We start from the raw sequence: 72,089 nt of genomic DNA on the forward strand, positions 1-72,089 counted from the left end.
CACCTCCTACACACGAGACAAACAGCTGTTGTATTCTTTCCTCTCAACTCGTATGTGATGAGTTCCAAGTCCATGTGACCTCTATTTAGTTCATATATGATAAGATGGTAGCAGTACAACCGGACTCGATGTGTAGCTTATGTTAAACGTCCTACAAAGAGTTGGTAATTGGTTATGAAACTGTCTCATTTTAATATTGCTGCCTCTTTGTGACCTATAACAGCGAATAAGATATTCAGGGAGAAAATCAGCTTTTTCTGCAAACTGTTGTCAATGACTGCGTCGGGTCGGACCACCGGCGGGGTCAGACGAAGCGAGTTAGTGTATGAACAGTATTCAAAATTCCAAATGTTTTAAATGTCATATTAAAGTTGTCATAGCATCATCTCATCGCTATGCATCTTGCAAACAGCTGTGTGTCTTTTTGTCCCTCCTTCCAAAGTAAATGCACATGTTGGCCAGGCCGAGTCTTTTATGATAGGAGTCGTTGGAAATCTCCCTAAAAGGCAGCAAAATCAACAAAACTAAAAGTTCCTTGCTTGGAACATGTTGTTGGATAAGCTGACTCCATCACGAGACACGGCCCCAAACTGTTATGAGTTCAAGAAACGTATCAATAATTACGTGGTGGTCAGTGCGACCACATTCAAATCAATGTATGGACACTGAGAACCATAAAAATATGCCTGGTTCATTCATTTCAAAACTGCAGATGTCAGATGAGTCGTCAGTTTTTCATATATGTGGCCCAGGCCACATGTGTGTCCACACAGCCTAAAAAATGTGGCCACACGCGTGCCTCTGAATTTGGTCCGAGTGATCTGATCTCAGGACACATTGGGGTGCGTTCAGACCTGAACAGACCACACAGCTGCACTGACCACTTGTAATGGGATCACCCAGGTCGGATGTTAATTACAGGTCAGAGCAAAGTCTCTGTATATAACATCAGTGATATAAAAGGACTTTCCGAACTGCAGATTTTAGACTAAGGTGCTTGTATGTTGCTATTGCATAGTGCAGTTTTACCCATAAGCCTATGCCCGGTGCGGGAACTATGGGGCCATCACTTGTCCCTAGCTGTGCTATGAATATCCTGGAGCGGGTCCAGGGAGAGGACAGCACATAGTCACCGAACAGAGGACAGTGGATGAAGCGGAGCAGCGAGGATGGGAGGGGAGTCAGTGTAGCTGCCGGCTGAAAGGCACTTCAGGGTCTATTTATATCAGATGATTACAGTTCCTAAACTCACTCCAAAGCAAAACTCTGCATACACAGCCATTCTGTCAGAGATTGAAGGCCCTTTTTTAATAGAATGGCCAACCCCCAAAAAAAGAATGTTCTTCAAAGTGTGAAAGATTTGGATGTATGTTCACGCGAGGGGAAGGAATATTAATGCGAAGGAGGCGCTTATTCTTTAGAAACAGGGCAGCATGTGGACTGTCATTTGATCGCACATCCTTTACATTATTTTGCATATATGCTACATATGTTATCTTAGGCACAGGTCTGCAGGAAACACCGGGAGGCTCTCTTACAGGGTGAAAGCAGAAGGAGTGTTATAAAGCGCAGAATGCCTTAACATGCACTCAATCTTCTCATTTATGCTTATCTGGCTGACGGGTGTGTAAATGGCTTTCTGTTGGAGGAGGGTCCCTGAGGGAACTGTTCCACTCAGAGGCAGTGACAGGCCAGTAATGCCGCCACCACCTCCAGCCCCCTCCAACCGCCGAACCACCCCTCACCGAACAGCCCAGACAAACATCTTGATTGTAATTGAATTTTTGGGACGGCCGCTGCGTGACGGAGGACAGATTGGGAGCGAGGGAGAGAGAGGCAGGGAGAGAGAGGCAGGGAGAGAGAGAGGGCAGGGATGAAAGAGAGCAAACTGAAGACGAAGATGGAGGAAGATGGAGAGGTTAGAGCGGTGACAGAGGTTGAAATTGAACAGGAAGGAAGAGGAAATGGCATAGTGTTTTATAGGAAAGTAGATGACAGTGCAGAGGACAAGGGCGTTGCAGAGAGGGAGCAGCTGAGGATTAGTTTGATTTCTGCCTTGAATTCTTATAGCTTGTGACACATGTCATGGCATGAGTGTTGTTGTTCAGCTACCTGCCTGTTCCAAAGGAAGCACCATAATATATTTTTCGAGAAAACACCTAGTTTTGCACAATCTAAGAATTTAGAGCTGTAAGTAGTTTTGTTGAAAACGTAGGATCATCTGGTCAGAGAGTCTCTATGTTACATGTTATCATCTCGCACAGGGATCTGAAACAACACACATGTTTTAGGTTGTTGTCTTTGCCGAGTCAAATAATTCTGACGGTGCTTATACCAACTGCAAAACAAATTTTCCTGCACAATGAAGTATAAAGTCAATGCAATGCGCAATACACACGAGGATGTGAAATTGCGTCATTCACTTCAAAAATTCGCTTATTTTGTGTAAACAAAGGATGAAATATACAACCTCTCATATCCATCCAATAAATATAAAGCCGGAAAGCAAAAAGAAAGGTTGCAAATATTTATGTTTGTGATATACAGTAGATAGATGGATGGATGGACGGGCAAACTTTATTGTCTGTCCCAGGTGACAGAAATTCTCCTTTCTACAGGCTCAACAAATAATTCACAATTGACAACATGCAGTAAATGTATATTCAGACAGATACAAATTTGAAAAACCTTTGTGAAAGATAATTTGATGTGAACATGATGTGAAAAGATGATTTGAAGGAAGTGTTGGCACTCTTATCTGTTAACATGGACGCCGAAATGAAAAGAAAGCCATTCTGTGGTGCAACCACGCCCCAATCGAAACCAGTGTGGCTCTGTTGTAAGGCTAAAGCTTACTGAAGCTGTCTCTGCACCACCCACCACCACCCCTCCACCAATAAATATTAAGCTGACTTATTTGCAGGGACGTGAAACATCACAGAGCACCAACACAGTACACACAGTATGTTTTGTTTCTCGGTTCCTCTGTTACGAGACCTGCAGTCTGCATGGTACAAGAAAAATAATCCCATCTTGCGAATACAACCTCAAAATGCAAGGCTTTACTCAGTACAAGTAAAAAGTCAGAGCTCTCTAATACTCGATTAGCCCCTAGATTCACTCTCAACTCCTTCTGGCTCCAACTCTAGTTTTTCTTTTCACATCTCCTGTGCTGTTGTAAACAGCAGATGCTGTAAATTGCAGCAATCAGTGCTGACAAATGCCAGAATTGTTTTCATCGTAAGATTTTACACTTTGGCTTGTAGCAGAAAAGACAAACCTGTGGTGCAATCGCACCCTAAGAGTGTGATGACAAACACGGTGACAAGCTCAGAAGCTCACTCGTCAGTGATCAGGTTTGTCTTTTTTAAGGAATGGTCATATCGGAGACAAGTCCAGAAATGATATCAGACAAAAATGTCAGTTTCTCAGTGTCATGGTTTGATCCTCAAGTTGAGGACTTGTGGTCAGAGCTTCACCCTCTGCACCCGTCTGTAATCTCGTGTCTGTCACGTTGTTTGGATCCGTTTGATTATTATCTTTCTCTTGTGTGTCTCATGTTATTTCTCAGTCATGTTTTTGACAGTGTGCTTTTGCAGTCCAGATGTGAGATACAGGATTTGTAAATGCCAAACTTATTCTCACAGTTTCTTATTCTCTCCCTGTCTCCGTGTGTGCCTCTATCTCCTCACAGCTTTTATTTAGTCAGCGGTGGAGTGCCCCTCATCATCTGCGGGGTCACGGCAGCCGTCAGTTTCGACAACTATGGCAGCGGGGAGCAGGCGCCATAGTAAGTCCTGGATTTGCTTTCACTTTTCAGGTTGAATGACACATCAGAACAAAGTGCTTTCATGATTAGGTAATGAAATAAATTCCAAAAAGAAACCTTTTTAAGACCAAATTACATGTCAGTATCCAAGGATGACATATACAAATACAAATCACACTCACCTGCACCATTATGCTTTTATTTAAGTGGAGTTTGTAAAGTTCAGTTCATTTGTAAAAGTGAGTATGAATTATTGAAATACTCTGGTATTGATGTGTGTTGCAGCTGCTGGATGGCCTGGGAGCCCAGCCTGGGGGCCTTCTTCGGCCCAGCGGCCTTCATCTTCCTGGTGACATGTGTCTACTTCCTGTGCACCTTCATCCAGCTGCGGCGACACCCCGAGAAGAAGTATGAGCTCAAGCAGCTGACGGATGAGCAGCAGAGGCTGGCCGCCGTCGATTTGCCGACCCACTGTCATCAGGGAGCCGAGCCCGGAGCCCTGACGGCCCCGCCTGGCGGGAGTCACTGCCCTGCGGGCTGCCCGGGCATCCCCATCAACCCCGCGCTGCTGGCCAACGAGCACTCCTTCAAGGCCCAGTTACGAACTGCGGCCTTTACCCTTTTCCTGTTCTTAGCCACCTGGACATTCGGCGCACTGGCCGTGACCCAAGGCCACTTCCTGGATATGATCTTCAGCTGCCTCTACGGTGCCTTCTCCGTCACCCTTGGCCTCTTCATCCTCATCCATCACTGTGCCAAGCGTGATGATGTCTGGCACTGCTGGTGCTCCTGTTGTCCCGGACGACAAGCCAACGCTTGTTCTGGCGCCCACGGGCCAGCTCCGGCCCGGCCCAAGGTTAACGTGAATGGAGATACCCCCGGGCACAGCCATGGTCACAGCCACTGCCACCATGACTCACCATGTCAGGGAAAAGCAGTGATGAGCTGCGGTCATGGCACTTTAGGTCACTGTAAGCATGCTGCCCTTCCATCCTCGCAAAACCATGTGACGTGTCTGGCACCGGTGACGCCGTGTTGCGCCGCCCTTCATAGCCAGCAGCTGATGGAGCAGGAGCCTGCAGCAACTCATGTACTCCTACACGCAGACCCCGAGGGTTACAGGCCAGGGATCCAGTTGCACCCCTGCCTAAAGAGCAGCACCAGGACTAAAAGCCGTCACTTCAGCCGCCGGGCCGGGGCCGGCACTTGTGGAGCAGGGAGTGAGAGGGAGTACGCCTATCACATCCCCTCCAGCGTGGACGGAGGCAGCGTGCACAGCTCACACACTGACAGCCCCCACAGCACACACGAGCGTCACGCCCACATCTGCCCACATCTGGCCCACGAAGGCCACCATGACGGGCATCACACGTGCCACGCAGCGGCAGCCGCCACGCACGAGGCCCTGGCGTGCCATAACCCCTGCCACAGGCATATCTGCTGTGCCAAGGCAGACCTTCTCCCTTCTCTGTGCCCGGCAGAGGCAGGAGACACGGGCATCTTCCTGTGTGGCTGTGGCAAAGTGGCCGAGGAGGACCCAACGGCGACACTTCACCATCTGGAGATGCACGCCCCGCGCAGACAATCCTACCCCCAGAACCCGCCCAATCAGAATGGGATTCTAAAAGGGGGCCTACACGAAGGACTCCTGTTCACCTCAGACAGCACAGGGAATATACGCACTGGACCCTGGAAGAATGAAACTACTGTGTAGTGGGGGAAGGGAAAAAAAACAGGGGGGACAGGCAGCAGTCCTGCCTCGTAAACCCTACTAGAATTGAGAAAAAAGAATTGAACGACATTTTCAACATCACAATCAGCGTGGGATATTTTTATTTCAATGTCCACATGTTTTTATGTGTGCTGTTTTACTGTACAGAAATCTGATATCATCCTAATGCTCCCCGTCGAGCATCCATACACAAAACAGAATCTCTTCCATCAAGAAGAAGTTGTGAAATATACAGTATGTCACATGATTCCATCCGATGTAATTGAAGGTATTTCTATCATTCCATATAACTGCAGATCTCTCTCTATATATATATACAAAATGAACGGTTATGTATGAATATGTGTGTTAGTGCTCAAAGGCAACAAGCTGCAAGATTCTTTTTTTACAGTTTGAATCTGAATCCATCAAATACTCTACGATGACAGTGAACCTCCAGTACTTTAAAGAACTCTCGGCATCCATGTTTTAGACGACTAAACCAGCAATTCTTAGACTTCATGGGTAGTTTTTTGTCAGTCAAGCAACAGTGAATATCTTCATGATATTTTCTAAATAGTATACAAAGATGCTGTCGCTTGCCAGAGATGTGTGGATGCCAGTCACGTTACCTAACGGTCATGGGAAAAGAGAAAAGTTCAATTTAAGCGTCCTCCTCCAGGTTGGTATCGATCGTGCCGTCAGTATGATGTCTTCACCGTTGTGTTTCTTTTTCTCTGGGAGACGAGTAAATAACAACAGCGTCAACAGCAACAGCGTGGGCCCTGTGAATAGAGAGCTGGTGCCACTGAGTCATTGGATCCAGTGTGAAGTTTTCATTCCCACTGTGCCACACTGAGGCGGGTCCACGCAGCGAGCTCTTCCCCGAAAACCAGTGTGCAGGTTTTTATACTCGTCAGCTCAGCTCTGCTCTCACATGCCACATGTGACGTTATGATTTTCTTTGTAAAAATCCAGCACTCGAAGCATTTTAGGACAAAGAGAGTGTGAACGTGATTAATGAAAGAAAGAAGCTGCTTAAATGTTCCAGCCTGTACCGATGTCTATAAAAACCAATAAAACATTTCAGACAACCTCCCCCACCACCGGCTGAAATGAGACATGGCAGGAACCACTGCAAACTCAACCCCTTTATAATTGTATTCCTTTTTTCTATTTTTGTCCCATAAATGCCCCAAAGCATGCACGCCTCCTTCTACGCAGCTGTGTGATATATATTTTTACAGTGTGAATTTATGCCCGTCCATGAACATATTCTTTGCTTTGACCTGATAAAACTGCTGCAGCTTGCCATGTCTCATTTTTGTCACACTCGTGGATTAAGCCTAGTTCCCAACAAACACTGTACTATTTCCCACCGGTAATCTCCATTTAACACGACTTTAAGCTTCGATTTATCCCAGAATCCACTCCTGAAAAACCATAACCATCCCTGTTCTGCTTTGATAACTTGTGTCAGGAGAGGCCAAGGTTGAAATGTAGATCTTTAGTTTGTTTTTTGGGATCCATGAAGGTCACATTCTCTTTGAAGGATTGCCACCCAGTGGAGAAGGCAGAAGAGACGCTGTATTGGTTTGGAAGCACTTATATCGAGTTTGATCGTCCAGACAAAACCTGTCATACATTTCCTCAGTAAAGGCAATTCCCCCCCCCCCCCCCCAAAAAAAAGTACGCTCTACAGCAGCGCATATAATCTCACAGCAAACCCTGCTCTAGCTTCAGCACCTCAGCATGCACACCATCTCTTCATCCATCTTGTGTGCACTCTTGTCTGTGTATATAAAATTGGTTTCTGATGAATTATTTTATATGAGATTTAAGATATTTAAGAATAAAATAAAAGTCTATATGTAATGAAAGTTGTATGGGGAAAAAAAACACTGACCTCTTAATGTTAATGCTCAGTATCTGAGTTTAGAAATGTCTGTTTTTTTTTTGTTTTTTCATTTTCAAATGCCTTTTTTTTCTGTTGCAGTTTTTTAAGTTGACTTCATAGAGTATGCTTTATGACTTGTCCTGTCATATCAGAAATTAGAAATGCACTACACATAATAACGTTTGGCCCGCCAGAATGGAAATTGTCACTCACAGTGTGATTATTATGAAAAATGTTTGTTCAGACAGAAAAAAATTCCTGATGTGATGCTCCTTTCATTAGGATGACAGGCTTTTAATAGTGTAATTATGCCGTGTTAGACATCAGAGATGATGCATGAACCTCATATCTTTGCACAGGGCCTGTGGAGTTATTTCCAGGGTGTGGAACAAAAAGGGATATTATGGGTCCAGCCTATGAGTTGCCCACAATTTATCAAATAATACAGGCTCCTATGGGCCACCTTGGACGCAGGCAATTATTGGCCCTGGCTTCATAGATATTGGAAAGGGATTTGTAACAGTATCACAACGAAAACCTTTGAAATCAGCCCCTTCCACATAAAACTGAGAGGACATTGGTCTAGGTTAATTGCTGGGCAAGGTCCGTATTTGCCGGTATGTCTTAGGAGCAGCCCAAGCTTTTTGTCAGTGTCTGAGAGAAGACGACGGGTTTTGGGGGCCACCTCTTTCTGTTGTCATCAGTAGCAGACGTACTGCCCTAAAACAAGCTCGCCGATTTAGTCTCGCCTAACCGGACGGCTGCTGGAATATTCACCTGTGGTACTGTGACAAAAAACCTAAAGCCAGTTTTCACTTTTTTCTACATTGACACAGATTCCAATAAATGTATTTTTTCACCATGCAACGGATGAGAGCATCTTTGGCTTGTCTTTGTGTTGTCCGCCACATGCGAGCGTGAGCAGGGGAGTGCATAACATGGCGATGGATGTGAGTGAGAGAAAATGCTTTGTTTTTTCTTCTCAATTCCGGCTGTTGCGTGTTTATCTCTTCTGACAGCATGATGGAGATTGAGATGTCTTACGGAGACACCACAGGGGAGGAATTCAAATGATCGCAGGCTTGACTGCCGCTGTGTGTGTGTGTCTGTGTGTGTGAGAGAGAGTTGGGAACCTTGTGTACATGCATGCACACTGCACGGACGTCCACATGTGCGTACACCACCTAACAAATGAGACTGTGTTCCTTCCGTGCACCACAACTCACAGCCTGGTTCGACAGGCCATGAAACACCTGAGCACTTTTAATATTCAGCCGGATTTTTTTTCCAAGGCCACGCGACGCTCTCTCCACCCAGGCACGCTACCATCAGATTATTCGTCTGACTGAGAGCCATGTGAAATGTCAGACCCCATCTCTTCCTCTCCGTGTGCAGTGAGGACCCGGACCGAACATGAGTACTGCAGGGTGTCCGCAAAAAGGTGAGTCACAGATGTCTGGCGCCAGTATTTTTCCAAAAGGAGGCAGAATCATATGTGTGTGCTGCAGTGCCGGATGAGCTGCAGTGGTGATGATAAAGATAATGAGTGTAAGGCTGAGATGGCTTTAATTAGGGCTGCCTTTGAACCAATAAGTGTGTATTTGCAGATAGAGGCTGGAGGGGTGCACACCCCAGCAGGTGGAACTGGGTGGTGGTTGGCGAAGGGAGAAATTGCTCTGGGACAGTGTCTCCTTCGTTAAAAATGAATTTAGTTTTTGTAAGACAGATGTGTGTTTACGATATTAGTAACTGTGTTTTAATTTCCTGTTGCAATAAATAGTTTTGTAAATAGGAATATGAGCAGGGACGGGCTGGGAGAGATGGAGTGTTCCCACACACGGATCTGCTCTGATTTTACTAAGGCTTTTACACAGTGATGTAAGTTCGATTCCTTTGAGGTCAAACCCTTGAAACGTGGAAAATGCTTGTGTCTTCAATTGATAAAGTTACTGATTATAATGACGCCAATATTCTGAATAAGACACAGCCGTGTAAACAGCATTTTCTGATTGACTTGACCTAAATAAGATCATTTATAAAAAGCGATAATCAAAGGCATGTCCCATATTCTGACCTTCACTGCATTATGTAGTCTTAAATGCCAACTTCCTGTAGGACCACATGCTTGATGACACATGACCTCGGTGTAAACAAGAAGGAAAAATACAAAAGAGCTGTAGCTTTTGCACAAGTCGAAAGAAAACTCCCAAATGGGTGTACGGCAGCACCATCATTACTCTAGTTCAGTATGGGTTTTTACACTGGTGCAATAACATAGGATGTAATCTAGATCCACACTATGCTACCACACTGAGCATGCATGTGCTTTAATAATATCTCCTCATGTAAGCAGTTGTAGTATTGAAACAAACAGAATAACCTGCACAACAATGTAATGATGATTATCTATTGTTATTGATTATCCATGTTGCCCGGATGTTTTCTTCTGGAAGAAGAAAACATCATGTGACTAATGTGACTAACATGTGACTAATTAGTGAAGGCTACGTTAGGACCAAAAAGACCCAATCAGCAAGCGGTTGGGCGTATCTACGTCATAATTTCCGATGAACACCTTTTCTGCTCGTCCGGAATAAAATGCAGCACTGGAGTTTTCAAACTAAAACGGGCTCAGCAGCGTCTCCACTCTTAGAAGTGTAGACGCCAGACGTATCCGTAGCAGAGTGGATACGTTTTCAAATGAAGATGTAGTTGTATGGATGTCGCCACAATCACACTGTGCTCTGTAACATGTAAACAGGAATTTGAATGGAATATTCTATGAGCAACTTATGCAAATTCCCTAATCAGCTCAAAAGTTTGAATATTGGTGTCCATGTAAACATAGTCAGTGATAGGAAGGAGCAGGCTTTCTTCAATAGAGTAACTCCGCAACATATGTCCCGTGAAAGTGGCTGTGTTTGTCTATTCATGTGTGCTTTGTTTTACATAATCACTGATCATCTTTGATTTCTTATAAATCCTATTGTCTTGTCTCTGTGCCTCCTGCCCCCCCCCCCCCCCTCTCTCTCTCTCTCTCTCTCTCTCTCTCTCTCTCTCTCTCTCTCTCACCCCCTCTCTCTTCCTCTCTCTCTGTCTCCTGCAGTAGCTCCAGCTCCAGCCTTGGCAGACGAGACTTGCGATAGCAGGCTGTGATCGTCATGCTAATGTCGCCCTTGACTTAAGTAACATGCTCAAAATACTGGCCGGCCAGAAGAGCAAGGCAGAGCTGCAGAGAGGATGGAGAGGGAGAGGTGGGGATGGGGGGAAGAGAAGACAAATAGGTGGGCAAAACTTCTTATTAGATCTCATCACTTGGTTTCTTGGAAGCTACATTTCTAATGGGGTGTGTGTAGTTACATTAAATGTCTATGGATTTTATATATTTGTGTGTGTGTGTGTGTGTGTGCCTCTGAGTGTTATTTAGTTTCTAAGGCCCCTGTTCATCGTCATATAATATTATCACACGTGCACAGTTCTGCGTATGTCACAGCTTGCATTCGCATTCACCTCCATATCTGGAGTGACCACCGTGATCAGATCTCAGCGCCGTGCTCTACACAAATAAATCAGCACATTATCTTAGTTTGCAAAGACCAAATGCCTCCTGGGCAACTCAGTGGTTAGTACTGTCCCCCTCCCAGCAAGAAGATCCCTGATTACACTCCTGGTTCGGCCGGGGTCTTTCTGTGAGGAGTTTCCATGTTCTCCCCGTGTCCATGTGGGTTTTCTCCAGCTACTCCGGTTTCCTCCCACAATCCAGATTGGGGCTCGGTTAATTGTGGACTTTAAATGAACCATAGATGTGAATGTGAGAGTGAAAGGTTGTTTATCTCTGAATGTTTGTCCTGTGATGGACTGATCTTTGTAAATGCATTGAATAGCCAGAAGGAGACAACAACAGCAAAATGACACAAAAAGTACAGACCAGGTCAATTCCTAGATGTTTGTGGCAATATATTTTTATGTATTTTACTTTACTTGTGAGAGCCGGGTCTGAACCAGTCCTAAGGCCACTGCAGATTTGGAGAGTAAATCTAACTTCAGTCACAGATTGTTGTTGAGCCTGCGTATACACTTTAATAAAGACTTGAATTTCTCTAGGGAACCTTAGTAAAGCCTGATGATGTCACAGTGATGTCACTGCATGCATTAGGCTTAAGCCCGTTTTCGAAAGGTCAAACAAACCACTAACACCCACTAACATCTGGCTTTTGTCTGCAATAGGAATAAATACAATCAGCATTAACTCCCGGGTCAAATGTCTCTGCAGCAGACACAGGTTTTAATCGACAGTGATGGAAACATGGCACCCAGGGGAATTTCTTCTTCTTCTTCTTCTTCTTCTTCTTCTTCTTCTTCTTCTTCTTCTTCTTCTTCTTCTTCTTCTTCTTCTTCTTCTTTCTTTATTTTGGCCTGATTCTGCACCTTTTGCAAATAGCCAGATGATATCATGGTGGTCATAGTCCCATGATTCCTTCAAGGCATTTTTTTATCATAATATTAAGATATTTGACACGTATTGTGACTATGGCTGTAAGAGATTTGTCAGTCTAATCCGATTTGGCTGCAGGTTGGTGGCAATGCCTTTGTGAGATAGTAAACAAACCAAGTTATCCCTCCAAGCCAATGCCTGCTTACTATGCTCACGACAGATTGGAACTGTGAAACAACATTTCTTGCCTTGAGACTATGTCCTACAAAATTACCCAGACAGGTAGACTTCACGTCTTGGATTGAGTAAAACGCAACAGTTTGACGTGAAGAAGAGGTGACTAATGATTTGAGTGTTAAACTTTCAATGGGAATCCCTGTTACATCCTGAGTGACGTAGTATTTTATAGTGACACACATACATCTATGAAGCATGTTTCTATGTCATCCCACATTATCCTTTTCTTCACACAGATGTTCACTGTAGATTTATGCCTTGCGGGCATAAGGAAAGGCATGAACGCTCATGCGGTGCACAAGGGCTGCAGACATAGGAAAACAGAAACAGCTCTATCGGTTTTATTTGGCAGTCGTAGCTGCGTTTTGCCTGAGCATGTGTCTCCCAGTGCGGAGGCTGCCTTCCAGCCAATCACGATCTCTCAGCTTCCCCAAAGAAGACCTCCGAAGACTAACATCCCCCCTTTAAGCAGAAGGAAGTCATGAACAGAAAACCCCAGCCTATTTTACCAAGCTCAGCCCCATTCTGCTATTTCACAGTGGCTTAGTGTCAACACGGCCTCACCTGAACATTCCCTCTGATGCGAGGTAGCTCCTCGTTTTGAAAGGAAGTCTTTGACGCCCCAGTGAGTGACACGTCTAAATATTCCCTTTAACTTGTTTTCTCGTCACAGCCATTGGCCCGGGCTGCGCGAGGGAAATTTCTTTACGCATCAAAGTCCTTTGTGAGCATTGTGGTGCGTGCCAAAGAGTAGTCAGGTAAGCGTGAATACTACGGCACTCTCTGGCTCAAAGCTTCGCAGAGAGCCGATAGCTGCCAATCTGTGTCGTTCTCCGTGTTTGACAGTCCTCCCCCGTATCTCCCCTCCCTCCCCCGCAGCTCCTCTTTGTTATTTATAGCTTCCTCTAATGGTGACGCAAGGCGATACAACTGCAAGGGAGCAAAGAATCATGTGATGGTGTTAATGCAACAATCCGGTGGATTATGAGGGCCTAAGAGGCTGCTGCTGCAGTCTGTAACATCAAGGCTCGAACATGCCAGCCAGGCAGGCAGAGCTGAAGCCCGCCAGCTTCCTCACTCCCTCCTCCTCCTCCTCCCTCCTCTCAGTGGAGAGAGAATAGGACAGCTGGGGACGGCCTGGTGAGTAAAGGACCGGGGAGCAGGGAGGAGAATGGAGGGGATGAGGAGGGAGGAGTGAAGCCAGGAGATTATGTGACTGTAGCTGTTTGTTATGTGTTCAATCCCTCACAGCTGCCATGAGACCGGTGTCCACCTCCTCCACATCCAGAAGATGAAGGTTTATCATTCAAACAGAAAAATCAATTGACAAAGTTAGTACTATCTGTTATTAAATCAATTTAAATTTAACGTTTGTCCGGGAAGGGATGCTGCTGGAACAAAAACTTTCTAAAGAGAGCAAATCTTAAAAAAAGCTCTATACTTTTCCTTAAACTATGTTGAAATGATCAAATAAAAAATTCAATTTAGTTTATTTGATTTTTCTTTTTAGCTTTGCTTTCGAAATAGATTCAAAACTCACTGTTCCTTTCAATATTTCAACCTTCAGTCTTGTATTCGGGGCGGCATGGTGATACAGTGGCTAGCACTGTCACCTTACATTCCTAGTTTGGTGGATGCTGTGAGCATGTTCTCCCTATGTGATGAGCTGGTTACCAGTCCAGGTTGTACTTGCCCCCTGCGACAAATAATCACATGTTAAAGTTTATGTAAGCCAGATAATTGTATCTTCTAGAAAGGTAAATAAAATTCAACATTCTTGGTATTTTTTCAGCTGAATGAATAACTATTTCAGGATCTCTGTCAGAGAATTGCATTTGTCCCAAAGTGCTGAGGGCTTTGGAGGAGCAGTCTAAAGAGAAGAAGAAGTTTATGAAGTACAAAAAATACCAATAAATAGACAATACATTAAAAATAATGTTGTTTTTCCTTCCACATTTTGCCAAAGTTTATTTTAAATAACAATGTTGGTTAAACAACTAAAAGCTATTGTAAAAAAAGCTTTATACTTTTCTTTTAGCCTCCAATCTGTTGGCGAAAAAAAAGTACAAAGGCTTCTACTTCTGTCTCAAGGCTGAATAAAGAGGCTTATGTAACGAAAAATGGGTTCATTTTAAGGAAATGAAAATGTTTGTAATCACAAAATACAACCAAAGCCAAACAAAGGAAACCAGAAGGGAGAGACTGGCTGAACTCTGCTTATGTAGCTGAGGTGAATCTACCAAGCTCCTCCCATCAGGCTCCTTCAGGGACAGACCTGTCACATTTGTTCCTCAGCTTGTAATCAATGAAATAATAATGAAAATGTTATTTTCTTTGCAATTTAAAATAAATAAATATATTTTAGTAGTTTGAAGTTGTATGTATTTATTTAGTCTAAGCAAAATTTTTTCTCACCACATCTCCATGTAGTGCATGATAGTGAGGTGAGTGTTTAACATTAGTGGCGATGCGACTTATCCTCACACAACCACAGCAGACAGAGACCGAGCAGAGAATATTAATCATCCTGCACACTGCTGCATCGAGTGTAGACAGTCGCTGAAGCATTTAAACCAGAATTAAAACTCTCAGTGCTTTATATTTGCTCTACATTTTAGGAAATACAATTCGACAGTTTTCCAAATAACTCAAATGAAAATGCAAACTGGAAGTATCCAGTTTGCGTCCAGCGGATCAGGGACATTTGCCCGAAACACTTCCCCTTCTCTCTCTCTCTCGCATCAAATCATCTGATATACGTTTAACGTTGAGAAAAGGATTTAAAAAATCCATCCATCGATCCATAAGCTATACCACTTTGAAGGCCACAGGGGGGTGGCTGGAGCAATTAATTGCTGCCATGGGGCAAGATAGGTCAGCAGTCTCCCACGGGGCTGACAAATAAAGACAAACGACCACATTCACAGCCATAGGACAGTTAGAGTCAATGATCATCATGACCTGTGGGGGGATGACAGAGGAAACCAGGCACAGGGAGCAAATGTGAAGCACCGTCGACAGTTATGGAAACAATAAATTAATTTCTTCTTCTTTTTCATATTTGATGCGTGATTGATTTTGGTACTTTTACTTAAGTAAAGGGTTGGAGTACTTCCTGCATGCTTCTTCAGTAGGAATCCATAGCACCAGCACAGAAAGTCAATCGGTCATCCCTTTCCCTTGTTTTCACCAGAGGAGCTCAGACTGTATCCTGGGTTGTCTGATTTTGTCTTTTCAAATTGGCACTTGACAAATTGAAAAAAGTGCAAATAAGGATAAAGCGGAGCTGCGTTCTGAGACCACCTCAGGGTTCTCCTCTCCGAGCGACAGAGATCAGACCCTCACTGCAATAAATGTTGTGAGTTGGGAGCAGCCCTGGGAAGTGCTGCTCCCGCTCACCCGTGATATGAAGGCAGACACTGATGTTCATGTTTGATGTGATGACGCTGGTGGTGGCTTCAACTGTCAACGATGCAAACACAGTGAAGCAGCTGATTCTTCTCTTTGGTTTCATGCATCTTCCGCTCCCATGATCTCTGTACAGGAACTCCATCTAGTGGTTGCAATTGATAACTTGAGGTAATGAAGGGCACAGGAGGTGTTTCGCTGACTCGTCTTTATTTACAGATTCTTCGGTCAGTCGTCTGCAGAGGTGAGTTAACACAGAGGTCAACAGGACGGTTACTGCAGGAGAGGGAGGATCACTGCAACTGCAATTACCAGACAATAGAAAAAAAAATGGGAGTGTAATTGCATGACGGATCTTCTCATTAGAAAATACTGTCTTGGCCAAGTGTAGCAGAAACACAGGGGCACTGATCCCGATCTAAATCACACCCTGTTTATATCCTGGCAAGCTGTTGAATACATTTTTATTGGATGATGAAGATGCACCAGCTGATTCAAGCAAAATTTAAATGTATGCAGGGACCCACTGTGACTCCGTCATTTCTCTGTGATGCATCATGATGCAGCGACTTCAACTTCATAAATCTTTGTTCCTCAGTTCTAAGTCTCTCGGTAGTTGCTTAGCTCAGGACTGTTGCAGAGTGTGTGCCAGTGCATTGTTTTGTCTGCAAGGCCTGATGAATATGCATTTTTGTTCTTTCCTCCTCAACATTCTTGCCTGAGTGCTTCTTCGCCCTGAGACAAACACAGACACACACACACAGACAGACACACACACACAAGCCGTGGTGCACGAACAGGGAAACGTTTCATGCACCAAACAAATCTGAACACACGCAATGCTGTTTCCATACATATATGTTTTCAAAGGACTTATTGTAGCTACATTTCAACAATCTGCCTTTTATTGCATTATTGCACATGTTGCATCATTAAATCATCATTATGGCTGATATGCTAATTAGTTGTTGCTTTTAATGTTTGTTATGATGAGGAGTTTATTGTGAAAGGCTGCACATGAAGACAAACTGATCAATAAGAGAACACAGAAATGCACCAACAGTGGAGGTTATACAAATATTTTAAATCATAGAAACTTTAACTTAAAAGGAAGGGGTGGAATTAAAATAAAAAGCATTGAATGCATACATGGGGTCGGATATATTAAAAGTATTTCTCTTTCTCAACAGGTATGTAACCAGGAGTGCAGAGTTATAACCAGGCTCTTTTTTTCCTGTTAACCCACGGTATTTAATCAGCAAATCACCCACGTATTCAAGTGTAAAAACTTAAACTGAGTCATTGCAATGTGATTTCGCAGAGTTAACGTGCATTTTTAAATCTGCCTTTAAACTTTCAGCATATTGATCGGCCCTCAGCTCCACCAGCCGTTGCAGGAATGAGCCCACGGAGGCAGAGAGCATCTCCTCCACAGGTCCCAGTCCCGTCCACAGGAATAGATTCCTGCCTCTTGTAACTGCAGCAATCAGGACTGTTTCCATGTATTGCATTTGGCCAGTGTGTGATTATATAATCCTCCAGATATCACTGTAGGCCTGCCCACAGAAAGCATGCCATGCTAATTGAAACTGGAAGACTTACAAGTGAAACAGTGTTGCCTTGTAGCAAGTGTGATCAAGTGAGAGTTTGTGTGTTTGTGTGTGCTTTTGACAGTGTGTGCTTAGTTCCCCTTCTGGCCAAAAGAAGCCCAAAAGGTCTTTCTCCCCTCCTCTCTCGTTTTTAACAAGCTCCTGGGAAACAGATTTCATTGTTGCTTTTGTCAGAAGCAAGTCTCTATGTGGAAGCCTAAACAATAAACACACATTTTCAAGGTGAGGAGATGAGAGGAGAGGTGAGCGCAGGACCTTTGGGAGAGCTACAACTTGTAGACACTGCTCACTACATCAACTCCTGCCAGGACAACCATGATGTACGACGTGCTTTAAATGCTGATGCAGGGGTATGTGCCTGATGCACAACTACACAGGGAGGGAACACAGGAGCAGTTCAAACTATCAGCTCATATGATGGATTGTTATTATGCGTCATCTTTCAAAGGAATACACTATTTTACATGCTTGTTTATTTTCCTTGATAATATTGCGTTTTCCAAATTTTCACACAGTTTTCTCACTAAAGCATAAAAGAGACTCATGTTTTTCGCTATATCTATATATTTTATATAATCCTGCAGATGAAATGGGGCATGTATGTTCATTTTTAATAAATGGAAGGTTACAGTGTCCCCATTGGTCCCCACAGGTCTGATGTTTTATTGTGTCATCAGGTATGTGAGGATTTATTGGATTATTGTGTATCTCCATTGTACCTTGTTGCATTTTGTTTTGATTCATTTACAAACTTTTCCACCACGACTTTTCAAGATTCAAAATATGCATTACTGGTGCAGTGCCTGTTCTTTACATACCTATTTGGAATAGACTGTTTGCTTGAACTGTGCTAATGCCGAGCTACTTTAGAATTATTCCTGAAGGTTTTATAGTGAATGTTTTTTCATCAAATGAACCTGAATCACTGCTCACATGTGTGGTTTATACATAAGTTTGAATGGATTACTTAGCTGGTGTTATTTTTTTTGAAAGAGCAAATCGGCTATTATAAACGTGTGTTGAGCAACCGTCGCAATCTTCAGACACAAGCTCACAACTTTTTGAGCCTCATTGGAGCCTAAAAAGACATTGTTTCCGAATCGCATCAAACTTGACACTGCACCTCACCGGGCCATTATCAATACGCATGCCCAGTGTGAAGCCGATGAGTTGAACAGCTCACGAGATTCCAAATGCAAACTGACAGAGACGTTTGTGGAATTAATAGAAATAACTGCTTAAAAGTGAGGATCACTAATGTGAGTGACGACCAGTACCTAGTACTCATTTATAAAAGCACACATCTGACATTAGATTCAATATTGCATGCTACTACATGTGTGTTTAATCCGGTCGCGTCCTTCTTGTTCATTTAAACGCAACGCTTCTGTCGACTCCCTGTACATTCCAAAGTCTGTCCTGCTGCTTTGCCAAGTCCGAAAATTCTCACAGCCACTTCCCCGCTGAGAAAACACCCTCAACTACACTTTCAAAGCGTCACACTGGAACTGTTGACCCTGGAGGAACTTTAGACTCATTCAGATTTTTTCTTGGGCACATATCTACCAAAATGTCCCAGAGGGGAGACAACTGCACACGCTTGACCTTCCAGCTTCGTCATGGTTCTGCTGTGTAACAACTCCGTCCGTGTCGGTCAGCCAACCTGGGATACACACAGGACCACAACTGTAGGTCACATTTCTCCTTCTATATTTGTGTCTGTTTATGTGTTATTTCATGTGGGACATTTTAAAAAACATGTGCATTTTAGTATGTTTATCTGTTAACAAATGAAAAAAACCTTTCAGTATTTAAATTAAGCACATTTTTCTAGTGACCTACCTTTAATAATTTGTTTAAATTCTTCTTATTATTATTATGATTAGACATCAAAATATCCACATCATCTGCGAAAATAAGCGAAATGATCTTGCACCAGTAAATTGTAGCCGTGCAGTTATATTTCCCTGTGCATTTGAATAATGACAACACTGTGGCTCCCTGATGGTGAGTTTATTTTGTTGTAAGATTTGGCCAGATGGAGGAAGTGGAGGCAGGTTTACACAGAGAGGCAGCTCTGGTCATGTTCATGCCAACTCTGGGCCAGTTCTGGCTCCGAGAACTGAATCCAGATAACATGGCAAAGTCCTGAACATATTACTGGTCGGGAGAAAGTGCGGAGAATCTCTGGAGTTCTCTACATGTCTGAGCAGCTTGAGTGAACAATGTAAACATTATATCTCTATGGACACTTTGTGTAAAAGATTTGCAATGTTGAACATTGGTTTATGCTCAATAGTCCATATTCTGGATATTTTTTAAATTTTTATTTTGAATGAAAGACTCAAACACTGAAATATCCCATTTAACATTGTTTATATTTGCAGAAACCATCAGACCATTTGCTCTGGCACTTGCAAATGCTTAGCAGTGGTCAGTTGCATTGTGTCTGCTTCAAGAGGACACTAGCCATGTGAAGAGATATTGGACTGGAGTCAACCTATGGGAAATGGAATTGATTTGAAATAATGTTCCACAGTTCACTCTGCATCTCGGACAAAGACCATGAAGGAGCTCTCTGTGATCAGGTCTGAGGTTTAAAACCACTTTTGCGGCGTTGCAAATCTCCAGGAGCACAGTGGCCTCAATAACTGTAATCGACAGAACTCAAAATACAAATATTAAGTCTGACAGATGCGTTTTACTTATCAACAGAAAGCAGCAGTTCTCTTAACCGCATACAGACTGGAACATCAGGCTCGACTTTATGTTTCAATATCTCTGTCTACATTACTTTGTATCATCTACTTTCATTTCTGTTATGACTGAGCTCAAAACAGCTGTACTTGTCTTCTATGGTTTGTTCACATCTAGTGGGTGAGGGTGCATCACAATATTGAATCATATAGTCTTGGAGGCTTCTCTCACATATACTGTTTTGAAATGTTTACAGTCTATTGTATCTCTGGCTAAACCTCAAACCGTGAGGTCATAGCAGCTAGTGCCTGGTGACAGAAGAGACCAAAAAGGCAAAAGATAATTGTATTGCTATATACTGACAAATGTACCTGTACAAGAAGCAGAAAAGAAATGACGAGAAAAAGCTTCTCCTAAAATATTACAACAGACAAAGCGAGCAGTCTCAATATGACAGGATGACTTTAGATTCCGATGTCAGGCTCATCCTCCGAGTGCTGCCTCACAGTAAATGAATCAGCAGCTCCAGGCGGCGAGGAGCGGTGCAGTATTTCCACATTAGCAGCTAATCCGTTTGAAGATGAAATACCTTCTGAATGTGTCTCTCAGTTGGTTACTGTACAATGCCAACAAGGATCAAATAGACCGCCTTGTTCTCGTGTAATAAGTTGTTGAGGCGATAATCCAGAATTCGTGTGATCACATTAATTGCCTGGCTGCTGCAGGAAAAAGTATTTCCCTCCATTATCTCAACATGCCAGGCCGCTGAGCAGTCAACAAATCGAATAGGGGTAGCCTTCTGCCTGGGCAGCGAGGCCTCTCTATCACTGCTCAGCAGCCACGGGGCACCGCCGGCATAATAGCAATCTCATTCCCCGCCACCCCAGGCTCAGCTGGCACCCAAACAGGCTTTCCATCATCACTAGGACACATCACAAGATGCTATTTAAATGGAGTAGGCAATTGAGATGGATCAGAGCGCATACAAATAGTATTGATCTAGAACAAGTGAGCAAGTGTGTGATTGCATTTGTAAGATGAAAGCAGGGAGGCTTGCATGGCTGAGGGGTTCACATTCTCATAGGGAAGTGGTGCTCAATCTGTGGAGTGCCTGACCTCTCTAAGGCCATCAGCAGACATGTGAGAGGGTCATGGGACACAACAGGGAAATCAGAGACACCTAATCTCTAACTAATCTAAAGCTATTACCTGTAACATTCAGTTCTTCAAATTACTCCATACAATCAATATGTAAAATCCATTTTGGACTTATACATACACACGTATGCAACCAAGGATTAGGCTGCAAGCACTGGCCACAAGACAAATAATTGGGAACACTTCTCTGGAGAGTTTCCATCTTTCTCCCACTCTGGTCAAATGATGCTGCCACTGGGCTGCAGCAGTATGGTCTCTTCCAGACGAGCTGGTTGGTTAAAAGTAAAGTGACTTTTCCTCGAATGTCGGTCAAAGGTATCAAAAGAGAGGACTACTCAAATCTGTATGAATTAATGTGTCAAACATGTTTACATTTAAGGGAAGATTGAGCAAAAGTGGTAACAATTGAGGGTCCAGTTCATCCAAATTACTAAATAAAACCTCTTTATTACTGACCTCTAATGGTAGCTAGCCATCCCCCTGTATATTTTGTAGCTGGTTTGCAGCTTAAAAAACGTCAGCAACATCTTCGGCAACATCTCTTTTGAGAAATGATGTTATCCACAGAACACATCGTCAACATTTTCTGTCAACACTGTTTATTGAAAGTGGGACTGTAGATTTTGTAAGACGCTCGGGCAAATAAGACCACTGTCGGCATGGTAAATAAGACTTGGGAAGTTGTAGTTTGTCCAAGTTGAAGTCCAAATATCAGCTTAGCAGACAGTTTCCATCAGTGGATAGATGTTATTCATAGAGATGTATCTGTTGATATTGTCTTGGGTTGGGAATTTTTTGTCTTCAGAGGTCAAGAATGAACTCTGATGCTTAAGTTCAGAGCGAATATGAAAAGTCCTGAAGGCGCTGTCGATGAAACTGTAACAGTACTAGTTTGGGAAGAAGTCTTATGTAAATATCTGGTTTGAAGACTTTTGTTCTACTGGTACAAGGCGGAGGACTCAAGTGCAAGACAGAGACAGAGGAACAGTTCAAAAACAATACATGATTTCAGGGTTCAGTACACAGACAGACAGACAGACAGACAGACAGACAGACAGACAGACAGACAGACAGACAGACAGACAGACAGAAAGCAAGCTTTCACTGTAGAAATATGTGCTAATGGAGATATTGACATACATTTGAAGTATAAGGGGAATGAAAGACACAAGTAACAGAGGCAGAGTATTAAAGCCACATATAAATACAATAAATAACTGAAGCTATATAAAGTTGTGCAATAGACTAGCCTGTCAAATGATGGCCATGTTAGTCTAATGCACAACTTTGTTAATATCAAAGACGAGGGTTTTTGTCGCCTCATAACAAATCTGTGGGCTCACCTGTTAGCAGCAGCTGAGGGGGGTGGGGTTCAAATATATTGTAAGGCATTGTCTTGACAAAACCTTACAGCCTTAGTCAGTAGTCCCTAAAACTAACTCTCACTTACTAACAATACTAACAATAAATATGGCTATTTATAAAGAGTTTTTACTTTTTAAACTTTAGACAAAGTTCAGAATGATATGTGGTTATGCTCAAAGCTATAGAGCCAACAATAAACAAGGAATGACTTCAATGTGCACCTTAAAATGAATCAGGAATTGTGCATGGATGTTGAGCAAACATTTTTAAATTCCATGTACCTTTAAATATAGTTTTAAGTATTTCTGTTAAACACACACAATGCATTAAATCAAATCCCTCTCTTCAGTAATTAACTCACACATAGTCAACGTGATAGAAGACCCTTCATTAAATAAGACCCTTTACATAGAACTTATGAGTAAAGTTACATGGACATTTTATTGACAATTGAAATGCATAAAGTCACAATTTTAGGCCAAATTGTGTTTTTGATTGTAAATTGTCCCCTCTCTTTAGAAACTGCGGCCCCTCGATGATATTCGGTGTAAATTCAGTTTATATAAGGATATTCAATAAAGATGTCAAAGAAAGACACTTCTGGCCATTATGAGATCACTTTCTTGAAGGTAAAGACCGTTTGTAAACGCTGGGCTCAGAGAATCTGCAGTATGGTGGTTAAATAAAACTATGCACATAGCGATGGCATAACAGGACCGAGGAGATAATACGAGCTAAGTGATGACTATGAGTCAGACTGTGTGAGCGGAGGCGTGGAGCTGCAGCCAGCTGTAGCATGGACACCGTGCCAGCTCTGACTCCTCCACCGGGCACAGCCGGGACTCTCTCTCTCTCTCTCCCCCCCACGAGAAGTGCGGCTCGTGATCGGTTTCGGTGAGTCGCCTCTTTCTGCGGAGGTGTGGTAGTCATGACAGCCTCTCACACTCCTACAACCACCACCACCACCGCCTCCTCCTGCCTCCATCAGCCGGCTGCAGAGGGTCGATCCCGGCGCATTGCTTTCGCTCGCCCCGCTGTCTCCGCAGTGACCACCGGCTGACCGGCTGCTGGACCGCCCCAGTCTGTGCCCGGTGCACCGGGAGAGATGCCATCTGCCTCGAGCCGTCTGGGCCGGAACCCGCTTCACTATACTTGATTGGATCCAAGTTGCTGCAATGGAGACCGCGGGCGGAGATGCGGCTCTCTCATACTTGGAGAGAGCTGGAGACAGATACTACGATCTGGAACATCTGCCTCCGCTGCTGGAGGATGAGGTGAGTCGAGGTTTCTTTCAGTGGAAGAAGTTCTGGGCAAATGCAATCGTGATTTGTTTAATAACAATCAGAATATTGGCTTCCCTGATCTCAAATTAAATGTAGGACAAGTGGTTAAATTATTCATAAGGTTAGTCCTATTGTAAAGTTCACATCAGAAGAAACCAGTCACTCAGAATAAGAAACTCAAACAGCTTTTGGCTCTACTGTCTCCAGTTTTATTTCCTTTCAAGGTGTCAGGTTTGGTGATTTTAAAATATGGGACACGAGGAGGGTTTTTCCTAAAAAATATAAACCTCCACAAGTTTAAACTTTTGAGGATTTAAAGTTAGTAGCAGCAGATTTTAGTACCAGGACCAGCCCATCCCCTGCATTGTCACTGAATTATATCAGAGGTCTGAACCTAGTGCACTGAATTAGAAAATTGTTAAAAAACTTTAAAGGACTCATCGTATGCCCATTTTACCACAAGTTGATATGGTTCCTTGGGGTCTTAATGAAATGTCTGTAACATACTTTTGTCAAAATACCACAAGAATAATTTAAAACAGCACCTTTTTACCCTGTCTAAAACCGCCCTCCTGAGATTGACCTGTATTGAGTGCCCTCGTGAGCTACCGTTAGCTCGCTCCTGCTACCCCTCAGACAGCTAAGCGGCCACATAAACATGCCGATTGTCGAGGCGCCCCCGGGACACTAAACGCTTTCTGCAGGATCCGAGCTTCACCCTAATGCACAGTGTCGGCAGTGTCAGCCCGGGCTTCAGCGTTAGCTCGTTTTAGCTTGCGATCTAACGCTAGCCGGGAAGCCGGGGAGCCAGGCCGTCTCTCCCCGGAGCCGGTGAGATGATGGTGCGGGTCGGTCCAAGGCCATGTAGTGAGACTATGACGTATTTTTGGGTCGTAATCCCATTCGAAGCAATCAAGCGTATCGTATCTGACCTATAGGAACCACAACAAATCGTGGGAGCTGTTTTTTACAGAGTTTTTGGGACGGTTGACATGTCAGATACCCAAATTAAAGTGTAGAAGCACTACAAAAGTGGAATTTTCATAATATGTCCCCTTTAGAAAAATTCTCACGTTTTCAAATTAAAGTGATCAATTGTGTTAATATAACTTGAACAAGTTTATTTTATGTGTGTTACCAAGTATTTTTTAAGTTGATTCAACATTTTTTTTCAGCATGGCAATGAACCTGAATCCATCACTCTTACTTCGCTCTGTGTATTTTATTTTTATCAGAGCAGCTCTGTCACTGTAACTGTTCAAATCTTGAATTCAAGTTAGAGCAACAACGACCTAAAATATGTGAAAGTCCTACTATATTTATTCCTGAAGTGAGAGCACAAAAGTAATCACAGTAAAATAAAGTAACAACAGCAAAGAACATAAGTAACTATTCTATATACAGTAAAGCAGAGTTATCACAAGATACTTCTAGAGGCCCTAACATGAATATTGGACATTTATTTCAATCAAATCATATGCAAAGTTTAATGACAAATCACGATTTCATAGAACTGCTATCATACAATGATACATCATACGTCTAAAACAATGTTTTATGGGTCACAGTGGATCACAGGTCAATAGAGGTCAAGCATTGCACTTTAAAAGTAATGTTTGAAAAAGTAATGTTTTATGTATGCAGGGGGAGTGGTAGAAATATAAAGTCTAATGGAAATACTACAGTCCAACTGTAACTGTTTCTGAATGTTCCTAACTCAGTTACCTCTTGATTCTTGATAGGGTTATTACTGACATTATCAGCAGCATTATCGCTTGTTCACAAAAAATGGATCATATATTATCCATTCAATGTTTTAAGGGAGAGGTTCACAATTTTTCAAGTCTTTCTTTAATCAATAGTCAAGTGTTATAAACTGAAACAGGCTTGTCTTGTTGTATCATCCCTCCCATTGACATACGAAATCTTCTCCCAATGAGCCCATTGAGGTGATGGTTGGACAAACTACACAGGCCTTGTTTGATGTGAAAATATATTCCAAAGCTGATCTGATGTTAACAAGAGACCTCAGTTTGAGTCTAACGTTATTGGGTGTCAAGGGATAGTGATGTCACAAGGTAATTTTGTTCTAAAAAGACAGTAACTTTGGAAGACATCCACTTGATTTATCTTAATTAGACTGCCTAAGTGTCATATTCATTGTCAGAATAGGATGAGGAATAGTTTCATCAAGAAACTGCTGTTCTAACAGTGGGACAGTTGTCAGACAGAAGTGACAAATTGGTAACATTTAACCTCATTTGCTCAGCCAGCGTCTAATCAGGAAACTGTCAAATCACTATCATCGTTTTGAATTTGTGAAGAACTAAAGTCTAACTCAGATGCATACAGCACTGGTACCCTCTTCTACTTCTCCTCTTGGTCCCAGAGGGCAAACTTAGGAAGAATTCCACCGCCAGTCTCATCAGGACCTCGGAGCACAGAGCCAAACTTATGTAGGACAACGTATTTAACTTGAGGAGGGTGAAAGAGACTTCTAGCTTTCCCCTGCACTGTTCTCATGGGAAACTCTCTATTTATGGGGCAGCTGCTGCTGCTGCTGCTGCTCGAAGTGGCACTTCTCTGCCCTGTAATTGTGCACTAGTCTACCAGAACACACCAGAATGCTTTGTTCCCAATCTGCTGCAACTTTCCTGCGCCTAGAAGAGAGTCATGAATAAAAACAGATGAACTTTATGGAAGTAATAATAAGTTTCCATTGAGATTTACCCTGGTTTGGTATGAATACTGTCATGGAAGAACATGTTAACATGTCAAGGTCATGGTAATTAAAGTCCTAGATATAGTGCTGGACAGTTGCTGCTTTGTGAAGACCTCACACTCACCACTTCCACCCCTCTGTCGGAGCTGAGGGAAGCTTTTGTGTTCACTTGCAAACCGGAACAGAAGATGCTGTAATAATCAGAGCACAGCATTATGCAGGATGCCCGATGGAATCTCTGAGATCACTGTGTCTACAGGAAAAATGGGGCCATTTGGTGATAGTGGATCACAGATGGTGTGTTCTTTTTGGTATGTCGAGTCCCTCCAATGAAATGGCAATACAAAGTGTTTGCATGTCTGTGCAGGAAATTGTGTACTAAATGTACTTGCTACTGAATATATTTCAGAATATACTACTCATATAGTGTCTAAACTGGGGCATTGTTCAATGGGAGGCTCCAAATCAAAATCCTGCTTTTTTATCAAAAGACTCAGTTCTTCAGTGGACAACACAAAAGACAGCCAGTTTCTTTTACTTTTGAAATTACTTTTGAAAGTGTCCAAAGTTTTAAAGGGGGAGAACGATATTTTTTAACCAGTACCATATTTTTTTATAAATATGGTAGTGCAATACTGATGAAAACTTTTGCAAATGGTCCAGTACCTTGTCTCTGCTGGCAGCCACAACATGAAAACAAAAACTTCAGTTAGGACGTAGTTGGAAATCTGAGTCTAATATAAGATTTCATTGGACCCACTGCTCCCATGTTGCTGACGACAGTGAAGATCTCCCGGACCAATTCCAAATGTTTTTTTAAATACCATTTATTCACTTTAATAAACATAGATGTTGAAAAGTACTTAAGTAGTTCCCCTTTAAACTTGTTTCAGACAGGTCTGTTACACATGTGAGCACCCAAATGCAGATTCACACTAGGGCTGAATGCAGGGACTGTCACTGGGACGCTAGCAAGACGAATTAGTGATGAATTGAATACACCAACTTAAAAGACACAAGTAGATCTAGTCAGGGCAGGACAATTTACCGGAAATTTACCGGAAATTTACCGGAAATAAGATGAAGACAGGAAGTTATGAGACGCACAAGGGCGGCTGTGGCTGAGTGGGAGAGTGGTCGTCCTCCAACCTGAAGGTCGGCAGTTCGATCCCCAGTCTTCCCCATCTGCATGCCGAAGTGTACTTTGGCAAGATGCTGAACCCAGAATTGCCCCCCCATAGAATAACAAAGTTCTGCGAATAGATGCACTGTATGAATGTGTGTGTGAATGTAAACTGTACTGTAAAGAGCTTTGAGTGTTCATCATCAGACTAGAAAAGCTCTATATAAATACAAAACCATTTACCATTACAAGGGAATAAAAGATATGAATCCAAAGAACCAAACACAATGAGTCCAACAAATTATCCAAACAGAAAAATGTTTAAGACCAATGGAAGGGTTGAATCAAGACATGGTCATTCATACCAGTGAAGAGCAGGTCTGTTTATTTGTCCTAGTTGGGTTTGTCAATTTATATGATATTGGAGCAAAGCATGCTGCTGGGTTTATGTTGCTCACCTTGTGTCCAACAGATTACATTACATTACATTTAGCTGATGCTTTTATCCAAAGCGACTTACAAGATCTAGCACAGGTTTTAATGATTGTTTTCACAGAGGTATCTCCCTCTTTAAAGCCCCTTCCTCTCGGATATGTCTATTGCTTATTGCTCCTTCACGTGGATGTTTGAGCTGCACTGTGCAGATGAGTATATGCGCAGAGTTTGACGCTTCAGGGCTGTTTTCACCCGCATCCACTGAAGACGGAAAGTTTCTCTGGGCTCACTTTGCACTTTTGGACGTGAATATATGAGCAGGACCCACAAGTAAATCTTGTTTTACTTCCTCAATTAGATTTTTCCACCCACACTTTTAGTTTAACGATTTAATTTTCCAGATATGATTTTCCAGCAAAATCTGAGCAAAGGAATAGGCTCTTTATTACCTGGAGGAGCAATAATTTGATTTACCTCCACTCATCTTACAGCGGCTGTCTCTTTCTACACCTGAGATAAATGTTGAGTTATAAACGAGAGACAGTGTCGAGAGAGGTAGACGACTGATTACTCATTCCGCAGACTTTCGAGGACAAATGCATCATCTACCGTTGTCAGCTGCAAGGACAAAGATGCTCTTCTGAAAGAAAACAAACGACAAACGTATAAGAGGGTCAGTGACGAGGGAAAGATGAGTTTCTCAGCTTTAAAGTGTATAGTTTGGATTTGTTGCAGAGTAGCAGTCTCCTATTAGTCAGTAACCTGGTTACTAGCTGACAGGTTTAACACCTATGTATTAGAACACTGCAGAAAAGTGTGGCAGTATCATATCTACTGCAGTTTTGCATTCATCTGATGAATTGCCTTCTATTGTCTGAGATTTAATTCAGTGAATTAGCCCAAAAAAACCACACACTGTTATCTGTTAAGAATTTATCTTAAAAATGCATAATCTCTATCAACAAATGCATGTGAAGAATCTTTTGTAGAGGAACAAGATTTGGTGCGGGTAATCTTCTGGTTTCCATTTGTAGTTTGATCAATCACGTTTGAGGCAGAACACATTGACAGAAATGCATTGGCTATATCCTTTTTAATTTATCTGGATTCATGTGCAGGTAGCTCTTAAAAGATATAAACCAAAATGTCATCTGGACTTAAGAGACCTACAAAACGAATCACTGTTTTTGATTTGTTTGGAGAAACGTTTAACTTGTGTGATATAAGAAACTAGACTGTGTATGGCAACCGGAGGACAGAGTCATGACCAGATATCTACAGTCTACACCGAAAGCCCCAAAATATAGGCTGTTTCACCCAGAGGCTAAATCGTCATCACACGATAGCCAATTGCCACCAAGTGTATAGACCTATATACATGTATTGCTCTAAAACAAATGATTAAATAAACATAATTTGTGATCATGATTGTAAATTGTATCTGTGCTGTCCAACCCCTTGAGCCTTTTTATTATTATATATATATATATATCCACCTCCATCCCAGCTTTCTTGAGATTTAATGTCAAATTTGACTCCCCCCCAGCATGGTAGAAAATAAGAAGCCATAATGCCAAACTTTAATTTTGCACTCACTGTATTTACATTTTAATAAATCCGTTCCACATGAGTGAGGAGACCAAAATGAAGCTGATAGCAGTTAGACTGTTTTGAAAATGTTGACGGTGCATTTTGGTGCCCATTGTAGGAAAACATGCAAGCAAGTAATAGAAAAGTTTAAAGTTGATTAACTATTCCTCAAACGCCCCTCCCAAACTGCTCAACACTGTTTCCCCTCCAGGAGGCGCTACAGATCCTTATCCACCAAATAATCCCGTTTTCCAATCAGTTTTTCCCGAAAAAAGAATTCCACTAACTTGGTCGTGTGGTCATTAATGAATATTTCTGACTCTGATTCTGAGTTTAGCTAAAAGCCGGACTCTTGTTCTTGGTAGGTAATAAGTACTGAGCAACAAGAGTTCCTCATTAAAATGTGCCCTTACAGAAGCATTGAGCAGGAGCACTCATGCAGTTCAGGCCTGTTCCATAATACAAAAATTTAAATAACCTATGTTTTTTAAACCTCTCTATGTGTGTGTGTGTCTCCACAGGAGAACGTGTCTCTGGCGGACATCCTCTCTCTGCGGGACAGCTGTTTGTCTGAGGAGGAGGTGTGGGCGGTGTGTGCAGAGTGTGTCGTGGCCCTGCAGAGCATCAGGCCCTCCCACCTCTTTCACAGCCTGTGTATTACGCCAGACACGCTGGCCTTCAATGCCCATGGGAATGTTTGCTTCATGGAGCAGCTCAGTGGTGAGTCGAACACACAAACACACACTCACTTGTCTCTATGGTTGTGAGTACACTTATTGGCCATCACAACTAAATGCCTAACCCCAACCCTAAACCTAATTCTAGCCCTAACCCTAACCCTAAAACCAAGTCTTAACCCTCAAACAGCCCTTTGAATTTGTGAGGACAATCCAAAATGTCTTCACAACATCAAAATGTCCTCACATTGATGGTATTCAACCAAAATTGGACCTCATAACTGTAGATAGACATGAACACACATACACAGTTTTTATATATATACATTTTTGAGGTCTAGATTTGCACTTATTCTTTTTATACTTGTTCTGATATAGAATTTGACTTCCATGCATTACACAGTGCATTTTTATTTTGAAAGATGAATCTGTTTCATAATGTGAATACATAAGGGTTTAGGTAAGAACTGCATTGCAGGAAGTTTAGAAATGAGGTTGTCCCTTAGTAACTGCAGTATAAGCTCTCTGCTCTGTCTGACACCGGGAGAAGCCGTCATTTCCCCGTCAGTGATTTGTTGCCCTGATCTGTATCAGTTTCAATTTGCTAATTCCTGCTTGAAAAACGTGTTGTGTCTCTTGTAACTTATTGGATCTGTCAGGCTTTGCCAAGGTCTGCAGGTCTGCTCTGATTCAAACCAAGGCTGCATCTTTCTCCTTCACAGTTCTGCACATCAAATATGGTATCAGGAGCTGTATTCCCTCCAACTAGTCTCCAGTCTTTTTTTTCATTTGTTTCTCTGTAGAATTCTTATCGCAGTATCTAATCTCATCTCTCATATTCATTTTACTGCTGTCTCACTCTCTGTCTTAACGCTAACGCACACACACACACACAAACACACACACACAAACACACACACACACACACACACACACACACACACACACACACAATCATGCACTCATGACACACAAATCCACACACTTGTGCATTCTTGTCCTTCTATCTTCGTGAGGACAGTAATTGGACCAATGCATTCCCTATACTCGCCCTTTTGAAAAAGTGAGGACTGGCAAAAATGTCCTCGCTCCATAAGATTTATACTTCATGCTGGTCCTCACAAAGATATTAGTACACACACACACACACACACACACACACATAGGGTTGCACAATCTCATTCCATGCCCTGATGCCAAATGTCCGAAATTGATAGGCATTGATTACATCAACAGTGCTAGAGTTGCCAGGGGGATTGTTGTTGTGGAAACAGCTTGGTTAGCCTATCAGCAGTCAACCTGCACAGCTCCTCTTTCTCACACACATTCAACCACACGCACACACACACACACACACACACACACACACACACACACACACACACACACACACACACACACACACACACACACACACACACACACACACACACACACACACACACACACAATTAGATTACGCTGGCTTCATAGCATCCTTTTAAATGCTGTATCTACTTTGTATCTCCACACAGACGCCTCCTTCAGTAACAGACACTATGGAGCAGTGTTCTGATGACTCTGTCAATTGTCATCCTCATTTGTTGTCGCGCTTTATTTTATTGTGTTCAGTCCTTTGGCTCTGATTCATCCTGTGGATGTAGAGGAAGTAGCCGCACTGCCTGCATTAACCTTTTTGTGTTCGTTGTTCATGCTGAACACTGTGCATCTGTGTCATTAATCATAATGCTACACTCGGTGCCTTCCTCGCTGCACCGTTTCCCATTGATTCCTTTTAATTGAGCTTTTTTTGTACGATAGCAATGAAATGTCAAGCTGACGCACACTTGGACGGCCAATCTCACGCTTCCACACAAACAGGCCGTCCCTGGAGTGACCTTGAGGGCTGCAGTGATGAATCTCAGTGATAATAGCTGTTGCCACAACAACTCATCAATAGGGTTCATTTCAGCGAATTAATCACTGCGGCGATGACGGGAACACTGTCGTACGTGACTCAGGATGAAGTGCAGGCGCCACAGCAGCCAGCCACAGCCACAAAATGTCCTCCAATGGTTTTCATACACTACTGACCAAGCAAAATGCTAATTTCCCCAAGAGGCTTAGCATCGCAAACTGCTCTATTTGTGCTAAAACATGGCCGGCTGTGCTCTGTGGGAAATGTGATTGGTCCAACTGGAGTACTGCTCTCCTCACACTACCTGTTGTGCTGGGATGCTGTAGGCATACATGACTCACCATCACCCTGGAGGCCACTGCGTCACTGACAACGGCTGTCTATATTTTCTCTCTTATTTACAGCACATTTCACTGGGTTATAGTGCCCAACCTCTAGGACTTTAAATACCTTGTCCTCCTTTGGCACCCTGGGTGACTTCCTTGCTTGTTTGAACTGCCAAAATTTTTTGAGAGGACAAAACAGGAAATCAAACTTGAGTTGAAAATAGAAATAAAATGGGAGAAGACTGGAAAGACAAAAAGAGAGAAGAGGAGATTCAAAAGCAAAGTATGGGAGAAAGGAAAGGATACGAAAGGAAAGAGATAGTGAGGAGAAGGAAAGGAAAGAATATGAGGGAAACAGTGTGTAAAATATTTTTTTTTAAAAAAGGAAAGGAAAGGAAAGGAAAGTATAGGAGAAAGGAAAGGAGGGGGAGGAATGAAGGGGAAAGGAAAGTTGAGAAGAAAGGAAAGGAGGGAAAAGGAAAGGAAAGGAAAGGAGACTAAATGTAAAGTAAAGAGATGAAGTTGAAAAGGACAAAAGAGAGTAAGGAGAGTAGGGAGATTAAAGGGAAGGAGAGGAGATGAGGAGAATGGAGAGAGACCAGCCTCACTGCACCTGGGAAGGGATATCATGACTCCAGGAGAGAAACCCAGATCTGTCATGACCCACTTTACCTCCTCTCCTCTAACTGATGAGAACAACCTCGTTCTCCCTCCGTCTCCACCTCCCTAAGTCCAGTAAGAAGGGGGGGTACAGGGACACTTTGATGTGTTTGTGCGCCTATAGCTTATCCAGCCTGAGTGAACCCTGACCTTCCTCGGGAGGAAGAGGAGGATTCCTCTGAGGCAGCCTCAGCGTCTGATCTGCAGATTGCTCCTGTCCTGTTTGTCAGGGATTATCTCTGACACGTGAATAATGCAAATTGAAGGGAAACAGCTGCACGCGCTCGCTGTGGTTCAGCATATCCCTCTGGTTTGCATCTCATTACAGTGGATGAATAGCTGGTAGGTCACAGTATACAGTTGACATGGCTACACATCCCAGTGTATACACATCAAACGACAAATGCACTCTATGTCCCCTCATGACGTTGTGATGTGTGTATTTCAGACAGGTTTAATGGTTAATTTGTGTGTTTTTGGACCCGCAGATGATCCCGAAGGCTCCTTCGTTCCTCCTGAGTTTGACAACACAGGCAGCACGTTTGAGGTGAGAGACTCTGAGTCTACGTCCAGATTTTAACATGCTCACAACTGCACACAAGTCATTTTCACACACTTGGCCCCTGGGAGCACAGCACACAGTCATGGGCACCTTGCCGCTTTTTCCTGAATAGAGAGGAGAGTGTTGTTCCCTTTCTTCTCCCAAGACTCCTCCACACAAACTCTCTTGCCAATGTCAAACGGGAAGAAGCATGACCATCACATGATCGATCAGGTTAGAAACAATCCTTTACCCAGGTTAGCATATGTTACTTTCAGTGACCACTTTATTGGGTACACCTATACAGTCGTGTACACAGACAGAAGGAGGTTACGCTTTCATCTGCATTTGTCTGTCTGTCTATTAGTAGCAGGATCGTGAAGAAATACTGCACGAATTACCATGAAACTTGGTTGAAGGCTGCAGTATATATATATATATATATATATATAGGTCAGGAAAGAACCCATAAAACTTAGCTGTAGGCACGAATCAGGGGCAGATCCAGGAGGAACATTCCGAGATAGGGCAATTCAAAAAAAAATCTGATTTCTCAGATAATAATTTGGTTCTTGATGAAAAAAATCATTCATGTTTAGGGGACTGTAATTTGTGAAAGTGTGTAATTTGGTGCAGATCCAAATAAAAATCCGGATCTAGCTAATTTAGATAAGGGAGTTTTAGGCCTTCGAGGAGAAATGCACTCCACTACAATGAACATCATAAATGAATATACAATGAATGTGTGTCTATATACTGCACACTAATATATATTAGACTTTCCTGATGCAGTTCTGCTATTGGGTCTTTTTGTAGTAGACTTATATTTCTTATTCTCTTATTGTGGGTTTAAAGAATGTTCAAATAAATAATTTACACTCTTTCAGTAATACTGTTCTACTTTCTCATGATTCGCACTGTCACACATTTAGATTTTTTCCTTTTCTCCACCTCCCTCGTGTTGTTTTTTCAAGTGTTTTTTTCTCAAAGGAGATTTTACTAAAGTCAAAGCAGAAGCAAAACCGGAGATAAGGCCAGCTGAATATTTACTCTTCTATTTTGGTCACCCACACTGGGATCTGCCTCCCACATCTGTTTACTAAATACGTTTGGGTGCACTACCACTTAATTGTCGGGGTGATCTTTGCGTCATGGACGTGAACTCTAAAGCACCTGGTTCAAATCCATTGGTGGTAAAGAGCTGACCATAATATCTAGTGTCTGTGCAGCAAAGCAAAACCAGAGCTCCTTCATATATACACACAACACATGACAATAATTGGACAAAATGTTTTGTTTTTCTCTATAATCTTTCACAGATTTAGATCTCTGTTTTCTTCTCCTGCTACAGGGCCATGTTTACTCTCTGGGCTCGACACTTTCTGCCGCACTGAGCTTTGTCATCGAGCCAGAGCTCGAGGCTGAGCTGGGAGAGGAAGTCCAGAAGCTGTTGGAGCAGATGCAGGAGGAGAAGCCTGAGGATAGGCCACTCCTGCAGGTAGAAAAACACTGCCGACTGCTCTCTGCTACTAAAGCTCCATGGTTTGACCTCCGTGAAACAAGTGTAGAATAACTTAGAGATCTCACTTGACAATTGTGTTGTCATGGTAGTGAAATAAATGTTTTTAAGGTTATTTTTCAACTCAAATGCAAAATTTGCGCATGATCTTTATTTTAGACATTTTTAACAATTTAGATATAAAATTAGCAAGTAAGATAACATCTATCACCAACAAATTGAAACAGGCATAAAATATAATGAAATGAACACAAATAAAGGACTCAATTAATATATTTTTATGAAATCATCATGACCCAAGCAGATTGTTGGCAGCATGTGGGGTCAGTGTGGATAATGTCCTTCAAATCTCCCAGTCCATTCAGATGTAGAATCCCATCAGACTTTAAGGAGAATAAATTATGTTTGCAGTCGTTATGGCTTTAGCATTCTTTTAAGTTCATTTTTCTCCTATGATTAGGACTAATTGGTAGTTCAGATACTGAAGTCGGCCAGTGCTCTTGAGCAGCATCAAGTGGAAGTTGTGTGTCAGTGCAAACTACATTCAGTGAAAGTATCACAGCATGAACTTCATCGACAGGGCAAAACAAAAGCACAAAACACAATATTTCAGTTTACAATACTAATAATAACATTCATAATCATAATAATTGTGGAAATTAATTATGGCTATAAAAATAAACATGTGCTCAAAAAGAAGCAACGAAGTACAAACAACCAATAACAGGGACGAACACATGGAAAAGGTGCATGGGGAGAGAAATGTATTTCAAAGGCCCATTCAAGTGAATTCCCTATAATATATCCAGTACAAAGTGAAAATGTATATTTAATTATAATTATGACTTTTGGTAATAATAATAAACCTCAAACAAGTACAAAGTATGATTGACAACTGGAACAATGCAGTTTCACAAAATCAACAAAAGACACAAGGGAAGTTCTTCTATGCTATGCAGCATAAACTGCATAAATATACAAGAATAACGTAAAATAATTCTAAATTCACTAGAACCCACATTATATATAAAGTATATTTAAAGTATTAGATCTCATGATGAAGAGAGATGGGTCAATAATACAGTGAACATCCACAATACAATACAATGCAATACCATGTAATGAAATGCCCTAATGTACAATCAGAATCACTGATTCCAAATGAGAAGTGACTCTGACAGAAACATGTTCTGGTCAGATTCCTCTTGTGTCCATCAAATGTTCTCATGTCTCCAAACCGGCACCAGCCTGAGCCGGAGTGTTTTCAGATTGTCTGTCCTTCTCTCCTGAACAACCTTCTATAAATTTTAAATGTTCCGTTGGACTCAAAGAGGAACCGACATGGTTTTGAAAGGTCAAGGTCACTCTCACCTGACAGGAAACTGTTGCAAACACCGAAGAATCTGAGTCTCCCATGGAGCAACAGTCGGCTCTATCCCGCCTTGAAGAGGGCTATAGTGTTGTTAGTCCAGTCCAGGATCAGAGCCGGGGTCCTGCTGGATCCCTGCTAGACCCCATGCACAGGCCCAGTAGTTTATACTGGGCTTCTGTAAACTCCCATTGCACCATTGGATGTAATGTGGAAGCAGCGAAATCATGTTTGAATGGGTAAAAAATCGGTTTCACCTTTTATTAAATTCCTCCAGTCCTGACAGATGTAAACTGCACTGGTGGCACAGGCACCTGTCAGCTGCTAGTTCTACTGCCTCTGTTTAAAAGACACAGATTTGTTGCAAACATGTCTTTGTTCAATACTGCAAACCTGCAAGTCTGATACTCCCACAGGACATCGTGTCTGTGGCTGAAGCACGGCTGTCTCATACCTCCTCTGCAGCTTTGTGCCGGAAACTGTCCTCTGTCGGGCGACGGGTGCTTTCCATTGAATCGGTTTCAACGTTTCAAGGTAATTTGATCCAAAATCTATGACATGCTGTTGGATCATCTCTGATGTGGTCTCTCCTGGTGCTAACTGTCTTTGCACGTCCACAGATGGACAGGAAGGTTCCTGGCAGGCAAGATGGCAGCATCCCAAAACCAGATGTCTGCTGAGAAGACTGAGCTCGGATGATAATACTGCAGACCTGTGCAGTGACACTTCTGTTAAGACCAACGGGCTGTCCAGGCAGCAGGTATGTGACAGGGTGTAGACACCAGCTGTTATAGGAAGCTGCTGCTCCAGAGGAGGAAGTAATTGAACTGAAGCAAACAATACTGATGCTGTTAAATGTACCAGATGGCCTTGCTTAATGGTTGTTCGAGTTAAACAAATTATACATGGATGTTTTCAGTATTTAAGAAACAAACCTTTGTGACAGAATCAGCAAAATTACAATCTGAGGTAGCAATAGGATGTTTAACTTTTGAGTCGGCAAAACTTTTTGATTGACAGACATCTGTGCAAGTTACACTCTGAAACTCTTTCTCCTGTCAGACTTCTCACCATTGAGCCCTACTAACTTTTCAACTCTTCTTTAAACCAGCTAAACAAAAATTTATATTAAGAGTATTGTAATAGTCATAGTAAGAGTAAACAGTACTAGTATTTTCTGCCTCATTTTATAACACACATTTCTTCCTCACCAGCATCACGGTAAGTCTATATCCACCACCTTACTAAAACCCAGAGCCAGACATAATTCCTTGATGCTAATTGACTCGGCTAAAGAGGAAGAATTTTCCACCCATTGGTTTGTCATTTTTACACATGATAGCACAGACGCAAATCCTAATGATGATGTCTCCATTAGCATCCCATCATTTGGGTTTGCTTTGTAACACATATCTCACAGATGACATCCTTCAGAAACCCATCTGTAGGGTAAGGGTGGTATTGTATACTATAAGTAAGCTGATTAGCCACAACTTATATGACCATACCTAGATCATAAGTTTAAAAACAGGTTTGCAGTTATCTGAACTTTTTGTTTTACACCCACTGGTGTATAACTAAATTAAATAATAAAACACATGACTGAGTGTTAAGGATGTCCTTTGCAGGTATGCAGGGGCTGGGATTCCTCTCTTTGGGCTGAGGATATGGAAACCAGTGACGGAGACGTTACAATGCTGGCAGATGAGGTGGACTGCAGGTCCCACAACAGCTCCCCAGTGAGGAGGAGGGTCCAGCAGAGGCTGAACAGAGTGAGGGGGGCTCTGAACCGCTCCTGCTCTGTCCCAGACTCCAACAACCCCCGCTGTCTATCCCCGCCAACACATGGAGATATCAGTGAACCAGTGTGTGACCTCACTGAGATTGGGGCAGACGAACACTTGAGCTGCACGTCTGTGTGGAGTGACCGATTGCAAAGACTCAACCGGGGCCAGTCCTGTGAATGTTACCCAAACAGCCGCACTGAGGATTACGGGAATTCAGTTGTGGACAACCAAATGTCACTAGAAAACAAAGACGCTGCAGAGGCTTTATGCAGAGGAGAAACAAGGAGTCAAGAGCACCGTGAAAGTGAATCCAAGGACTGTAACCAGGATTTATCATCCCCGTTTACTTCCTGTCAGAACCTGGAAACAGCACAAGAATCTCCAGGGGACCAGGGCTCATTGAGCCACGGCCTCTACATTCCTAACAACCACATGACCAAAAGCATGCTGTGCCTGAACGAAGAGTCTCAGGATGAGGTCAGCCACACAACTCTCATCATTCCATACATTTTATACATCATATCAAGACCCTGTACATAATAAAGTCAAGACCTTAAAATATCCAAGAGAACCCATCAGTGCTTCCTCGTGAATATTGCTAATGTTGATTGACGGCTATTTTTTTGTCAATCATTTGATAATATTTCTCTCTTCTCCCTGGTACATAATACTGAGATCTGCATAGCTTTTTTTTTTTTTTTTAAACCCTGTTTAATTTGGCTGTACTTTAGTCAGTTAAGAAAGTACTGGCTCAGAGCAGAACATTTCTAACATGTCTGCCTTTATGTATGTGTAATTGTTCCATTTGGAGCGAGGGATTGCTTCTGTTAGTTAATTAGGCCGACTGAGATCCTGCTGAAGTATTTAATTCATGTGTTTTCAAGACTCCGTTTGTTCTTCTGTTTCCTTCCAGTGGATCTCTCTGCGGGAGCTGCTCACACGCTATGGACGGAGGCTGACGATCAATGAGCTGTGGGCTCTGTGCTACACCTGTCTGTCCTCACTGCAGACCTACATTGACTTTCCAGGTGATTTTAAACACTTTATGTATGGAACCATGTTTTAATTGCTCCTGTGAGAACAGCTGAGATCCCAACAGTGTGATTTCCTCAAATATGTGCAGGAGCTTTACTTAAGCTCAACTGCAGCAGGGAACAGGCCTTCAGTTCTTTATTTCTACTTCCCTCAGTTTGATTATCATATTTTATTGGGAAGGTTATTTTTTATGAGCTCCCGTTTGCCCTATTAAAGTAAATCAAGTCAACACAACCTTCCAGTTCAAATTAACAGACAGAAACCCTGCATTTCTTAACAGGGCTTTTATTATCTCCACCAGGAGACTATGTTTACAACCCAGTCTGTTTGTTGTTGGTTGGCCTGTTTATAAGCAAGATTTCGTAAAAGCCGCTGGACAGATTACCACAAATCTTGGTGGAAGGATGCTGTGTGGATCATTGATGAACCCGGTTAAATTCAGGTGCGGATCCAGATTTGGCAGCAGATCTGGGAATTATTCTAAAGCTTCTTGAATATTGTGAAATAGGTCATTCTTCAATATTTTCATTGATTTCTCAGAGAATCATTCATGAATCTTGTTGTCCTGTTTAGGGGGCTGAATTATGAGTGTGTGGAAATTGGTGCAGCTTGATTGAATTTGAGGGAATAATTGGGCCGTGGCGGAAGTATGAGCTCTACTCAGTACCATTACTTTTATATGTAATGGATAGATATGAGAAAGACTTTGGTTCTCAGAATGATAGCAATCCTTTGATTTAGATGTCTTGAAATCAAATGAGCATTTTTCCAAAAACCTAAAACAGTTTCTTACAAAACAAATGCAAAAATCATAAACAGTGTAATTAAAAGAATTAATTACAAGAAGAGAGAGAAGTAAAACTAATATTACATGGGTACAGAAGACTGAGTGTTTCACAGTTGTGAGTATGATAATTCTACCGGGATAGTACAATAACAACCAGAAAGACATCACTGCAAAGTAGACACACACACATACGTCTGTTACAGGACAATAACACTTATATCAGTAATCCAGAAGGAATAGGTTGTTGAATACAGCATGATTATATTGTTAAATTTTTTAAATTAAATGTACATAACATGACAGAGTTTGTTCACCCTTCATCTGCCTTTATTTGTTGGTTTTGAATATGCCTGCGGTCAAATTGAAATATACTGTTGAATAGGAGCATGTTGTTTATTTTTTTAACAAATTGTTTTCCTGTTCATTTAAGAACCAGCTTTTACAACAAGGATGATGAATTCCAGAGGCTAATGGGAGAATATGAAAATGCTGCATGGCTTGAATTATGTTACAATTCTGTTCAGCTGAATTCTTTCTTCTCCATCAGCCTATTTATGTCTGGACACATTGTACGTGGGCTGCGAGGGAGAGGTGCTGTTCCTGAAACCTAAAAACATCGGTACGTTTTTTCGTCTGTCCCATGCATTCATTCTATGCACTTGAATATACAATAATTGCAAAAGTACATGAGACCTATATACAGTCTGTGAGACACCAGTGTCTAGTGGCCTTTTTTGACCTGATAACTGACTTCCATTCTTTGCAGGACCCAGAGACGAGTTTTATCTTGCTCCTGAGTATCAAGAGCATGGCATTGTGACTGAAAAGGTCTGTCGGTCATTCAGGTTTAAAAGTTACTGTCATCGATATGCTGCTTTGGTTGTAGTTTCCCCTCCTCTCCTCTTCTCTGTCTTGGCTCAGGTTTGTGTGTACGGAGTTGCTGCTATTCTCTGGTCCACGGCCAAGTTCAGTTTATCGCCTTCTCAAAAACTGCCAATGCCTCGCAAGCTGAAGAGACTGCTCCTGGAGATGGCGAAGAGGACGCCCATTGAGAGACCGACCATCATTACAGCTAAGAAGGTCTTTTTAACATTTTCTCAAGGGGGATTCGTTGTTACTGAAATGTATTCAAATATTACGTTCGATAGCAATTGATCATGTGTCTACTATCAGTGTTTCAGCCATGCAATTACGTTTCTCTGCCCACTGTTCCCCCCGAAAAGCTGTGATTTAAGCACCAAAAACATTGAATGATGTTAATTTTTTCAGCTTCCTCATATTACAACTAGATCTATCAATTTCTTATCACAAAACAGACACTGGTTTGTTTTGAATTGAAACGTTATACTCTGATTGCTTAACCAAGACAGACACAAATTCCAATAACGACAAGTTCTTCACAAGTTTTTCCTTTGTCCAGTACTCTGTTTATGGATAAATTCTAACAATAATTCATGATTCTATACAAATAAAGTTATTATTATTATTATTAACATTAAGAGTGCTGACATTAGCATTTAGTTCAACAGCAACACTGAACCTAATTACAGGCTCACAGAGCTGCTAGCATGGCTGAAGGCTCTTTATACTTCTAGTCACTTCCTAAGAATAGACATTCACACTGAGGCCTGGTATAGAAAAGTAACTTTTAGATAAACCCATCTGAACCCCCAATAATTTTTTTGTTTTTATTTCTTCTTATTAATTTTTTACTTTTATTTTATCCGTTAATGCATTTTGAATTGAATGTACCTCCATGAAAGGTTTGCTATAAATAGATCCTGATTTAACTTTGCATATCACTGCGCACCACTTCACAACCTTTACACACAGGCATCACCTTTTTTTAAAGAAGAAAGCCACTTGTAATTTGTATATAGTGAATCCAATTTGTCAAAGTGCTTTGCCATTTTCTCAACCAAGGACTCTTCTGCAAAAACACCATCATTCACTGGGATTCTGCTGCTGTCACTCAGTCGTTGAGTGGTTGCTAGTTTTAGGACTACGGGCTGTTTTTCATTTAAACCAATGCTCCAGTTGTGTCAGAGCAGAATTAATTCTGACATTATCGACGTCTGTGTGTGAAGTGTGCTGCATTGTTGTCACACTTGTTTTCATGTGGATGTGTTCCAGAGCTGTCGTGACTACTTATCCCGTGAAGGGACAAATGCAGAGACCGTGTGGAACCACCTGATCAGCCGAGTTCACCCGGTAAGCTTCCCTCTGTTTCTCTTCCCGGCTTCAGCCACACTTTCATGTCTTCATTTGAAATCTCAGGCTACACCCACACTACTTAAACGCAACCCTGCTGTGGCTACGTCTGGCATCCACACTACTCTGAATGCATTTTATCCTGAATGGGCAGAAACGTAGGCATTTTGAATGAATGACATAGACAGTCACAAGCGCTTGCTGTCTGTTTAGTCTTCTCCGATTTGTTGGGCTCCTATCACATGACCCCCTTCTGGAAGAAAACACAACCACCGTTAGCCTTGGCTGCCAGTGTAAAAACACAACATGGAAAATCAATTACAAGCGTTGCCGACCCTGATGTTATATGACCAAAGCCGTTGTGCAGTTCAATTCTGCATTTTACTGGGATACTACTACTTACTTGATTAGGAGACGAGCTATTATTCTTGCGATCTGGGACAATTCCAGTGTCCAGCGCCCCACACATGCCTTTCTGTTTAAACTGGGACATGCATGCCCAGTTTACTTGCCTAGTTGTCAGTCGATGTGCATTTTCAGGTGGGTTACTATGAATACGGAGCCAAAACGCTTGTGTGGACTGAAATCGTTTTGAACAAGAACACAGTAGTATGGATCCAGTGTGCTTATTGTCAGTCTTTCAACTCACTGAAAATGTAATTGTTTCTCTCTTGTAAGGAACAAGTTCATTTGTCTTTCAGCCAGTGTCAGAAGTCACTGATGCAGAAGATCTGAGTGCAACAGGAACTCGTCACAGCTCATATGAAGAGTCGGAGCTTAACAACAGCGGTAGGACAGCTTCACTTAATATCGATGACCCTCATGCATTAAAGGTCAACCCGAAATGTACATATTACACACTGGATGTGTCAAGTATTATGAAAACTCGTTCACATTCATGATTGAAGTTCATTCTCCTAAAAATCAAAAGACATCACGGCTGCTGATTGAATTCATGTCCCAGGTGCAGATGTTCCTAAATTATTACACATTTTGTGTAACTTACAGACGTTCCCTGCATGAGACAATATCACTGATATTGTATCTGGCATTGTTGTAACTGTGTGTAGGCTTTTTGCCAATGGCCACTGAGAGCCGCTTGGCTCCTGTGCCTGGCCCTGTTCCCCACAGCTATCCACTCAGCAAGGGACAACAACTCCCAGAGGCCTTCACTTCCACCGCCACACACTTCACCCCCATCGTCCTGACCAGTGAGGGGGACTCAGAGGAGGAGAGCCACCGCGTTGGAGCTGCCACTGAAGGGTACAATGTTCCAAAAAAGAAAATGCATTATCACAGCACATTTCAACTGATGCTTTTTCATAAAATGTTAAGGCATCTTGGGATATACACTTTCTTTAAGAGTTTCTTTGAGAGTTAATATTGAGTGTTAGCTTCTCTTGGCACCAATAAAGAAAGAGGGGAAACTGTCTGTCTGTGTCCAAAGCGAAAACAAGTCCATCAATCATCAAAACTTACTAACCCCACAATTTTGGTTGAACAAGGAATAGGGCAGTTCTATTTCTGAGCCTGCTGATCTCCTGCTGGCTCTGCACGCACACACTGATATCATTACATAATTCACTGATACAGATCTATGACCAGAATTTCAGCATTTTATTGGACTGGGTGAATCTGATTGTACAAAAAGTCACTTTTAGGCTTTTATTAATGTACAAAGATATAATGTATAGTTGATCTTTAGAGGGGCTGGTAGCTTTCTTTGGAACTAGCCAGGATAGCAGTTCCCCTAAGTTCCATCTTCATTAGTCTGTTTTTAGTCTATGAACTTATGAGCTATAGCTGGAATTACCTCAGCCAAGGATGTGATGTTTTAACCCCTATCCATTTGTTTACTACTGTTTTTAATTTTTTTCTATTATGCCTGAAACTGCCAAATATCAATGTAACTTTATTACATAAGTTCAATGCAAAGGGTTTTATTTAATTAGGTGTTTCCTGTCATGTTGAGTTAGTGTAAATTAACCAAATAACTTCATAGTGATACGTTAAACTTGTACATAAATATATACATTGAACACACAATTTATTTAATCAAATCAATCTCATTTTAAACTCAGCTCAAATCAATTTTAGCAGTTAAATTAATATCTATACAAAAAGCTTTGCAGATTTGAAAAGAGGAAAAAAGTTTAAACCCCATTGGCAACTGTTTATTTTGCAGGGATGTGGATGGTTTCACAGAAACCAGTGAAAAGATGGATGAAAATGATGTTGATTTGTCTCCACACTCTGAGTGCCCACATCCAGCACAGACTGAGCCCAATCTACATACAGAGGAGCTGCCGGTTTATCAGCCAGTCGGAAATACAACTTCTTCAACCTTCAGCGCCAACATTAAGCTCCACTCTTCTTCTGCTTTCCCTGATATTTCTTGTCTCGAAGTGTCTCTTCCTCGGCCTTTATCCACCAACCTCAACGGCTGTGGTGTCTTCAACAATTACCTCTTTTGTCAGGATCCCACAACAGGACATCTTTCTTTAGTGCCTGTGCAGGTCAGGGCTCCCGAGTCTCTCCTCGGGTTGGATATAAATCTCTCCCTGGTCCCACAGCCTCTGCGAGGATTAATCACAGTTCCAGAGAACACTGAAGGTCCGTTTATTAACTGTCTGAATGTGCCTGTGAGGCCGAAACCCCAGGATTGTGACCCGCCATCAAACGTCAGTGGGAGCTCCATCATTTCTGACAGCCGCCTGGAGCGCAGTGTGACCAGAGTTTTAAATGCACAAACAAATCCGGGGACACGAGTCGAGAGGCAACTTCCTGCAGAGTCCATCGCCCCCAAAGTCCACCCTGCCTTACAGGAGGTGATCGACCTGCTCAAAGGAGAGTTCTCACCTGATGGGTGTTTGGATGATGGACAAGAGGACCTCGCCATGGGTATGTATCTTTCGATGTCATGTGATTGTTCTGTTGCTTCGTTTGTACCACATAAAACCTACTATATCCACAAGCGCTGGGTGATAGGGCCAAAAATCGCATCAAAATACAAAATGTACTAGTCGATATTGACAGTTCATGCCCCTGGGGGAAGGGGGTGGTTTTGAACTCTTCTCTATGAAAAACACTTGATAAACAGCAAAACATTTCACAAACCTGATGCCTGTGCAGTTGTCATGCAGTTGTCAGGGAGTTCATGGAAGATACAATACGATACGATAAGGATTTATTAGTCCCCCACCTGGGAAATTTGCTGTGTTGCAGCACACACAGTATATTGTAGTGTACACTGGGAGGTTGTTTGGCTCCACCACCTCTCTGGTCACATAAGGAGCTGTTGGGATGCCCCTAGGTGGATCTGTAACACTCATTGGATCCATTGACGTCAGTACAAGTGTCAATGCACATGGCAGAAGGAAACTAGGCCGTTGCAGTTTCACAGAGAAAGGATGCTCTTATGTCTGAGTGGGCTCTGAACAGCTTGGTGTTTGTTTAGTCCCATTAATCATCGTCAGCGTTGTCATTTTTCAATAAACAACAAAGCTACGTCCATTTGAAAGTCCACTTTTTGTCTTTTCCAAGGGGAGTGCATCTTCTCGTTGAAGGACCTCCAGTACCACACGTTTGCCTGTCTTGTGAAGGAGAGGTTCGGTGGTCTGTACTGGGAAGACGACTTGCTGGGTGTTCTACACTGTCTCGTCAACTACAGCCCATCCACACTGTGAGTAGGGCTTCAAACATGTGTCTTTAACTAGGAGATTCAAAATTGACACCTCAGCACCAAAGAGCAGTGTAAATATGTAATATAAATCAGGTAAAAATTGAAATAATATACTATATTAGGCTGTTTTATAAACATGCAATATAAAAATAAATATTTTTATATTGAAATCTGTCCTTCTCAGATGTGGGTTAGGGTTAGATTTGGTAAGTAAAAAAAATATATATTAGCAAATTGGTAATCTTTGGGAACAGTACTCTCAGAAAACCAATCCATCCATCCATCCATCCATCTATATGCTGCTTATCCTTTGGGTGCCGTGAGGGGTCTACAGCCTACCCTATAACTACTGACTGTAATTTTACCCACTTTTTAGAAGCTCAGTGGGATCACACTTCACCGGTGTAGCAGCAGTTACATGTTGTGATTTAAACAGTGGTGGGCTTTCACACAAAACCACACAACAAAGACATTTCTCCTGTGATTACATCATAATTTCTTCCCACAGTACAATGTGTGGCAAATATCACTTAACTAACAATGACTGAATCACTCTCAGCACAGTTCAGTTTTTATTCTTTTAAGTACATCAGACGGTGGGTTTCCGGGTGAATCGAATCAACACAATCAGTCACAACATTAGGAGATTATAAGTGATAGGTGAAATTAGATTCAATTGAGAACAAATATTTTGTGTGGTGTAAACACGGAGGTAACCCAGCTGGGCCAGATTTTAAATGTATACTCATGTGGGTTGTGAAGAACATGACACACAGAATGATCCAAGTAAACAGAACCTGCACGTGCACGGCGCCCATACACAGCATGCAAATGTGAATTTATACATCGTGCACTTCATACGTAAACTTCAGTCGGCAGCTGAGGGGGTCCCTATGGTAACAGCCGTGCGGCATGTTTGTTAGTGCTCAGGAGAACGTCTGGATACACTGAAGATACATGTAAAGCCTCATCTGCATTGTTACTGGTAAGTGGCACTGGGAGTGTATGAATGAATACATGAGTGAAGGCGACGAAGTCCATGCTTCGCTCTTGTCTCCCTTCATTTGTATGTGAGGTGGAGACGGGCAGAGGGTCGAGCCTGCCAATTCTCCCAGACATCTTTTTCATCAAGCCGTTGTCGTGCTCTCATGCTCAGGGCACCGTGCTGAGAGACCCCATCTTAATCCGCTGTGGTAGTGAGACACTTTGCAGGGAGAGGGAGGGAGGGAGAGAGAGAGAGGGAGAGAGAGAGAGAGAGAGAGAGGGAGAGAGAGAGAGAGAGAGAGAGAGGAGAGAGAGAGAGAGAGGAGAGAGAGAGAGAGAGAGGAGAGAGAGAGAGAGAGAGAGAGAGAGAGAGAGAGAGAGAGAGAGAGAGAGGGAGAGAGGGAGAGGGAGAGGGAGAGGGAGAGAGAGAGGGAGAGAGACAGTTATCCTGTGGCTGGGGGCTCGCCCACAGGGCTCAGCTGTGGAGTTTTTTTATTTATTACATTTATTTTTTATTCTGACTCCAGACAGGGAAGAGCGGCAGGACTGAATCCTCTGAAATTGAGACATGATCCATTCTAACTGTTGCACGGATTGGAGTGAGCGTTGCGGGTCTCAGGGTGCAGTTACACTTTACGGATCAATGGGTGTGTGATCTGCAAGATGCTTTATGTGATGTCAAGTGTTTTGCCATCATCATTTGTATTTCTTTCAAATATAAAAATGTTCATACCTAAAGGAATATTATTGGTGTTATCCTTTTAATAGGTTTTGACTGTCTTTAACTTTGAACAGTATGTATGGTTTATTTATTTTTCTCATCTTATGTGCCCCGTACAGCGACTCTAATGAGCATCCTTCATCAAAGGCTGTGAAAAGGGAAGCCCGTACTCCACCTTTGATTGCATCCGTGTGGAAAGGAAAGACAGGAGTTTGCTTGCACGGCCATCTTGATCTAAATGGAAACATTCACACCTCCAGTCCTGCTACTGTGGATTCTATGGAAGAGGCCGAGGCCCGCTCCTGCCCTGACGGAAACGAGAGTGCACCTGGAGATGTTGAAGTAAGATCGGAGCAGAGTCAACAGTGCATCAGTCAAGGTAGGAGGCCGACTTTAATGTTGACTTTGATACTGTATGTGTTCCGATAAAAGATTTTGTTCAGGGGGTTGATTTCTGATGTTCGGTTCAACTTTGCAAATTTGTAAAATGCCGATTTGTCATTTTCAGAATTGAATAATATCTTATAAAACCTTACATTTCCTGATTTTAACGTTTCCCAACCAAACATAGTGGAGGGCCACTGACAATTAGGAAACTGTGCATTTACTAAGACACTGTATCCCTATGTAAATTAAGAGGAATTAAGGGATAGTATTTGATAAGTGTTTGCAACACTGGCTTCAAATAAAAAAATACTGTTGAGCAGCAGCCCTGTCTGTGATGAATTATTCCTCTATTTGGCCTCTGAGTAAAGTCCTAGGAGCTGTGAGCGGCTTTTGAATATGTATTATCTTTTTTTCTCTCCTCGTTCCAGAAGCTCAATCCTGACCAATGATATTCACACACACTCACAAGCTCTATCATACGCAGTTTTGGAGCTATTAATATACGTCAGACAAAGGGTCTTGGTTACAAACAGGCACTTGCAAGATACTTGAGATAAAAAGATGGTGATAGAACGAGTTGAACTGCCTTTAAGCTCATCTGTTCAACAGTGGATTCATTGTACAGCCACAACAGGGGGAGCACTAACTACCCCCAGCACCACCCTCTGATCTCTCTCTCTCTGTTTTCTCCTCAAATCCAGTTTGTTTTGTTGTTTGGTTGCCCTCCCTGTGGTTCAGTCCTCTCTCTTTTGCTTCTTTCTCCCTCCCTCTCTTTCTTTCTCTGCTGCCCCTGTCTGCAGGCGCGAGCACGGACGGTTCAGACGCAGGGGTCATGGAGGGAGGAGATCATTCAGTGGGGGGCAGCGATGAAAGCCCCTCTGAAGCCGAGTTTCTGTCGGCGAGAGAGGATGGTCTGCTGGGAGCCCTGCGTGATGAGCAGATGAGCCCTGACTGCTTGGAGGACATGGAGGACAGCGACTCCCTGGTGTCAGAGCAGCTCCTCTTGCCCGGATCCAAAGCAGGGGGAGCGGGCCTCAGCTTGAGCCCGGCATGGACCTTGGCCTTTTTTGGAGAAGACAGTTTTAGTCCAGAGGTGATGCAGTATGCAGTGAATCTGGGACAGCACACAGGATCGCCATGTCTGGATTCGAAAACCCAGGTGAGTGAACCTGTAGAGGAGAACGCCAGTGAGTCATATGTGACCTTTACTCTGTGTTTGAACACACGGCAGACTGCACCAAGCTTCTGATTTATTTATCAGGTTCTATTACACTAACACAATGCCTCTTGTATGTTCTGCTTGTTGCAGTGATGGGTTGTGTGTTGAGTTTAGTTTTTTAATGCAAACGCTGCTATTATACGAGGTCTGGATATTTTTTATCAAAAAGACAGAATGTGTTTTAATTATTGTCAACTCAACTCAGAAAGGATCTATATAGTATTGTAAGATAAGGATAAGATTAGGATAATATGATTTCTGATTATTTATGCTTATTATCAATGAGCCATCAAAGTGCTGGTTCCATGCAGTTTAGCTTCCCAATTCCATCCAGCCTGTCACTAGGTTGAGTTTTATGAATAAGTCCAGGAACTATTTTCTTAACTGTAATGAAGTGGGCATGGTCAGGCTTTGGGGGTAAATAGGACACATAAGAACACGCGAGGGGCTTTGGAATAATTGGCATATTATTCTCTCTAAACTGGATCTGAATATTAATGTGCTGAACTTAGCCCTTGGCAGAGGAAGTTATTATCACTTCCAAAAGAATATTAATGAAGTCTTTGTGTTTGCACACTTTGATGGCACCACAACTCCTTCAGAGGGTTTGTGCAGCAGCTAATAGCACACCTTTTAAGAGCTGGGCGACTTCTCACTCTGTTCACTTCAAAAGAGCCAATTCGTTCTTTTGCCACAATGAACAGAGGAGAAAAAAGGGAAATAAAAACCGTCCTCCCCCCACACACACACACTGGAAACACCTGCAGGCTTCTCTTAGTGGAAGGCAATGTGCTGTTATTTTAAGGCCTTTGTGTGATTTTGTGTGATCTCCTTTGAACAGGAACTGCAGCAGCAGCTGATAATTGAAACAAGGAACTTGAAGAAAACTAGAAATTTCTACCAGAAGCTCATTCTACAAGAGAGAAAAAATAAAGGTTGGTTGCCGGTTTCCTAACCCAGCTGGTGTAAGAAAATAGCCTGCTTTGCTATATAATCTCTAAAGCTATGTACTGTATCACCCAGGCTCTGGGAGCAAATCGATGCTTTCCAAACTCAAGTCCCAGCTTGAGGAACTCAGATCCAAAGTGATCTTCTTGGACTGTGTGAAAAAATACCTTGAGGTACTGGCAAAGCAATGCAATACTCAACACTGCTGTTTCCTCATGGATGTCTTAACAGTTTTACTTTTATTACCTTTGATATGATTTCCTTTATTACTGCAGATTCTCAGTGTGGAGCAGTGGGGGTTGGAGGTTTCATTATTACCCTCTTTGGCTGTCTCAGGATCTGGCTCCTTGGACCTCCAGTCCTCCGAGGACCCCTCTGGTCTGAACTTTGGCTCAAGCAAAGGGAAGAGAACTCTTCTGGCTGGCTCCCCGCTGGGCCTCATGGCGTACCTCTACACCAGGTACTATTAATGAGGGTTTATATTTGAAATGTGTAAGCCGTCGCCTCTTGAGCCATGAAGTTGTAGGACTTGTGATGCTGTTTCAAAGTGTTGGGCGCCCCCTGTGATCCAGGCTCTGCGCTCAATTATTTACCTTCCCTGCTGCATTTCATGTGTCCAGCAAAGGGATTTCACAGGTCAGAAAATCTCAAGACTGCACCAAGACAGTGAAGATCCTCCATGTTACTGTTTGTACAACACACACGTTTTTCCAAGACTTTCTTTTCAGCCGGTGTCATGAAAGTCCTAGTTTATAGTATCGCTGGGATTCTTTAACAACATGCTAGCAGTAAAGCTCAGACTAAGGTTGTGACATTTTGTACATTCATGTCCCCAGAGGATGAATCCTACTGATGGTGGTATAGTGCCACCAGCAGGTCAAAAGCAGAATTTGTATTGTATTGCACTGCATTTGTTTGTTGTGGGATGATGTTTCCCTGCAGATTAAAACTCATATGTGAGTATTTACAGCCGCAGGATGATGTAGAACAGTTTGTGGGATTGACTCAAAATAGTGAGTGGAGTTGCTCTGTTTTTTAAATTCTGTTTCAACGTCGGTGACATTACAAATTGTCTAGATTTAAATCTGAAATGTAAACAATGTCACGGCTTCTCTGAACTTTAACATTGTAGAATGTGCTTTGTGTGTTGCTTTGGGAAACAGCATGAACATGAAGAGAAACAAGTTTATAATCCATGCATTTTATCCTGAGTGTCCAATGCCTCGGCCAAAGCCGGGCTTCACTTAACACATTGATAAGACTGGTTTTCAGTTAATGTTCTCAGATGGTGGCTTATAAACAGCTTAGTCAGTTTATTCACATCTTAGTCAAACTACACAAACAGATATATAAAGAAATAAACATAGACAAGGGTGTAATTTAATCCTCATCTATCAAGGTAGCAGAAACTTTGTGCTAGGATCAGTCTGAATTCGACATGAGATTGTTTCAGATAACTATCCACTGTCAGAATAACAAGAGTGTAATTTGTGGCACAACAAAATAAATGATGAAAACGAACATCATAATAAGCATTAGACACGTTTCTATTTCAACACAATATTGTATGGCCATATCACACAGGCCTATAGATTATCATTAGGTTAGTGAATTAACACTAATGCACATTAACACTCACAAATCAACACTTTTGAAACCAAAGTTACCCCCTTAAACCTGGAGGATTTGGATGAATTTGTCTGCCAGCTCACATGAGAGCCACCACCAACAGTGCTTTGATTTTGGAGAACATTGAATGACGCCACTGCTTCCTCTCAGTGAAAAGAAGCATTTAAAGTGATCCGGGGCTGGAAAAGGTTTTTCTTAAAATGTTGTTGGCATAGAGAAGTGGGAGGCAGAGCCCGGGTGAAACAAAGAACATAATGAGGGACTGTTCTTTTTCCACAGTTATACTACTATTGTCTACTATCCTACAATCAAGTTTATTAAATGATTATTCCCATCACAGAAACGCGGCTGTGGAGGGCTACATCCAGCAGTTCCTTTATACCTATCGTTTCTTCTGCATGCCTGAGCAGTTGCTGCAGTTCATAATGGAGAAATTCATCAGTGCTGCAAGGTACAGTATATCTGCTAGCTCATCGACACATAGACAAACATCATAATGCAGTGGAGTAGGCTACAGTGTGCAGAAAAAAACATCTCCAATCTAAGTAGCGTCTTTCGGGACTATATTTGCTAGTGGACCTTTTCTCTTGTGAGCAGAAGCAGGTGATATAGTACAGTGTGGCTTTGTGTGTTTGAAAACAATTTGGGACAACAATGGAGCTCTGTGGCAAAGAGGTAAGAAAGATAAAGGGTATCAGCTAACATGTAATAATAAGATCAGTTCGTGGTGGATTTTGGCCTTTTCACAGGTCTCTGTCAAATATACAGATGTTTTAGTTTCTCTCTGCTGCAACTCTTTTTTAACCTTTCATGTAGTTGTCACATACAAAACACACAAAAAACACAACACAGTGCAGTAGAGTAGTAGTGTACAGTTTGCCATAAAACCCATGAGAAGCCTTAAAGCACTCAGTGCATGAAACCCTTTCTGCTAATTGTTTGATGATCTTATTTGATTTTTATTCCAGAGAAGCTCCAGACATGTCAGCAGAGAGTGAAAAGATCTTCCATCGCAGTTTGGACCTGCTCCACATCTGGATAACAGACTGTAAACAGGTGGACTTCACACCAAAGTCCGGCCTGGTGGATACATTAGAAACATTCCTTAATACTGAGGTACATAACCTCTGGCCGACCATAATATTAATAATGTTACAACATAATATAACAAATTAAACTCAAGTCATTTAAGTGTCTTGTTAGATGACAGAAAATACCAACACTTGTCGACGGAAATTTGTATCTAACTCTAGATGAAGTGTGTATCCCCACTGACCACATCAGCATGTGCTGGTGGCGGGTTTATTCATTGTTGTCATGTATTTTTTTTGTCTCTTTAGTAACTGTTTATATTCTGTGTTTGGTTTATTGTATGTTTTCACAGGTAATTCCTGTTGACAGCCGGGGGCAGGACCTTCTTGCTGCTCTCCACACTCCACCAAGTACAAGTTGGAGCCATGGAAGAGGAAGTCTCATCAGCATTGAGGAGGGTGATGACTCTGTTTGCTTACGTTCATCGACTGAGGATCTCAGCAGAAAGGTCACTACCGATTATTCATACGTTTTTGTTTGGTTCAAGTTCAGGTCTGCACGGCGAGTTGATGAGCTCACGTTAGGAAACATAAACATCTACATAATCCCTGAAAAGTGCCTGGCCAAACTTCAAAGTCGCTTTCTGAACTTTTCAGTGGAGGATCTCAAGAGTGGTGGAGCCCTCTGCATCCATGCATAAAGATACGGCCTTCTCCATTGCTGCAGCTTTGCCTATGCCTTTCTACGGCGCCCTGGTGGACAGTCTGTCCAACGTCTGCCTGCACAGTGAGGAGCGCTTTCCGTTCAGCCAGAACGATTACAGTGCCCAGCACATAGCCCAGCAGCTCACCCTCCTGCAGCAGGTACACAGCACTCATCCTCGATCCATTCAGTATTCATGCAGTTGTCCCTATACACCACTAGAGGGAGATATTTCTCCTTAAATGCATAGTGATGTTCTGATTAATCAACTTGAGGTTTAAGTCTTTTTTTAATTTGCAGGAAATATTCCAAGGATGTCATCCAGTTCACTTTCTCAACTCGAGAGTGCAAGGAATCAGAGACAACGTGTTGATCGCAAACAAGTGAGTGTAATATGTTGGCTTTAAACTATGTCTGCTGACTTCACAGTCAATACATCTTGATGATGAATTAAAGGGAAAACATAACATTAAGATGCTCTGTTACCACATGCACCACCTCCACAACAGCGCCCTTCACCATAGATCACAAGTCTGTGGTGTGCTGATGCTTATGGTAGAAAACACTGTCTGATATGTTGATCCAGAATCTCCCACAGGAGTTGAGTTATGATCTGGTGAGGGCCGCAGCAACTCTCCTCTTTAGAACCATCATCAAAGAGTCAACAGCCCCTCATGACCTGTATAAAAGAAAAGAAAGGAAAGACCTGTATAAGCATATTTGTGTGATTCACCAACCAAACATCTGTGTAATGATGGAAATACTGTTCTGTTTACAGTTTTGCTTTAGTTTTCTTTGCTGTTACCAGGATAATCTACTCAGTATCAACAACAACAGCACCATTCATTCTACCACATACAGGCCACTGCGTATCGGGTGCACATAATCTATCATTTGCATCTCTATACTCCTACTGCATCACAGAATCCTTCTTAACTCTAGTTGCCCAATCCTATAATCGATCAATAACTAAAAATGCAATTTGCTTCTGATTTCATGCAAATTAATCTTAATGCACTTTATATAAGCATGTGTGGGCATAAATAAAATAAATATATAAGGATGTATAGATTAAACCGCAATGGACTTAGAACTGAGGCTTGTGGGTCCACAAAATGGATTATAAAGAGACACAGTGAGACCTGTCAGTGAATTCAGAATCTGCAATCCGCGGACATTTGGCATGTTTTCTGATACATTTATATATTAATGAGTTATTGAATTTCCTTGCAATACATTTTCTGACCATAATAAAGTTATTGTTGTTTATGCACCAATTTACCAGTATGAATTTCCCTGCATCACTTTTTCCTACCCATTAGGAATGTGTCACTGCACATCCCGCCAGCAGAGGGCAGCAGTCCTCAAGTATGTGAGGGGACACCCTTAGATAGTCACCTGCAGCAGCTGCTCACTTATGCTGAAAGCGTCACAAACTGGATCTCCTCTGAAATCGTCATCTGTGACTCCACCAAGGTGAGAGGAGACACACGATATTACACGAGTCAGGAAAAACAACATGGCAACTGTCCCAGTCTGAGCTTTGTGATCTCACCGGACACAGATTCTGTCAGTCACAAATGTTCCCAAGTGTTTTCTGATTCTTCTCTGTTAATCTACTGAATGGGGTTTGATACTTGAAACTGTTTCTCATTCAGTGGCTTCATTTCAATTAATATAAGTTATTAGTTGGGATGAACAATATTTTTCAACCGGGCTGTTTTTCTAAGCCAATCCAAGGACAGGGGATGTTGCACCTTGTTAAACCCTGTGAGAAGTGTGACTGATACATACAAATAATATTAGATAGATTAATATGATCGACAGGTCGACACAGTTCTCCCAACTAATGTTAAACAGACACTGAACCTGCAGTAATAGAACTTGAACTGCCCCGAACATGATCGAGTGTATAATCTAACCCACATAGGTCTCAGGGCCTAAGGTTTGTGTGGATCTGTGCAATTGTATCACAGGGCAGGTACAGACATGTCTGTAAAGTACCAGCAGCTTGGGAGAGTATAATGTGGTTCCCAAACGCATCATTAGCTGGCTAAGCACTTTGTCTTCCACCACGGAAAAAGACTGGTCAACAAGGGCTATAAAGTCTGAGTTTTTTCGATCACTGTCTATAGTAAATTTCTTGCAAGCTTCAAATGCCATTTCCATACAGCTATTATATTTAAGATTTGTTGTACTAAAACTTGCAGTCATTTCCCCGCCGCTCTGAAACCAGTACAGTGCTTTGCTGCCACCTGCTGACATAGTACTGTCATTGCAATTATTGGTTCAATTTATCATAAATGTCAAAATTGAAAAAAATACATGTAACCCTTTATCAGTCTTAATAATTATAATATGCTGCTAATCATCAGTATCGTTGTTGGTCGTGTTTTTTTCCTTTAGCTACCTCTTGATACTTTCATGTAGACGATACATTCAATCTTCAATATGTTCAGTTCACTTCATCGACATTTGTGTCATTTGTCATACTGGTGTGACTGCTCCCATTCTCTAACTGACGCTGCAGCACTTTATACTACACTTGAACAGTTTCTGCCGCTTCAGCTCCAATTTCTGCTAAGCTTCGATTACTCTTTTATTTACATTTGAGTCGACCTTTCACCTCTTTCTCTTCTAAAGGCATTTCAGTCATCTCTCATTCTGAAAGCCACGATTAAACGTCCTGCTTACACATGAAAGCAGAACCTAAAAATCTTTCCAGCCATTTCAGCCTTTTTAACTTGTCCATGCATTTGCACGAGAATTCTCCTTCATATAATTCAGCCTTTTCTTATTAAATGGAAAAATAATCTGCAGTAGCAGTAAAGCAAAACTCTCCACGATGCACTATTAACATCAACTGTAACTACTTTTCCTGTGGACCTACTTCATTACGCAACGTCTCTAGTCCCACGAAAAGCATAAAAGTGTAAAGAGCCCCTTTGACACTTTTCATTTTGCCTTGTTTAGCATCTTTCCTCAGTTTTTTTCTCTTCTTACACAGACACAAGTTGCTTTGGTGAGCAAGTATCTGTGGATCGGAAAACACTGCTACGAATCGAGGAACTTTGCCACGGCCATGCAGGTCCTCGGAGGTCTGGAGAACGTGATTGTCGGGCAATTACCAGTAAGGCTGCGTCTCATAAATGACCCCAAAACGGATTCTGAGTTTGTGTATTAAGTCGGATGCCCTCGAGCAAAATGTTTTCCTCAGCTGTGATGGCACTGAACTGGTGTTTAATTGGTTTCGCAAGAGAGCAATCACCGTTAATGCATTTGAATAGGAGGAATAAAGAGACGAGGAGTGTGAGCACTGAATGCGAGTAATTAAAAAACCTCACAATGCAACAGTGGTGTTGCTGCGGTTTAATTCATCTTCATTTTGGAACTACTAAAAACAACTTCCTCATCTGTTGCCAACAGGCTTGGAAGCATCTGTCGTCCAAGGTGTTTGAGATACTGGAGGAGCTGCGAGCTGTGCAGGTGTGTGTGAGTAGGTGTGTTTGTGCAAGTGCACACTCATGGTGTTTTGTAACCGAAGGCTGGTCACATATTGTGAAACTGGGCTCCAGGGCAAACAAACCAATAGCAAAACAACTCCGAGCAACTTGCCTGTGTGCTGAGAACCGGCAGCTGGCCGTCCTTCTGAAAGTGAGACTCCACACAGCAGATTCCCTCTTCATGTGTAATAAAAACAAATGTACAGAGGTTAAATGTGTTGAAAATCCTCACAGATCCTCTCATTCATATTCCATCGAATTGACATTGTTATACAGCATCAAACACTTTTGGCCTAATTGGAATTTTTTTTTAACTGCTCCCTCTCCTCAGGTGTTTCTGAAGAGTGACGACCTGTGTCTGATGGGTGGGGAACACCTGAGGACGAGGCCCACCCTGCCGCCGGCACATATCCTGGCCATGCACGTCCAGCAGCTGGAGATCGGAGCCTTCACACTCACTACAGGAGCCTACAAGTGGACCAAGCTCAGGTGAGGAATGAGCCGGATCCTTTTTAGATCTGTGATGACCGTTTTAGATGCTGTTGACCCGATGTGGCCAAGTGTGAATCGGTTCCATTTCGGCTGTCGTTTCTGAACCCCTGGTTGCTATCACTGACTGTTGTAAACATCTATCAATTAGGTTATTTTCAATGGCTTACTTTGCCTTGTAGCAACATTTCAATTAACTGTATTTAGTCAACATTACTTGTGTTCTCACTGACATGGTATAAATAGGGTTAGGGTCAGATACAGACGGCTAATTACTGATTTACAATTTAATTATTATAAATTGCCCTTTTTTTTATATTTATCACTAAACTGGCCGATTCAGTTGATCCTCAATTCCAGTTATCTTAATGATAATATAATAATATGATAGTCTATTTTTGAATATGTAAGCTGTTCTCCACTTTCATTGGAGGATGTGGCCAATGAAATTTGTGTCACTCCTGGGCAGGGGAAGCTTGTCCTGCCCTTGTTGCTTAGCAACAGAGCTGAAGATGGACATGACAAGAAAGTTTGAATGCCCTGTTTTTTTCTAATTTGTACTGTGGGCTAAACATTGAGTTGAAGCTTGATATTTATATTAGTATCCAACATTTTGGTCTTACTGTTTGACACCGAAGTGCATTGAATGGTGGGATAGGGTTTGGGTTGGTCTGACAAGGATCCAGATGTTAGAGCCCTCATTGCTCAGGAATGATGAAAGCTTCTGAAGGAGAGAAACCCTGAATTGAGACACACCAATAGTAAAGTAGTCAGCCACGTTGTTAGATGATGAAAGAGCTTTGTCTTCACTGGTTTGGTTTTCCACAAAAAATGTCAATAAACTTGTAAATTCTCATAAGCATGTAAACATAAAACACAGCTTTCTTCAATTTATCTGATAACCATCCTTGTGATAGCAAATATGAACTGTCAGAACCATAACTAAGAATGAACTCTCTCCACACGTACATGTGCATCTATGAAAAACTTGGCCAACTCACTGCGAGGACGTGTTTTCCTGTGTCCTTCTTCTCCACTCCAATATGGCTGACCAGATGCTGAGGTCGCAGCGAGTGGCGGCTGGATGGTAATGGCACAGCTGCTGAATTTGGGTTGTTGGTAGGGGTGCCAGTATTGCACCAGATGGCACCCGTGGGATGGGGTTCAATTGGAAAAGAGGTTTTGGCCCAGAAGCTGAGATGAGACCGGTTGTTGCCAGATGCTGAGGTCAGGAGCTCTAGCGGGGAAAGGCAGATACACAGCTGCTTGGTGTGGACCCCGGGTTATCCCTCTCTCTGCAAATCAGGTCACAGACAGAAGCTGATGATGTTGTTAATGATGAATATGCACCGGGAGATTACTGTTTATTATTTTCATGTTTTCACTCTATCGCATGTTGCTTCATCCTCTCGTCCATCCATTTATATTTCCAGGAGCATAGCAAAGGTTGTGAGTCAGGTCCACGCCTTCCAGGAGGCGCTGTACTCCTACAGCCCGGACCAGGAGCTGCAGGCCTACCTTCAGCGCCGCATCGCCCGGCTCGCCACCTCAGACATCCGCCTCTTGGCCGCCGACAACGATCCCAGCGTCCAGCAGTCCAGCGAGCGACAGACAAGGAGAATCCAGGACACGCTGAAGCGGGTCAAGGCCACCTTCCAGTGAGTCCTGGCCCGGTCACATGTGTTAGTCCTGAGAGAGCGAGTCGCCACCAACAGGTCGACACCTCATGTCCAAGCCCAGGCTGAGGCCCCATGTCCCATGACGCGACCCTCAGATGCCTCTGATGTCCCGTCACCACGGCCTTTTAGCCTGGAAACCCCCTGGCAGACTCTACATCACTCCGATTCTGCTTGTTGGTCACACATCTCAGTATCTCTCTGCCAAAAAGACAAAAGTCATGGGTGACGATCGTAATCTGAAAGCCTTCTTCCTCTGTTCATAATGTATAATGAAGTTTGTGTAATCTTTATTTGTTAACTGATCTTGTATTTTAGATTTTAAGTCCCACGCATAATCATACGCAGAGTGAACATGGCAGCAGAAATGCAAAATACACGTCCAACATCAAGGCTGGATCACCAACATTAATATGATCCTTTCAAACCTTTTCTAAGGAATGCGCACTATTAAACTACAACATCAGCTGATATGATGAGAGCCCAAAGTTTGAAGGCTTCTTTTTTTTAGCCACACAGGGAATGGCAGTGCCAGTGTGCTCGTCAGTCAGTCCACCAGATTTGTTCCACACTGAAATATCTCAACAATTATTGAATACATTTCCATGAACCTCTCGAGGCCAAATGGAAAAGCAGGCATGTCTGAGCTGCTAAGACTGTATTTTATATTTCCTTATTCATGAAAAAGTTTTGGAGGCCTTTTTGAGTTTTACCAGCTTCTCCCTGCACTGTGTCTGATTGTGATGAATGTCAAACAGAGTGTCTACAGTTGTACTGATTTTAAAGTAGGTATTGAGTAAGGCTATAGAGAGGGATGAGACACAGTTCAGTCTGTATCAGGAGAGCATTCATATGGGATTTTGCACTTTGCTGCACACAAAATGTCTCTTCAGCTCATTGTTATCTGTGTTTCCACCAAATTAGTCCTCTGATGTGTGAAAGCTTGCCCGCAGTTATCATACGTCATTTTTGTGTGCGACTCTACTACATACAGTTTCCTCCTGACCAAAAGGTGGCGGTATAGATTATACAACAATGCTTACATCATATATGGCAGATACGCTGAGCAGACATCTTCATTTCTGGAAAACATTGAAGAGATTCAAGTCCTGCTGCTGTTGACCGTCTTTTACTGGATCAGCTGGCTCGGCTTTCAGGAGATGTCGGCAAACAGCTTATTGGTTTTTTGTCACTGATTCAAGTTCGCACTGGATATCATCCTCAGCAAATAAATAACAAGGCAAAGTGCGTATTTCTGAATTAGATTATGTTCATCACCACACATGAACCAGGAGAGGAAACACTAAACACATTCTCCAAAGAATAGGAAGAAATGGGGCCCAGCGAGTCCTCTTTGCCTGGGATTCCCTGGCAGGTAAATCCAGCCTTGACCAACAAACACATAAATCTATTGAATTGTATTTGACTTGCAGGAAACGAGACAAAATGAATACAGAATCTTTCCATTTACGGATACTTGTTTTGTCTAATCCACACAAGGTATATCTGTTTGTTCACCAAATGAGATTCATGTGACTAGCCTGGTAATTAATATCTAATATTATTTCAATTTAAACAGCACAATGGGAAATAACTGCAATTTATTAACAGTGGTGTGTCGTGAAAGCTGAAAACTAGACCAGCTTGCTGTCAGGACAACACCTTACCATTACCGACAGACTGATAGGACATAATGAGATCTCAGTGTGCAAAATGTTATTAGATGAACGATTTTCCGCCTGTGTCTATTTTTCTATTTTCCTGCCTATTCCCTCTCCTCCATGGTTCCCTGCCCTGAAACACACCGTGGAGATGCAATGTGACGTGCTATGAAGATTTGCTTAATTTAGCCAAATAAACGAGATTTTGTAAGCTCCCTCTTGCCAGAGCGTGTTATTGTCAGATAATATCCGTGATGGAATGGCTGCATGGCAGGTTACAGCCCCGTTGGATCTGTCAGGGAATGTGGGTCGTGGTGGGAGAGCTGAAGATTGGGTTTCTCTCCTCCTATAGGGATTCACAGCGAATGGTAAGTACATATACTTCTCCCTTGTATTTCTTCCTCATGAATATCATGTATTCCCATTAAGGCCACAGCGTATTTTCAACCTGTCACAAGGACAGGCCATTACTTCACCCAGGCACATCTAGCTCTTGTGTTTTGTTGTTTGGGGTCCGATGGGGGCCACTGCTGTATCTGCTAAAATAATAACCATAACTTCAACATCAAAAAATGTTAAACCAATTATGTAGAAAAGTATTAAAGTGGTAACACTTACATCAAACTGCAGAACTCACACAGTTAATGAAGGTGACTGTACATCACCATAACGCGTTGTTATTGTACTAACCTTTATATAAAGTATTGTTTGTTTTTTATGTTAGGTCGGCTGTTATTGATTATACAGTATGCCAACTAATTTATATAAAGGATATTTCTCAATATATTTTTTCACTGACATTTGTATTTGTCACACCTGGTGACACCATGTATGTCTGGGTTCAATCAAGGCTGTTCAACAAACAGACAAACAGTTTAAATACTCAAATGAAATCAATCCAAACAGACTTTATATGATCACAGATAAGGAGCCTAAACCCCATTGTATTTAACCTTGTTTCAGAGCTGGGGTCCAAACAGACGTGTCTGATCAGAGTTCATAAACACCTCTCAGAGATATAGAAAGAGTCATGAAGTAAAACCATTGTTATTATGCTTCAGTGTCCCAGTACAAAATTAGAATACAGTGACTGCAGCCTCTTCTCCGGGACAGACACACAGGCAGAGCCCGGGCAGAGCTGAGGAAATCGGCGCAGTGTGAAGGCGACGTCCCGGGCGCTTTTTATTGTTATCTAACGGGATCAGGGCGCATCTTCAAAGCTTCCCAGATAAAGAGCCCTGAAGGGCCGATGGGGCTGCTGCCTTCACAGCAACAGATCACCGATAAAGGAGACAACTAGGCCCGGCCTCTTATCTGCATTGTCATATAACTAAACGATCAGTTTAGCGGCATTGTCCCCGAGCTGCTGCATGCCGAGAGCTCAGGGGAGGGGCGCACAGGTTAGGCGCGGTCTCATGGAAAGTGATCTCTCGGTTTACTTGGTGCATGATATGAAACTGACAGTCATCGTGACAACTGTGTGCGTGTACAGGAGAAGATTGGATTTCAAATTCTGTTATATGTCTCTGCCAAATTCGTTAGGCTGCACCACAGGGAGCGTTAGTATCGCTTCGTAAATGGAACAAACCCGGCGTTTTTACGCTTGATACGTTTGATTTGTTACAGTCTTCTCTCCATTTGTTCCCCCTTTAGTTGTCTATAATCGATTTGTTGTTTACACGTCTATCCTGCCAGTTTATAAAACCCTTAGGATAATTATAAATATGATCTCTGATGTCCTATCTGCTGGTATGTGGAGCAGCCATTGCCTGAGTCTGTTCTGAGGACCTGTTTGCGCTCCCAGGGTTTTTCCCCAGCTTCCTCGCAGCTTGTTTTAGCATATTTACATTTGAGCGGGCAGACAATCAGCTGTAATTGTGTTGCTACTGTAATACCTTTGATCTGGAATGTTTGAAGCGCCTGTGCCAAACGCTGCCTCCCTGGTCGCCGGCGCCAGCGCCCACCGGGGTATCAAAGACATGTCAATACGAAAGTACCCACTGCCCCCCTCCCCGCCAGCCCATTTGATAACTGTGAGGTGAAGTCCTCACGAAAGACACTTTTGTTGTGACGCCACAATGCTTCATAAATGGTACCAAACTTGGGATTTTACGCACACAGCAGTTACCTACGTACAGCCCCCTCTCCTTTGGTTCACTGTGAAATGTCTGTAACCGACTTATTGTTGACATCATGGCAGTTTATCACACATTGATCCCAATTAATCAGCCATAACCACAATCCCTATGACAGCTCTATGATGAGAAACTACATTTTCATTCGTTTTAGAACTAAGAATGACTTTTAATTCGATCACCAATGATCATTTGAAGGAAACTAGAAACCATATCATTGTAAAATACACAATTATTAGTACTGGATTACACTTTAAGTTTAAAAAAAAAAAGAAGTAAGAAATCCATTTGAAGTAACTGAAAGAAGCATTTACCAACCATGCAGAATAACCCTTGTTATTGTCACTGGATTACGATGCATTCACAACGCGTAAAATGCTGTGGATGTCATTTAAACTGATTTAAATCTACTGTTGATTTCGAAGGGATAATCACATCCACTGATTTATTTTCTCAAAATGTCCCAAACCCCAGATACTAAGTGATACTCATATGTGAAAGGGACTATATATGCCACAACCTATACGAGAAGTGAGCAGAGAGAATAATTAAGGAAAAATATTTCCTCAGGATCCAGATGAAGCAAAACACTGCAAAGCATGAACTGGTAATTATTCATCTCTTAATCCAGCCCATGTAACAATAGTTGCATCGAATTACAACATGTGAAAGATTGTTTTAAATGAGCCAGGCCCAATAAATCTGGTCATCCGGACTATTTTCCTGTGTAAGCAGCAGCATGTGAATATTCGCTCCGTGCAGCTGCATACAGCTGTTTCTGCAAGCCCCCCCTCGGTTTCAGTGGGGCGGACAAATGTATGAGCTCAGGACTCTCACAGACTCGCCGGCGCCAGGACTTCACACACTCACAGGATATGTAAAGACTTCAATAACGAGCCATTAACCTCTAATCATCGGGATCGATCGGGCGTTAACAAGGGCCCCCCCACACATGCAAATGACGGGCAGCGCAGGGCCCCTATAAAGCCAGCCTGTGGACAGGAGCTGATCACACACACTCACTCACCCTGACATTAGGAGGACTCACAGGTCACTGAGCAGCAACATGGGCAAATACTTTTCCGTGGACTGGCTGGCCCAGAGCCACAGCAACACGGCGCCCACCGAGGATACCGCGCTGACCTGCAGACCCCACATCCCCTGCGTGGTGCAGCCGCGTCCCCCGACTTTTGGCAAAGGATACCTCCAGCCAAAACCCAAACCATCCAGACCTGTGGAACATATGGAGCCAGTGGATATCAACAGGCCTCTGAGCTCACCCGTCCATTCATCAAACTGCTCCTCACCAAGTAAGTCGCACCAAACTCTTAACGTCAAACTCAAACTCTTAAAGTGATGCATTCATCCATGGCGAACAAGCAGTGTTTTTAACCTCAATTTCCTTTTCTTCTTCCAGTTTCAGAAATCAGCGGCTACTCCTCGGGGTATGATAGCGAAGCAGCTTCTTCAGAGTGTCTCTCCGTGGATGAGGGGAGCGAGGCGGAGAAAGACGGACCTCAGCGCCGGATGCGCACAAAGTTCAGCCAGGAGCAGATCAGCAAACTGGAAAAGATCTTCAACAAGCACAAGTACCTGGACGCTGGAGAGAGAGTGAAGACTGCGCGGAAGCTGAACCTCACAGAAACTCAGGTAAGACGCGGTGTTCCATGCAAAGAACATACAATGTGTAGATCGTGCATAACGTTTAATGTGTGAGTCATGCATTGAGCATTGATTTGGATGCTAACTTTGTTTTGTTCTCTCCAGGTACGGACGTGGTTTCAGAACAGGAGGATGAAGCTGAAGCGGGAGGTGCAGGACTACCTCGCTCCCCAAGTGTCACCGGTTATGTTCCAGTCAATGCCCCCGGCTCAGTACCACTGCCTGGCCGGACAGCGTCCCCTCTACCCCCCTGCCGGCCCCGCTTTCTACCCGCTCCCCCCTCAGATGGTCCTGCAGCAGCCGATGCTCCAACACCCCCCTCCTCATCACCACCTCATGATCAACAATCCCCATTTCTACTGAGGGCCCGAAAACTACAGAGACTTTTCCCACCTGCAACACTTAGAATCAAAAAGAGTGCAATCCAGAGTTGTTTTATTTAATGTGTGTGTGTGTGTTTAACTTTATTATATTTTATATAGAAATTGTATATGATCCACAGAAATGTCTATTTATCTCTAAATAAAGTCTATCTTCTATATTGCAGCACTGGACTCTGTATTTCTTTGGCAACATTGCAGCTATTACTGGTTGAAGATATCAGCTGATCTATATTGTAGGATTAGCTCGTCATGAATAGATCATCCTGTCTCGTCTTTAGAAGGGAGGGGAATAAAGATCTGATAAAGATGGCAGCTGTCCATTCAGACCAAAGGCTGTTATCGCAGCGTATTGTCTGGATCTCCTGATTTGATCCTCTCATATCTAGAAGATGCGAAGCTAAAACCAGATCAAACGAAGCAATATAAACGAGTCAAATGAAATCACCAAGGATAGTCAATGTATAGGCGGTGGATTAAGCAGATAAAGCACTTTATTTTTTCAGAATTGTTCAAGATTAGACGGTCTCACAGTCACTGTGGTGGGGGTTTTATTTCTCCTGTCAACAAAGACTATGCCCAGATGCTCTTGCTTTCACGGCCCTTGTTTGTCCTCACCTCTGCACTTCAAAAGCACAGTTAACGGGGAGATCATGGTCCAACAATTAGTCCTAATTAAGCAGCTCATTGATGAGTTTACACTGATCCACGGGAGTCCTGCCGGCCTGGCTCCAGAGAGTCTGGGGTTTTGTGTGGCCAGCGATCTGTCTGATCTCTGCAGGTTTTTTTTAAGTGTCCGAGGCCTCAGGTTAGAACCTGCGTGAGTATGTGATGAGATTCGTTGATAGCAGATTGGATTCGTGACAACTTTAAGATAAGGAGAAAAGGGTCAGAATAGGAGACGCGTAAATAATTGTGTTAAATAGAAAAGATGTGTTATTTGAGCTATAGGGCATTATTGCATTTAACCAGATGCAAGCAACACAAATCAACACAACTCACAATATATTTCGCTTTAAATTATAATTAGTTTAGTATTAGGTTTGGTTCACGGCCAATGCAGTCTGAAGTATCGCTTGCGCGGGCACCCATCGCGCCCATCAGCAAATGTCTCATTCAAATAGGGCACGGAAGATCAAAAGGAACTTTCTCTCTCTCCGGGACTTACACGGTCACACCCACACTGTCCCACCATAACAAAGAGCTCATCACCGGGGCTGCCTGATGCGCAGCCGCTGGGCGCTTCTGTCTGCGTCTCCGGAGGTTCATCTGACAGCCTGGAAACATATCCAGCTTGACCACAGGAGCCAGGATCTCACAATACCTGAGACCGTTTAGGGCTTAGAGATATTTGGTAAATGTCTTACACTGACATTGTTATTATGTTACTATTAAATTAGCTGGTGCTGCTATCATGAATAACATATCTATATCTATAAATATCAATCTTGTTATTTTTACTATGACAATCCGTCTAACAAAGCTTTAATAGGACGGTAACACAACTGTTTCTGGTCTCTCTCCTCTTTTTCATACAGGTCTCCTCTCGCCACCATTTGATTTTTCATTAAACCCATACGGTGGACCGTCGTGTGAACTGTTTTGTAAGGTATCATCCTTACGATGTAAAGTGCTTTGACGTAATGCACGATGTGATTTGGCGCTATACAGATACCATTGACTGACACATTTAATTGAATTCTGCTATACAAAATGTAATTATTAATTCGTTTTACCGTGGTGACACAGTGGGATCTGGAGCCTATGACAATACCAGTTCTTTATCTGGGCTGCATGTCTGAGAATATAGTCGACCCTCTTGTATTCATTGGCGGATGTGGCGCTGAATCACTTTATGCAGAGATCTTTAAGTCTGGGAGATGCCAGGTATCTGATACTCAGACTTACTGGCGCCGCAGCCTCCCAGCCAGCCATGAACGTGAGAAAACCCACAGCCCCAACCTCTATTAACTTCAATTACAGCCGCCATCAAGTTTCTATCGTTCCGCTGAGAACCCTTTGCATATGCAAATAAAGAAGTGTGCTCCTCCTTTTTAGCGACACCCAGGGGACAGCAACCGCTGACCCGCGCACATCTGAGATCAGCGCTGGACTGCATCATGGCAAACTTCTCGGTGGAGTGGCTTTCCAGAAGTTTTTATGAGGAGGGAGATCTGCACATCAAGAGTGCTGCACTTCATTCGCAGCCCCATACGGAGACAGAGGAATTTACTAAGGGATCAAGCAGCCAGTTCTCTCCAACCTCACCAAACAGTAAGTTCACTTTTTAAATAAGATGCGATGAAGAGTTACCCCTCCACTCCTTTTATTAGAGCAGGTAACGATTCTCGCAGAATGCCTTTAACGCCCTTCACTTTCTTCCAGATAGTTGTGGCTACACCTCGGGCTCCGAGAGCGAGGTGGCGGAGGACAGCGAGGAGGAAACCAGCCAGCAGAGACGGATGAGGACCAAGTTCACCTCCGAGCAAATCAGCAAACTGGAGGAGGCTTTCAGCAAGCACAAATACCTGGGTGCTTCACAGAGGAGAAAGTTTGCTGAGAAGCTCATCCTCTCCGAGACTCAGGTGGGTTTTAAACTGTGGTTCGAATGTGTCCCAGGTGCGTCTGGAGATATTACAGAGATCCCCAAAAAGTAACAGCAAGGCGAATAATAGTTAATATGCAGAATGGGTTTGATATTAATACGCTGTTTAAAGGCCCTTTATAGCAGATATGAGCTCCCATGTGTGCTTCTAAACACAGTAAAACCATTATGATTTAATTCGATCATTAGTTGATGTCTTTGTTTGTGTTTTTCAGGTGAAAACGTGGTTCCAGAACAGGAGGATGAAGTTGAAACGTGAAGTTCAGGACGTGCACCCCGCGTTTCTCTCGATGCCCGCGGCTCTGCTGCCTCCTCTGCTGTTTCAGCACTACGGCCTGGGCGGACAGCTCCCCGCTGCCTCAGGCTTCTACCCCCATCTGTACCCTGCAGTTCCGCCTCCACTCTACTACTGAGCAGACACATACACACGCGCACACACACACACACGCACACACGCACACACACACACACACACACACACACACACACACACACACACACACACACACTCACACACGCTCACACACGCTCACACACTAACCCTTACATTTCCCCCAAAAACCAGGTCTTAACCCTTTGAAAAAGTGATGACCAGCCAAAATATCCTCACTTTACACCAATTTGCTCACTCCGTAAGGTCCATGCTCAAAATGGTCCTCACAAATACAGTTAAGTCAAGTATACTACACACACACACACACTGACACGCACATTTATAATTCCTGTCTAGAATCTAGATATTTCTCCATTGCTCTCTCTAAAAGAGGGATTTTAATATGTTTGAAGCACTGCAGATATATATTGTTGTTATTTGTATCTATTGTATATGTATTACTAAAAAGAAAGTAAATGTATTTTAAGCAAAGTCTATGTTTTATGTCACAAATAAAGCCAAACTAAAAACTATAAACTGCCTTTCTAACCTATATTTCAGTGCGAAATGTTTAGAACAGACACAGTATTTTCCCCATTAATCTTAAATAGCCTACTTAAACAACCATAGAATCGTCCACTCCATTTTATTAACTGAAAATCAACCGTAGACACTGAACTCTTATGTGAGGCCACAGAGCCTTGCCTGAATCAGCAGATCCAGTGTGCTGCCATCTGTTGCAACACTGATGTTAACTGAAACAAAGGAAACAAATGGTGCAGTCTGCTGTTCCTCCTTTCACCACATTGTGACAATGTTGAGTTTTATTTCTCTGCAGCTCCCTTCTTTTCTTTGAAGAACCGTTGTGGCGTTAGCAGAGAAGTGACCAGATTTCACGATAACAGTTTGTTTGTCAATCCTGGGGAGTGGATAGAAAGAAGCTGTCTCCGGCTGCTCAACCCAGACAGTGAAATGATTACTGCACATGATTAAATGGTGGGATCAAAGTGCCCCCATTCCCGAGATCGTTATACATGTAATAATGAAATAGAAAATTTAGAAATCACAATAAAGTTTCTCCTCCAAGCTGAGAGGAAAAGTTGGTGATTTATTTCCTCCCATCCTCTTGTCCTTCTGTATTAGTTTCAATGTATTTTAATCCAGTTAATTATTTGGTTGTATTCTGAGGGAAACTGGATTTTTGTGCTTTTATAAGACACAGTTAAATTCATTAGGTCTCATTATTCTTCTGTTTATAGGACTCAGTGTTATTTTCTGCAGTCGCCCCAGTGATAATGAGATTAGTGCAGAAAGGAAGCAGAGAAGACTGTCGACATCATCTTCTTATGCACATTTTTAATTTGTGCATAAAAAGGAGTGGTAAAGGAACTCTCAAAATATCACAATAAAGTTTTTATACATGTCTGAACTGTAAAAGTTTAGTGGATATAAAGCGAAGTGAAACAGACTGAGAGGATGAGGTCTGTCTAACATGAAGCATGAAGAGAGGAAAACATCAGATGTGTGGAGCTGGAACCCTTATACAACAATGATACATGAAACTAGTCGGATTTCCATCATTCCGCATTGGTTTTCATCTCTGTGCTTCTACTGGCGCTCTTTTATTTACCTCATCTTCTTCTGCAGTGGTTTAAAGGCAGCAACTGGAAAAAGCTCCTCATGTTCACAGAGCAGCAGTGGGTGTAAACAAGACTTTGTTTGCATGGTCTTCAACTGATTGTCCGGAAATTTGTTGAAATTCCCACAGAATTTGGTTGGACACCAGCAGACTTATGCACACACTTGATAATTGGATGAATGAGGGAACGATTGAAGGACTGAATTATAAATACATAATTGCTACTTGGCAAGTAAAATAGTTTTTTTCTGAAATATGGACAGAGGTGACACAGAATCACGTGACTTATTTCCCATTTGCTGAGACAGCGGTAGATTGAATCAAATAAACAACTTTTATATTTGTATTTCGAAATTTCTCAGGATTTATTTGTAATATTATTTAAACCATTTATCCAAACTGCAACTCTCCCATTTTAGTTTTCCTTCAAGAGCCAGAAATGCTGAATTACCTAATTAGATTAAGGATAAAATATAATTCTGTCAGCGTTATAGTTGTAATGTCAACTATAATCATACAAACCATATTACCATGATAACAGACTAGCTAACCTTCATTTAATCGGTTACTGCTGCTTCTGTCTGACCAAAACAGTTGCAAATACTAAAATGGATAACTTTTTAGGTCGATTTAAAGTAAATTAGCACATGATCAAGCATTGTGTACTACGGCAGTCCATACTCCTGGTGGAGCCCCCTGAATCAAATTCTGCTTAGGGCCTCCAGTAAACAATATATAGACTGTAGGTCTGTTCTAAACTCCCCTGTTCCACCAAAACAATTAGCGTTGTGTTGTGAATGTGCAGAAGCAGTGATGCAGCATGTCTTTATTCTCTCACACCCTCAGTTTAGAAGCCTGTTTCTTCACACATGCTTTCTGAGCAAGCCTTTTCCCAAGATCTCCTTACTCCGGCAGCGCGTTCATGTCTTCATCCAATCACAACCTGACACCCCTGCCAGTAGCCAACCACTTGCAAGCTGTCAAATTAAAACGTCTTCTCCCTTTGCTGTCAATCAGTCATTTCAGCACGCTGAAGTTTTGTGACCTATCTCCACCGCGTCACTGTGGACACCAGACATCTCCATCAAACACTCTGATCCGATGTCTCCCACACACCAAGACCTGACAATCTTTATTTCTCATCACCTGTCTAGGCCTCAGCAGACTGGCACATCCTGGTCATCTATTTAATGGTAAGTCCAAGCATCAAAGTCTATTGATAGACTTGAACTCAGTGTGCAATTTTGGTAAATAAAGTAATAAAAAGGCTAATAAAGAACTACAAAAGCTCATGACAGATAACCCCCCCGAACCTACTGACAGGTTTATTCAGCCACTACTAGCCCATATACAGTATCAGGGACAGATGTGTGTTGATGACACCCATTCAACAGCCTGATAATAGTCACATCAGTTGCCTTGCAGGCAAATATTTTCATTTGCTGTCCGGTGGCGTGGCTCTGAGCTGTTGTCACTGTAGTTAAGCTCCTTCAAAAGGGACATCAAAGCAGAAGTAACTGCCAGATCATTGAGATCCATTGAGCTCCATTGTCTCTGGCTGGAACAGTTCACACTTACTTGAAAGACACAGAGGGACGGCACCCTCGAGTCTGCCCGAGGTGCATATTGCCTCACGCTGAAGTCATTAGGTGGCACCAGCTAAATGGGTGACTGATTGAGTCACTCTGTCATAAAGTGGCTGCGCCGTGTTCTCTTATGCGCTGATGCCCATTTGTGATTCAGAATAGGAAATACCTGCTGGTGGAGTGATTACATTCACCGCAGGCTATCAGACGATGACATATGCTGTGTCATTCAGACCACGGCTCCTCCGGCTGCTTTCCCCTTCAGCAGCCACATGCCTGACTCAAAGACTGTTTGGGATTATTTAGTGGCGCCTACACCCTGCATTTAAAAGTGTCTTTAAAAGGACAATAAATACTGATACCTCCCACCAGGAGGCAGAGGTGGTTAGAATTTCATGCACCAGTATCCACTGTAATGAGAAGAACACTTAAATACATCCATTTAAACAGCACCACTATGCAAACCACCAGACAGTGCAGGGCCTCAGTCTGCAGCATTAACTGGGATAGGTCCTGGCACTGATGCGAATATGAGCATCAATAAATGATCCATTGTGAGAGGCCCGAGAGTGGATGGGATGAATGGCAATGAGTGTTTCGCTGATCCTTTTGAATCAGGTGAGTGGGGAGGTGAAGAGGTGCTAACCGTCTCACTACAGCTGCGGCTGGATGGCAGCAGACGGACTGGAGCCGAGGGTGGAGGATGACGAGAAGCAGGAGGTTGACGCAAGTTCAAGGAGATAACAGATAATGAGATCGACCCCAAGTCCAAAGTCCATGACACAGTTATATATATATATATATAAAATTTCATTTGGATTTAAGTA

At 42.6% G+C, this 72,089-nt stretch overlaps 3 protein-coding genes across 3 annotated transcripts in view; all 3 read left to right on the forward strand.

Moving 5' to 3' along the window:
• Nucleotides 1-8,244, forward strand: part of LOC128453774 (adhesion G protein-coupled receptor A3) — a 182,315-nt gene extending 174,071 nt beyond the window's left edge. The window contains exons 18-19 of the mRNA XM_053436859.1: nt 3,695-3,790; nt 4,055-8,244. Of these exons, the coding sequence (XP_053292834.1) occupies nt 3,695-3,790; nt 4,055-5,483 (1,525 nt within the window). The 3' untranslated portion in view covers nt 5,484-8,244. The remainder of the gene's footprint in view (nt 1-3,694; nt 3,791-4,054) is intronic.
• A 15,218-nt stretch (nt 8,245-23,462) lies between these two features.
• On the forward strand, nt 23,463-59,207 carry LOC128453632 (kinase non-catalytic C-lobe domain-containing protein 1). Its single transcript, XM_053436631.1, has 31 exons — nt 23,463-23,561; nt 29,962-30,160; nt 33,489-33,547; nt 34,893-35,039; nt 36,846-36,963; nt 37,050-37,189; nt 38,058-38,693; nt 39,130-39,244; nt 40,586-40,669; nt 40,805-40,866; nt 40,960-41,118; nt 42,172-42,249; nt 42,951-43,038; nt 43,320-43,512; nt 44,435-45,150; nt 45,793-45,931; nt 47,756-48,015; nt 48,824-49,182; nt 50,084-50,177; nt 50,266-50,363; nt 50,466-50,650; nt 52,160-52,270; nt 52,788-52,935; nt 53,204-53,359; nt 53,508-53,714; nt 53,854-53,939; nt 54,855-55,029; nt 56,561-56,683; nt 56,980-57,039; nt 57,388-57,545; nt 58,979-59,207. The coding sequence occupies exons 1-31, from the start codon at nt 23,463-23,465 to the stop codon at nt 59,205-59,207; spliced, it is 5,481 nt and encodes a 1,826-aa protein (XP_053292606.1).
• A 4,876-nt stretch (nt 59,208-64,083) lies between these two features.
• Nucleotides 64,084-65,042, forward strand: LOC128453826 (homeobox protein vent1-like). The gene is made up of 3 exons (XM_053436920.1): nt 64,084-64,327; nt 64,435-64,667; nt 64,785-65,042. Exons 1-3 carry the CDS (start codon nt 64,084-64,086, stop codon nt 65,040-65,042), a joined length of 735 nt encoding a protein of 244 aa, XP_053292895.1.
• Nucleotides 65,043-72,089: the final 7,047 nt, after the last annotated feature.

This window comes from Pleuronectes platessa, chromosome 12, assembly GCF_947347685.1.
Source record: "Pleuronectes platessa chromosome 12, fPlePla1.1, whole genome shotgun sequence".
Taxonomy (NCBI): domain Eukaryota; kingdom Metazoa; phylum Chordata; class Actinopteri; order Pleuronectiformes; family Pleuronectidae; genus Pleuronectes; species Pleuronectes platessa.

Excerpts from the sequence above, each read along its gene's own strand:
- LOC128453632 (XM_053436631.1), top strand. The coding sequence starts at position 23,463 with ATGGAGACCGCGGGCGGAGATGCGGCTCTCTCATACTTGGAGAGAGCT. Across the intron at positions 53,715-53,853 it reads AGCTCACCCTCCTGCAGCAG|GAAATATTCCAAGGATGTCA; the intron begins GTACACAGCACT and ends TTTAATTTGCAG. Across the intron at positions 57,546-58,978 it reads TACAAGTGGACCAAGCTCAG|GAGCATAGCAAAGGTTGTGA; the intron begins GTGAGGAATGAG and ends TTATATTTCCAG.
- LOC128453826 (XM_053436920.1), top strand. The coding sequence starts at position 64,084 with ATGGGCAAATACTTTTCCGTGGACTGGCTGGCCCAGAGCCACAGCAAC. Across the intron at positions 64,328-64,434 it reads ATCAAACTGCTCCTCACCAA|TTTCAGAAATCAGCGGCTAC; the intron begins GTAAGTCGCACC and ends TTCTTCTTCCAG. Across the intron at positions 64,668-64,784 it reads TGAACCTCACAGAAACTCAG|GTACGGACGTGGTTTCAGAA; the intron begins GTAAGACGCGGT and ends TGTTCTCTCCAG.